At 39.6% G+C, this 72,089-nt stretch overlaps 1 protein-coding gene across 1 annotated transcript; it reads left to right on the top strand.

Moving 5' to 3' along the window:
- Positions 1-43,965: 43,965 nt before the first annotated feature.
- Positions 43,966-48,589, top strand: LOC104589473 (auxin efflux carrier component 2-like). The gene is made up of 6 exons (XM_010247820.2): positions 43,966-45,381; positions 45,497-45,773; positions 47,321-47,406; positions 47,505-47,662; positions 47,761-47,837; positions 48,226-48,589. Exons 1-6 carry the CDS (start codon positions 44,142-44,144, stop codon positions 48,290-48,292), a joined length of 1,905 nt encoding a protein of 634 aa, XP_010246122.1. The 5' UTR covers positions 43,966-44,141; the 3' UTR covers positions 48,293-48,589.
- The last annotated feature ends 23,500 nt before the right edge of the window (positions 48,590-72,089 follow it).

Raw genomic sequence — 72,089 nt, 5'->3', positions numbered from 1 at the left:
CCTCATCCTCTTGTGGCGATGATGGAAGAATGAGTGAGTAGAGTGAAATAACAGGTAATTGCACGACTCGAAAGGGCAGAGCGAAAACCCGAAAGGGCACTCTGAGTAAAGGTATCAAGTTGTGGCAAGATCTAATTTTGTTGGCCCGGATGAAAACCAGTAATGGCTCTGGTGCGCAACAATTAGGCAACACCCATGCTCGGTGAAAACCCAAATCAGAGCACTGAGGGCAAAACAGGGTAAAAAAAAGGAAAAGAAAAAAAGAAAAAAAAAGAGGAGTCTAGCTTATCAGTAGGCCAGGGAATCCTATCCTTAGTAGATTATCTCCTCTATTCATATGAATGCAAAGTCTTTTCCTTCCTTAGTTCTCTAAAAGACCTTACCTTAGTGTTTGATACACCTCCTAATTCTGTGAATTACAACAAGACTAAAGTAAGATCAAGGTTTTGTAAGATCTCATGACTAGACGGAGTTAACCTTGACCTTGCCATTCCTATAAGGTTATGCACCCACAACATTCTTAAAAAAAAAAAAAAAGAGTGACAATAATAATAAATAAATCCAAAAATAAGAAAAATAATCATCAAAAATCAAAAATATCAAAGTCATCAAATTCATCAAATATGAAATCAAAATTAAATCATCAAATATCAAATAACAAATATCAAAATCAAATCATCAAATAATCAAATATCAAATTCATCAAATATCAAAATCAATTCCTCAAATTCATCAAACATCAAATCAAAATCAAAATCAAATCATCAAATATCAAATATCAAATTCATCAAATATCAAATCAAAATCAAATCATCAAATATCAAAATATCAAAATCAAATTATCAAAATCATCAAATATCAAATTTATCAAGTCATCAAATATCAAATTTCCAATTCAAATAAAAATCAAATCATCAAATATCAAATATCAAAATATCAAAATCAAATTATCAAATTCATCAAATATCAAATTAAAATCAAATCATCATATCATCAAATATCAAAATATCAAAATCAAATCACCAAATATCAACTATCAAAATCCAGTTATCAAATTCATCAAATATCAAAATTATCAAATCATCAAATAATCAAATATCAAACTCATCAAATATGAAAATCAATTCATCAAATTCATCAAATATCAAATCAAAATCAAATCATCAAATATCAAATATCAAAATATTAAAATCAAATTAATCAGCAAATAGTCAAATATTAAAATCAAAATCAAATCATCAAATCATCAAATATCAAATATCAAATCATCAAATTCATCAAATGTTAAAGTCATCAAATTCAAAATTGTTAGACAGTTATGCCCTTAGCTCCAATCAAATTGATGTACTTATTAACATTTATTGTAAATGAATAAAGTGCATAATTCATTCATGTTACTTTGGTGTGTTTCTGTGTAATACCCTTAAACTAGTCACTTATGAAACTCGTGTTAGTTTAGAATCTTCATAGCCGTTGGATAGATCTGGGAGATTTATCCTACCAAGGCTGACACTAATGTCCCGCCAAGTGGGTTGGGGTGGCTTGTCTCAGCTGCTAGGGTTAGACCTAAGGTACATGCAATGTTGGTTTTCTTGAAACCCTGAACCAAACCAAATTCCAGTATTGTCCTGGACCATGGAGACAGATGGGCAAAACTGGAATGTTACACATGACCCCTAGACTCGATTATGGTACTGCACTAGGTGTCGGATTGGGCTGTCTTTGATATGCCAATTAGTGAGATCCTTGACCGGGTCAAAACCTGGGTATGTTGGGGTAGTCCGAGAATTCACATGAGTGGGTGATCATAGTGATAAGATAAGCCCCTTTGTCAGACAAAGTGAATGATCAGGGAATGCACTCTATCTGATGGAAACCTAAATTGTCGGTAGTTGATTTCAAAGTGTTGAGATTTGTTTTACAAAATGTTTACAAAAGATTTTAATTCCCGGGATCCATGTGAGTAGAGAGTGCAACACTATACTTTGCAGCCGAGGGAGAGGTCCTCTCTTGTTGGGCAGTGTTTGATCATTAAGGGTTGAGTGGTTATGTGTAAGACCATTGAGGGTTAAAGCTAATGGACAATCTTGCATCTACCCACAGTCCTTGGGCCTTCACAAGATGGCTGGACCCAATGACCATTTAGTATAAATGTTGGACCCATTGAGAGCCCACACTGATGGACTCAGGGGTTCACTGTGCTCTGCTGTGAATTCGGCCATGCCTTGTAACAAAGGCTGGGATGAATCCATGTGGCTGATGTGTAAATCAATGCTAGGGTCCCACGCCACACAAAGAGAGACAAACTAGGTAGCATTTAAAGGGTAAAGTGAGCAATGTGACTTAATGGGCCTAAGGCCCATTTCGAACTGGGCTTAAGTGATTTAATTAAATGGGCGAATTTGGGTTTATAATCTGATTAGGATTAGTAGTTGGATAAGATAAGTCTTATCCACTTGAGAGTCCAGGTCCAAATATCAGATTTGGATCAAGAAACTCATTCCTAATTGGATTAGGAAGTTGATCCAAGGAAGGTTATAAATAAGGGGGCAAATTCTACACAAAGATCACTTCTTTTCTGCAATCTTTTTCTCCCTTTGCTCTTGCTGCCCTACCTAGTTTGATCTCCACCTCTTGGATTGATCAAGAACAATTCTTGATATTGTTTCTTGATGAATAAACAATCTGAAGTCATGCTCACACAACCCTACACGATTCTTGTTGAAGAATCATAGGTTCTTGCTGAAAAACCCTTATTGTTGATCCTGCCTCAACATTCGCTATGTCATCTTCAGTGGACACGGATTTGGTAACCTCTTTAGGCGTGAAAACCTACATTGGGAGTTACTGCTATTCCATTTCAGGTACATCCCTACTTGATTTCTTTTGGTTTCGGATTTGGTCTGGTTTGTTTCAAGAATGAACCTTGAAAAATGCAATTTTTCTAAATAAAGGAATAGAATTCCCGGAAGGGAGAAAGAAATTTTCTAAAATTTTGCCCAGCCACCCTACATGGTTCGGCCATCCATATGATGGATTTCCCTTCCCTTCATTGGTATCAGAGCTAGGTTCATGTCTTGAACCAAATTTAGACCAGATTTGGATTTGTGCTAATGGAGTAGAAGGTGTTCTACCCGATTTGTGCAATTTGTATTTTTATTGGAAATTGGTTCCCAATATTGGGAATATGATCTAAAAGATAAATTCTTTTTATTTTGTTATATCTGTGGAATTGTTCTGTGGATGCTTCTTGAATTTTGGGCTACATGTGTGGTGGAGATTGAAATCTTTTTGGAGCCAAATGTTGCGCACCCTATTTATTTTATTCTATTCAATTTGGTTTATAAATATTTTTTTTTTATTGTAGAAAAATTGTATATGAATTTATATGATGTAATAATAGAAAACTTAGGGTTTTCTATTTGTTACATCCGAGGAATTGCTGAAGCGTGCGGAGGAGAAGAAGACTTTTCGCAGATACAAGATCTGCTATCTGCGATTTGTAGAAATCAATTATGCTTTCTGCAATTAATTTGTTTCTCGCAAGTTTATAGATTATCCAAGACTATCACACGACAACCCTCTGATTTTGTTTCTTGCTGATCTTCATTGTCTTGCTCAATTTCTTTATTTTTTAGATCATTATCTTGAATTGGATCTTGCAATAAACACCAAACCCTAGGCCGATTTGACCTAGATTGGACCAAATTGGTTGGACCAAATCTATGATTCAATAGGGACTGTTTGCAGCCCTAAATTTTGATTATGGGCCAAGGGTTTGATGGCCTATTGCAAGATGCAATTCGGCCCACCCTGTAAAAACCCTGTTTTATTAAGTTAAAACTGCACCAGTCCTAATTTAGCATAAATGCTATATGGGCCGAATAGATTTTTGCAGTTCAGCCCATATACCTACATAATGTTATAGGCTTTAATGGGCTAATACTGATTTAACCTAATTAATTTAGGGTTTTATAGATGATTTAATTGATTGGATCAATTATGTGATTATTTCATCAATGTGATGTATGATGTGTGATGTGCTCCATACATGGGCCATAAGCACTTAGCCCATGTTAAATCGATAGTCGCTCTTTGGCACACCATGGCTGAATCGATAGTCACTTTTTGCACTTAGCCCAAGAGGAACCGTGTGGAACCCTAACCTGTTTAGGGCCCATCTGAATCTGACTTTAAGAAAGTCAGTAGGAGCCACTTTGGTTTGACCCAAATAAGAATTAGGGTATAATTACTTGGACCCTCTAGCAAAATATAAGTGCATGTGATAGGGAGATTCATATGATGAACTCTCTAAAGGCCTTCCATCATTAGCATGAAGACGGGCTTATTAGTAACGTGGAGATGCACCGTAAAATTAGGCTATCCATTTGCTGGTGAATTTGTTGGATTGTTTCATAAGATGATAGGGGCGTCATAGACCGATGTGGGAGGGGCCTATCCTAAAATGGAAGACTCTCTCACGGTACCTTGGCATTCATGAATATGATGGGCAAGCACTTACTGGACAGAAAGGTTTAACTTAAAATGACAATGAACCTTGTCTGACTGAGGCCAAATGGAAAATTCATAAGATGAGTGGATATGATCCTTCACAGAAGGTGGTGGGGTTATGTAGCTGAAATATTGGCTCCATGCACTATATGTGATTTCCTACATTTCCAGAGACATACACCGCATTCTCCGTCACTGAGATGGAAGAAAAATCTCAAAGACGAATAAATGGAAATGGAATATAGATTAAAATCCATTTTTATGTAGTTAACATGAATCAATTTAGGTTGTGGACTAATAATTTGCTTTGCCATTATCAGAAATGGCAAACGGACAGTTCGTGGGATCCATGTGAGTAGAGACAACAACACTGTACCTTACAGCCGAGGGAGAGGTCCTCTCTTGTTGGGCAGTGTTTGATCATTAAGATCTGAGAGGTTAAGTGTAAGACCATTGAGGGTTATACTTGATGGACTAATATTGCATCTGCCCACAGTCCTTGGGCCTTCACAAGATGGCTGGACCCAATGACCATTTAGTGTAAATGTTGGGCTCATTGAGAGCCCATACTAATGGACTCAGGGGTTCACGGTGTTTTGCAGTCAATCTGGTCAAGCATTGTAACAAAGGTTGGGCTAAACCCATGTGGCTGATGTGTAGATCAATGCTAAGGTTTCATGCCATACAAATAGAGCTAAACTAGCCAGCATTTAAAGGGTAAAGTGAGTAGTGTGACTTAATGGGCCTAAGGCCCATTTCAAACTGGGCTTAAGTGATTTAATTAAATGAGCGAATTTGGGTTTATAATATGATTAGGATTAGCAGTTGGATAAGATAAGTCTTATCCACTTGAGAGTCCAGATCCAAATATTAGATTTGGATCAAGAAACTCATTCTTAATTGGATTAGGAAGCTGATCCGGGAAGGTTATAAATAAGGGGACGAATTCTAAAAATCACTTCTTTTCTGCAATCTTTTTCTCCCTCTGCTCTTGCTGTCTTGCCTATTTCGATCTCCACCTCTTTGAGTGATCAACCATCTTGGCGAGCCTCAGATTGCACCACATGGCATCGACCAAATCAAATCTTGGCCGCACATCACCAACTGCTTCCAACCACTCCAAGACAATGTTAGATATAAAAGGGGGTGCTCATCTCATGGTAAGAACACTTACTTTCTTGCATTCAGAATCCAAAGAGAATCATTCTTGGCTATTAAGGACTAAGCTCTTAGCCCTCATCTCTAGCCTGGTCTGACTCCTCTTAAGCACTTGGCTAACTTAACAATCAGAGTATCTTCCCCTCTAACAACACCCAAGGCCTCTGGTGTATACTCTTCTCCTGTTTACAGGTCAGACCTATCATCCTCGGACACCAGCAAAATCTCCTTATTGCCCTCAGCCTCATATTTGACAACAACATATCCAATTATGATTAGATTGAAAAGGATTAGTGAAGTGGCTAGACCCCAAAATAACCAATGAAGCTTTCTAGTTACAGCTACTATTTGTTTCATCACTTGGAAAATTTGGAAGGAGCAGAATCATCGAAAAACGGAGGACAAATATCTCAGCACCTCCATGGTAATTGGAAGAATTATAATTTGCAGGCTTTAAGAAATGAATACTCCCTCTCATTTCTCATTTCATGCAAAGAATCCTTGCTTCCTAACATAAGTTTCTAGAAATCTTGGGAGTAAAATAAATTAGTGTTAAACCTGAGATTGGTTTCTTTGGTGCCTCCTCGGCACTCGGGATTTTCTACTTACTTTTCCTACCCACTCTCTACCTGCCGTGAAGGCGGGGCCATCTTAAACTTCATACGGATGGTGCATCCAAAAGTAATGCCGAGAGAAGTGGAGACGGTTGTGTTATTAGAGATGGAAGAAATTTGATGATTGTAACCTCTTCCTCCTTTTATGGTACGTGTTGAGTCAAAGCTCTCCTTGATGGTATCTAGCTTGCTTTTTCTTTGGGTATCCGTAAGCTAGAAGTGGTGTTTTATTCTCCGAGTTTTTTTCTTTATTATGAATAAATAAATAGACCTTCCTTGGACTCTCAGGTACTGGTGGCAAAGGATTGATTATTTTTCTAACACTATCGATTTCACCTGCCCTTTGATCACTCACTAAGAGAAGGTAACAGAGTTGTAGATAATTTGAAGAATATGGCTCGTCTAACCTAGTTGGATCAGATTTTGAGTCAATCAATTACCTCTGGAAATTTAGGCTTCTCTCAACTTAGATGGTCTTGGCATTTTCTTTATAATTAGAGTTGGGCTTATTTTCTTTGTAAATGGATTTTTCAGGGGGTTAAGGTTTTTACGTCTCCCCTCATAGGTTTCTTTCTTTCCCCTCCACCGGGAGTAAACAAGTCTATTCAGAGAGAACTCTTTCCTTTACTTTTCTTTGAACAAATAAAACATTATTTGTCAATTAGCTTAATTAGTCTTGTTATTTAAGACTATTTATAGCGCATAATTCTTCTCAGTTCTTCCATTCTTTATCTCTAGTTCTTAGCTTCTTGCTCAGTGTGGTTCCTTCATTCTTTCCAGTAGCTTTTGTTTGCTTTCGCCAGCAAAGCTGAAGATCGATGGCTGACCGTGACACAATTCGAACTATCATTGGCATTATTGGTAACCATTTCTTACACACTCCCCCTCTTATTTTTTCTTATGGTTTTAATGTAAATGCAGTACTAAAAGTGTTTCGATTCATTTATCTTGTTGTTTAATTCTAGTCTTCTTTCTACTTATTTGCAGCAAATGTCATCGCCTTTGGTTTGTTTATCTCACCTACGTTTTACACAGGATATGGAAGAAAAAATCTGTGGAGGAATTCTCTCCGGTGCCATATTTAGTGATCACAATGAATTGTATGATGTGGATTTTCTATGGGATGCACAAGGAACAAAGTGAGAGATGATCTCAAAACAGAGGCCAACGGCGCTAATGGTGATGACCAGGGTGCTATGTGGATGTATAAAAGGCATTCCATAGAAAATCCACATCATACAATTCATTGTGGTCGCTAAATATGGCACCGGAGAGAATTCCTCCACAGGTCAGCCATCTATCTTCAGCTTCGTTGGCGAAAGCAAACAAAAAGCTAGGAGAAAGAATGAAGGAACCACACTGAGCAGAAGCTAAGAACTGGAGATAAAGAATGGAAGAAATAATGTTTTATTTGTTCAAAGAAAAGAAATTCATGAAGATTTGGCTTATCATCGTATGAGGTGGACCCAACAATGTTTTATTTGTTCAAAGAAAAGGAACCACACTATTGGTCTCAACGGTGGTGGACCCAACAATATAAAAAACTTGTAGAATTTTCACCATATTGACTAGTCCTTGCCTTGTTAGAACTTACTATACCCTATAACTAACAGTGACCATGAACAAATGTAGAACCAAAATTGATCATTGGGTCATAGTTTGAACCGTACTTCACCATCTGGTTCAACCATTTGGCCCATCATATAAAAATGAAAAAATAAAAAAATATAAAAGGTTTCATATTCGTTGTAAGCCATTGATTTTGTGTTGCCAATTCTGTGTTTTTTGCAGATTTCATAAGAATTCCATTGAGTCTTGAGACAATAATATTTCAAATAAACTGAATTGAAAATTAATTCCATTTCCACTTCGAGATTCAAATGCAGCAGCCTAATGTAATGTAATGACTGTGTATAACTATTGCTGCTCTGGTCTCTTCCTTGGCTCAGTCCTTAGTGGAGAAGTAATTGCAAGTTTGCAACTTGGGTCACGTTAGGTTTGGTTGGGAATTTGTTGAACTTTCGGTGGGCCCAAGTTGAGAGTAAACCCAATATAGTTGAAAATTTTCAAATCAGGAAACCCAATTTATAAATAAAAAAACCGAGGATTGTAAGGATAACTAATGTGTTTAATTACTAATACTTAGATTAGTAGGGTCTCTCTTAATCTTAATCTTAGTTTTTTACTTTGTTTATAACAAAATTATTCATAGTTAAACATCATAAGGGTGATGAAGCAAATGGCAGATGCCAAAAATAGTAGCACTTATTGTTTTATTTATTGAGGGTAAAATTATAAACAAAATATTTATGAGGACAATTAATTAATATACTAATAAATTAAATAATGTGACTTCTAATATACTAATTACTTCAATGTCAAAAATCATGATTTAGTAATTCTCCTCATTCTACTTTAATTTTTTTTGTTCAAATTAGAAAACTGTTCTTGGGAAGCGTAATCAGAAGTTTCATCAAACAAACCAGAAACTACTAGTCTCTAAATTTGTATATATATGCTTCCAATTTCCAATATAAGTTTATATTTGAGGAGCAATCACATGTGACCTATATCTCTTATGGAATTACTTGTATTTGACTATTTCTTCTGTTATTACACCTTTTCTTTTTCTTTTGAAGTTTCTATATTTTCTTCTTGCTTTGCACTTGAAATGGTACGTATATTTTGATAATGCTTCTTTGTTAGTATTTCGTCAGGTAAAAATTTAAAAGAATTGTTGGGTTAGTGGGTCACAGAGATTAATTAGTATAGGGATATCATGGTCAGATCGGGTTCGACCCCAAATATATTCTAACCCATACCCGATTAAAGAATGGGATACCAAACCCCGATCAGACCCACCCACAAATAGTGTATATTCAATCAAGTTACATGTCAATTGGTCGGGTTCAGAATGGGATTAATTGTAACTGAAAGCACAATTAACCCAAACCCAATAGGATTAGGTCAATGTTCATTCCACTGCATTCGAGATGTTGCAGTTGTTAGACAGTGTATGCCCTTAGCTCCAATCAGATTAATGTACTTGATGACATTTATTGTAAATGAATAAAAGTACATAATTGATTCATGTGTTTTTGTATGTTTCTGTGTAATACCCTTAAACTGGACACTTATAAGACTCGTGTTAGTTAAAATCTTCACAACCTTTGGATAGATCTGAGAGATTTATCCTGCCAAGGCTGACACTGGTGTGCCGCCAAGTTGGTTGGGGTGGCTTGTCTCAGTTGTCAGGTGAAACCTAAGGTGCATGTAGTGTGGGTTTTCTTGAAACCTTGAACCGGACCAAAATTCCAGTATTACCCTGTACCTTAGAGACAGATGGGCAAAATTGGAATGTTATACCTGACCCCTAGACTCGATTATGGTATTGCACTAGGTGTCGGATTGGGTTATTTTTGATATGCCAATCAGTGAGATCCTTAGAGGGGGTCAAAACTTAGGTATGTTGGGACAGTCCGAGAATTCATCTGAGTGAATGATCATAGTGATAGGATCAGCCCCTTTGTCAGACAAAGTGAATGATCGAGGATGCACTCTCTCTGATGGAAACCTAAACTGCCGACAGTTGATTTCAAACGTTGAAATTTGTTTTTTGTAAAATATATTTATATAGAGATATACATATATATATATATATATATATATATATATATATATATATATATATGTTAAGTGTAGAACCATTGAGGGTAATACTTGATGGGCTAATCTTTCATCTGCCCACAGTCCTTGGGTTTTCATAAAGTGACTGGACCCAAGGACCATTTAGTGTAAATGTTGGGCCCATTAAGAGCCCATGGTGATGGACTCAGGGGTTCACTGTCTCATTTAGTGAATTCGGCTAGGACTTGTAACAAAGGTTAGGTTGAACCCATGTGGCTGATGTGTAGATCGATGTATGAGTCCCATGCCATACAAAGAGAGCCAAGTGGGCAGCAGGTTAAAGGTGAAAGTGAGCACATAGGATTAATGGGCCTAAAGCCCAATTTGAACTGGGCTTAAGTCAGTAAATTAAAAGGGGCTAGATCTTATTTATAATCTGATTAGGATTAGCTGAAGGATGAGATAAGTTTTGTCCATTTAAGAGTCTATATCCAAATATCAGATTTGGATCAAGAAACTCTCTTCTAATTACATTAGGAGGCTGATCCAAAGAAGACTATAAATAGGGGGCAAATTCCTTAGTTTTACACATAGCAATCTGCAAAATTCTCCTATTGTTCTTGCTATCCCTACCTAGTTCGATCTCCACCTGTGGAACTGATCAAGAAGAGTTCTTGATATTGTTTCTTGGCTAAAGAAACAATCTGAAGTCATACTCACCAGCCCTTTACTCCATTCTTGCTGAAGAATTCGGTTCTTGGTGAAGAGTCATCCTGCTAATCCTGCTTCACTATGCACTGTGTCATTTCCAGTGGAAGCGGGTTTTGGTTTTCTCCTTGGGTGTGAACACCTTCATTGGGAGTTATTGCTACTTCGTATCAGGTATATCCCTCTCCTCCCTCTGGTTTCAGATCTAGTCCAATTTTGTTTCAAGAATGATCATTGAAAATGCAGTTTTCTAAAATAGGGAATGGGACTCCCAAACGGGAGAGAGATAAATTTTTGAAATTTTGCCCAACCTTCATGTAGGGTTTGGCCATCCATATGATGGATTTCTCATCCCTTCAGCAATTCGAATAAAATATAGGCATAGCATGGAATATGGAAAAGTAACTTTTTTCTAGGCTTGGCTTGGTGTCATTTGTTTTTGTTTAATCTGCCTTCCCTTGTAGGGTGATAGTCATATAAAGGTGCTATTACAATTAAGAGCCTTTTTCTCAATTAAAAAAATCTTCTAAGGAATTATTATTTCTTACGCCCTATTCTTTTTTGGGATTTTTGGACTGCACTCTACCTCAGAACTTTGATTTAAACTGGAAACCTACAACAATTCAAATTTATAAACAGCTCCACCTATAACACTTATACCTGCCTGTGAATTAGTATCAATTCCAAGCTGACACCTAACCTGACTTGTACGATGAAACTAGGATTTCTGGGGCGGACAAAATGGTAAAAACCCCTTCTTATTTTGGGAAGCTACTTACCCATTCGTAGGTGGTATTATAAGCCTATTTCCACTACAAGGGACATGTTCTGACGGTTTAAATCTGTTGGTAAAAGATAAAAAAATCCATTGGTATAGATCATATTGACCTATATATGGGCAGCCAATCCATCCATAGGTATGGGCGCCATAGCTATAAGTATATACTCACGGAGTTGGGATCCATTAGTATAAGTCAACACGCAATACCAACGGTTTCAAGTTTACTAGCGATGGCAATAACCTGTTGGTATATATGAAAAAAGAAAACACATTGTCAAGATCTTTAGTGATGCATTTATCCTTTAGCGACAGACAACCCGTCGGTATAAGTTTTACTAAAACACCTATCCGTGGATGAAGAATTTATAAATGTTTTTTTCTTAATGCATTTTAGGGATGGTTGTTTTGCAAAATTACCGACGATGTTCTGTCAGTATATATGTACTCGTTGGTAAAAGACTAAATATTTTTATTAAATAATGATAGAATGCCCGTACGTAAAAATATACCAATGGTTCATTAAAAACCTTTTTACTGTATATATTTTCAATTTTTTTAATGATTTTATCTTTATTAGCGACGAAAAAACCGTTGCTATAGCTTTTACCAACAGAGACAAGTGTGGTATATATTGCAATAGTAACGATTTTCATATATTTAGCAATAGATTCTTTCATCAATATAGCGACTCTTTTCATAAAATTAGTGACATGTACTTTAAGCAAAATATCATGTTGTTAATCATATATGCAAATAAATATACATGCAAAATTCATTTCATTAAAGCAAAATCACACATAATCCTTACTAAAAAAATGCATGTTTAATCATCTAGTTTAAATAGTTAAGTTGAATGTATTGTAAAAAGAGAGAAAGAAGTTCAAAAAGCAGGTTTTGCTCTTAGTTGTCCCAACTTCCAATACAGAAGAGGAAAAAACCAAACAAGTTCAAAAGATGGGTTTTCCTCTTAGTTGTCCAAACTTCCAACTTCCTAAATCATGCTTGCATGCAAATTAATAGATTTAAGTAATTAGTTTAAATTAAAATTAATTTTGTATATAGACACAAAGGTAAAGAGTAAAAAACTAAAGAAAACACATTAAACACTTACCATCTTTTCTATGGGGTGGCTTTAATATGAGGAGCGTGGGCACCCACGTGGAGCACTACTAGCATCAAGAGCCTATATCAAATCAGAAACAGTGCTTTCTTTGAATGCAAAAGCATCAGAATTCATTAAGAGGATTCAAAAACATCAGAATTTATTAAGAATACAAGAAAAAGGTTGGAATCTCTGTTTTAATTGATGTATACAGCTTTGAAGAGTGATTCTTTAACCATGTATGGAACTTTTTCTCAAAAATACACTACTAAAGAAAAGAAAAGGGGAACAAAATTCTTACATACAAGACTTGGCATATCCATGTTGAGTTGGATAAAATGATACATTACTTTTCACTACCACCACCACCACTAGATCAAGAGCCGGCATATCAATGAGATATTCACAAGATATTCCATTTCACTAAGAAAATTATATTGACAAGTTTTAAGATAACCATCTAATGTCATAAATTAAATTGAAGGTAAAAAGTTTTAGGTTTAGTTAAGAAAATAAAATAACAACAAAAACATTGTGCAGTAGTTAGAGCTAAACATTTATTATGAGAATGAGAAAATAACAAGGGCCAGAGGTATGAAGGTACAAATCAAGAAGATTTCAAACCTATTTAATCATTTTCGGGAAAATGAAAGCTTGTTTTGATAAATTTCCCAAACAAATACCAAAGAAGATATCAAACCCAAGAAGTGAATAAGGAAATCACCAAAAAATTTCTGAAAAACATAAGTATGAAATCTTTATTTCTTTCGTTCTCATTCAGGTGGTTGCAGGGACGAACAAAATGGATAACTATTTGTTTTTTTTTTTGGGGGGTTTCAATTACCTATAGGATGAAGCTAGTGGAGCCAAGGGCTAGTGACTAGTTTGTAAGGTTTATCATTACCCTCATCAACTTGGTAGGAGACCTCTAAAACATTTCTGATAATCTGAATGGGATTCACAACATCTACAACTAGGGGTGTCAATTTGGTCCAATCCGATCCAATCCAATGTGAGTCCATTATAAATGGACCAGGTCCAATCCAATCCAATGAATATTTTGGACCATTTTGGACTGGTCCAATTTAATGTCTATGAAGGGGATGGGAGATCAATCATATGGATGGCCGAACCCTGTAAGAAGGTTGAGCAAAATTTCAAAAAATTTCTTTACTCCCATCCGGGAATTGTATTTCCAATTTAGAAAACTACATTTTCAAGGTTTGTTCTTGTAACCAAACTAGACCAAATCTAAAACCAAAATTAGGGAGAGGTATACCTAATACAAAATCCATGCAAAAATGCTCCTCCCAACACAGGTGTTTACATCCAAATAGTGTACCAAATCCTCCCGACACTGAAGATGACACAACTTAGGATAAGGTAGGATCAGCAGGTGATTCTTCACCAAGAACCTTTGATTCTTCACCAAGAATCAAATGGGTAGTGAGCACAGCTTCAGAGTTTTTTTCTTCTAGCAAGAAACAATATCAAGATTAAATCTTGATCCGTTCCAAATAATGGAGATCGAACAGGGTAGGGCGGCAAGAGCAGAGAGAGAAAACTCGAGGCAGAAACAGTCAAACTGTGTTCTTTTATTTTCAGGTCTGCACTGCTCTTTATATAGCCTTAAAGAAATGATCTCCTAATTTGATTAGGAGTTTCTTGAACTAAATCTTTATTGGGATCTGAACTCTTTAAGTGATAAGGATAATCCCTTATCTCATCTACAGATCAAGATCAGCTATTCTTAATCAAATTAGGAGTTCCTTGATCCAAATCTCTATTTGGATCTAGACTCTTTAAGTGGATAATAATTATCCTCTTATCCTCATCTACTGATCCATACCCAGATTTAGCCCTATTTAATTAATCCAATTAACCCGGTTCGAAAAGGGCTTTAGGCCCATTAAGCCTTCAGGCTCACTTCCTTTTAATGTTGGCTAGCTTGGTTCTCTTTGTATAGTGTGGGACCCTATCATTGATATACACATCAGCCACATGGGTTCAACCTAACCTCTATTACAAGGTCTGGCAGAATTCACTACTAAATATAGTGAACCCCTGAGTTCATCACCATGGGCACTTAACAGGCCCAACATTTACACTAAATGGTCCTTAGGTCCAGCCATCTTATGAAGGCCCAAGGATTGTGGGAAGATGCAAGATTAGCTTATCAGGTATAACCCTCAATGGCCTTACACTCAAGGGAGGACCTCTCCCTCGACAGCAAGGTACGGTATTGTGCTCTCTACTCACATGGATCTTGGGAATTAAAACCTTTTGCAAACAATTTGAAAACATTATATATATGAATATATTTTGCAAAACCAAATTTCAAACACATTTGAAATCCACTATTGGAAGTTTAAGTTTCCATCAAAGAGAGTGCATTTTCCCGATCATTCACTTAGAACGGCAAAGGGGCTAATTCTATTACTATGATCACCCATTCAGGTCAATTCTTGGACTGACCCAACATACCTAGGTTTTGACCCCTAGTAAGGATCTTCCTGATTGGCATATCAAAGACATCCCAATCCAGTGAAGGGGATGAGAGATCCATCCCATGGACGCCCAAGGGTTGCGGAATAAGGGGCGAATTTCAAAAAATTTTTCTCTCCCTTCAACTGGGAATCGCATTCCCTATTTAGAAAATCATATTTTCAAGGATCATTCTTGAGCCATGAATCAAACCAGATTTGAACCAAAAGGAGTAGGAGGGAGGATGTACCTGATACGGAGAAACAGTATCTCCCAATGGAGGTGTTCACACCCAAGGAAGGATCCAAAATCTGCTCCCACTGAAAATGGCGCAGTGCAGGATAGAGCAGAATCAGCAATGTTCTTACAAAAGACTTGACCCTTCGTAAGAATCAACTGGATGGGTTGTGAGTACAACTTCAATCAATCTTTTCCCAAAAGATTTGAATCAATATCAGATCTTGATTTCTCCCAAGAACTGGAGATCAAACTAAAGGCAATGGCGGCGACAGTGAGGAGGCGGCAAGAGAGAATTTGCAGGGTGCAGAAATCTCTCTTCTTGGGATTTCAGCACTTTAGAGGATCTGAATCTATGTGTTTTTTCATGAGGCTTCCGCCCCCTTCTTTTGTTAATCCTAAAGGATCAGCTCCTAATCCCATTAGGAGCTTCTTATCCAAATCATATTTGGATCAGCCTTCTCTTCAGGTGATAAGGATAAACCCTTATCTTATCTGCAGATTAGATTAGCTCTCTCCTAATCTCATTAGGAGGTTTCTAGATCTGAATCACATTCAGATCTAGACTCTCTGAGTGGATAGGATCAAGACCCTATCCTATCTGCTAATCTATCTCAGAATTTGCCCCATAAAGAACTAATTAAACAGCCTAGTTCGAAATGTGCTTTAGGCACATTAAGCTTATGTACTCATTTAACCTTCCTAACTGCTGCCCAGTTGGGCTTCCTTGTATGGCGTGGGACCCAAGCGTCGATCTATACATCAGCCACATGGGTTCGGCCCAGCCTTTGTTACAAGGCCTGGCCGAATACACTGTTATCGACAATGCACCCCCTGAAACCCATCTTATGGGCTCTATATGCCCAACACTTACACTAAGTGGTTCCTGGGCCAAGGCACCTTGTAACACCCAGGGACTGTGGGCAGATGCAAGATTAGCCCATCAGGTATTATCCTCAATGGTCTTACACTTAACCTCTCAGCCCATAATGATCATACACTACCCGACAAGAGAGGACCTCTCCCTCGGCTGCAAGGAATAGTGTTGCACTCTCTACTTATATGAATCCCAGGAATTAAAACCTTCTTGCAAACATTTTAGAAACCATAATATATACTTTGCAAAACAAATCTCAATGGTTGAAATCGGTTGTCGGCAGTCTTGGTTTCCATCAGTGAGAGTGCATCCCCGATCATTACCTTTGTCCGACAAAGGGGCTGATCCTATCACTATGATCACCCACTCAGATGAATTCTCGGACTGTCCCAACATACCCAGGTTTTTGACCCCCGCTAAGGATCTCACTGAATGGTACATCAAAGACAGCCCAATCTGACACCTAGTGCAGTATCATAATCGAGTCTAGGGGTCGGGTGTAACTTTTAAGTTTTGCCCATCAATCTCCAAGGTCCAGGCAATACTGGAAATCTTGTCCAGTTCATGGATTCAATTAATCCTACACTGTATGTTCCTAGGGTCTCACCCTGGCAGCTGAGACAGGCCACCCCAACTGACTTGGTGGCACTACAGTGTCAGCCTTGTCAGGATAGGTCTCCCTAGACCGATCCACTGGCTGTGAACATTCTAAACTAACACGAGTCTCATTAAGTTTCCAGTTTAAGGGTATTACACAGAAACATACCAAGGGAACATGAATCAAATATGCACTTTTATTCATTTACAATAAACTCATAAAGTACATCATTCTGATTGAAGCTAAGGGCATACAAAACTGTCTAACAGCTCCCACTTGCAGTTAGGTCCAATCAGGTACTACCAATAAATTAGTTTCTATAACACATGTTTCAAAATTACCTTTCTTGGATTCTAGGTAGACAGGACAATTCATTTTCTAGTGGCCGGTCTTCTTGCAAAAATAGCAGGCATCTGATGCCTTGTCCTTCCTCTGTTTCTTGGGTTTGGCAGCCTTCTTCTAGGGCTTTCTCTTTGCCTTCCTTTTCTTGCCCGATTTGCCAGTTTCAACAAGCATGGCAATGGGCACATCCTTTTTAATCAATTCTTCGGCCCTCTGCAACATATTGCTGAGTTCCTACAAGCCGACGTTTAGCTTGTTCATGTTGTAGTTCATGATGGAGGCAGAGAGTTGAGAATAGCATCGATCTGTGTTACCAGATCCAGCCTGGATCCAAGAGCCTCCAATTCATTGATATAGCCCAACATCCGAAGACAAAGGTCGTGAACCTGTTGGCCCTTGGACATCTGTGTGATCATGAACTGTTTCAAGACCTTCTGCCGAGTAGAACGATTCTGCTCTTCGTACATTGTCTTCAGACTGTCCAGTATGTCCTTCGCTAGTTCGATCTAATTGAACTGCCTCTGAATAGGATTGTCTAAAGAGGCAGCAGCGGGCAAGGGAGTTGTTCTCCTCCCATTCTTGGTATTCTCTTCTCCGGGCCTCGGAAGCCCTATCTCCCAGATGATCCAGGGCAGAATTCTTGGCTACCTTATCCAACTTTTCAGAGGTTAAGACCAACATAAGGTTCCTGTACCTGTCGACATAGTTTAGGCCCTTCAACATGTTGTCATCAAGCAATTTCGCAAATGATCCGTTTGCCATTTCCTGATAAAAGAGCAAACATCAGTCCACAACCTAATTTGATTCATGTTCATTTCATAGATATGTATTTTAATCTACGTTCCATTTCCATTTATTCATCTCTGAGATTTCCCTTCTTTCTCAGTGACGGAAACTACGGGTTGTTTCTGGAAATGTGGGAAATCACATAGGGTGCATGGAGCCAACGGTTTCAGCTGCATAACCCCACCATGTTTCTGTGAAGGATCATATCCACTCATCATATGAGTTTTCCCTTTGGCCTCTGTTAGACAAGGCTCAGAGCCGTTTTTAGGTAAACCTTTCTGTCTGGTGAGCTTACCCATCATATTCGTGAACGCCAAGGTACCATGAGAGAGTTCCATTTTCTAGTGAAGCCCCTCCCACATCGGTCTATGACGCCCCTATCATCTTATGAAACACTTAGACAAGCCCAACAACAAATAGATAACCCGTTTTCTGGTGCGTTTCCTCATTACTGAAGGATCCATCCTCATGCTAATGATGGAAGGCCTTTAGAGAGTCCATCATATGAATCTCCCTATCATATGCACTCATATTAGCTGGAGGGATCAGTTAATTACGCCCTAGTTCTAATTTTAGGTCAAACCAAAGTGGCTCCCACTGACTTTCATAAAGCCAAATTTCGGTGGGCCTAAATCAGCTAGGGTTCCGCACGTAATCTCTTGATGAGGTGTGGAGCCCACCACTGAGGGAGGTCATCCAATGACCAAAAGGGACACCATGGCAATGATGTGCATTCAGCCATGGTGTGCGAAGAGCCACTGTCGATTGATCATGGGCCAAGCACTTATGGCCCATTTACGTAGCACATCACACATCCATACATCACATGTAGGGATAAATTGATCCAATCAATTAATCATCTGTAAGGCCCATTTGAAGCCCATTTTAAATCCATAATATTAACCATTAATATTATCTTGGTATATGGGCCGAATGGTTCAACCCATAAAGCTTTAAATGTTAAGTGGGCTTTTAGCAGTTTTAACCTTTTAAAACTGGGCCTTTATAGGTTGGGCCGAATTAACCATTTAATTAAAGATCAATCCTCAGGTCCATTAGTGGGAAAATTAGGGCTGACTTTCAGCCTTGATTAAACCCTAGATTCGGTCCAAACAGTTTGAACCAATCTTGGTTCGAATGGGTCTAGGGTTTAATCTTTAATTAAATCTTTAATTCAAGAAAATAATATGAAATTAAATACTGATAAAAGAAAATCAAGAATCAGTCAATCATGGTTGTTCGCACAATCCATCTAGCAAAATAGAGATTAGATCACACTTTGCAGTTTCATAAACTACAAATCGCAGATTGCAGTTCTCCCATCTGCGAAATCTTCTTTTCTGAGCCGCCATCTTTGATCCAAAATAAAATAAATAGAAATCCTATTTCTATTAATAATTACATCAGATCAAATACCTATACATTGAGTCTAGAAAATAAAAAAAAATTATTTACAGTCCAAATGTAACAACATAATTCAAGAACTGCAAAATCGTAGGTTCCCTGCGCAAATCAAGATTTCGATCTCCTCTTGTACGAACATCCCATAAATCAAGAAAATCATAAAGAACAGTTCTAAATAATAATCAGATTTATTTAAAAATAATTTCAGATTATTCGCCCATTAATTTTGGGAACAAATTTCCCAAAACCCATATCTGCGCAAATCGGGTAGAACACCTTCTGCCCATTTGCGTAGGTTAAGATCTGAAACAAATTGGTTCAAGATTTGAACCATGGCTCTGATACCACTGAAGGGGATGAGAGATCCATCCCATGGACGCCCAAGGATTGTGGAATAAGGGGCGAATTTCAAAAAATTTTTCTCTCCCTTCAACTAGGAATCGCATTCCCTATTAAAAAAATCATATTTTCAAGGATCATTCTTGAACCATGAACCAAACCAGATCTAAACCAAAAGGAGTAGGAGGGAGGATGTACCTGATATGGAGAAACAGTATCTCCCAGTGGAGGTGTTCACGCCTAAGGAAGGATCCAAAATCTGCTCCCACTGAAAATGGCACAGTGCAGGATGGAGCAGAATCAGCAATGTTCTTCCAAAAGAACTTGACCCTTCGCAAGAATCAACTGGCTGGGTTGTCAGTACAACTCCCTTCAATCTTTTATCAAAAGATTTCAATCAAGATCAGATCTTGATTTCTCCCAAGAATTGGAGGTCAAACTAAAGGCAGTGGCGGCGACAGTGAGGAGGCGGCAAGAGATTATTTGCAGGGTGCAGAAATCTCTCTTCTTGTGATTTCAACACTTTAGAGGATCTGAATCTATGTGTTTTTTCTTGAGGCTTCTGCCCCCTTCTTTTGTTAATCCTAAAGGATCAGCTCCTAATCCCATTAGGAGCTGCTTATCCAAATCATATTTGGATCAGCCTTCTCTTCAGGTGATAAGGATAAACCCTTATCTTATCTACAGATTAGATTAGCTCTCTCCTAATCTCATTAGGAGGTTTCTAGATCTGAATCACATTCAGATCTAGACTCTCTGAGTGGATAGGATCAAGACCCTATCCTATCTGCTAATCTATCTCAGAATTTGCCCCATAAAGAACTAATTAAACAGCCCAGTTCGAAATGTGCTTTAGGCCCATTAAGCTTATGTACTCATTTAACCTTCATAACTTCTGCCCAGTTGGGCTTCCTTGTATGGCGTGGGACCCAAGCATTGATCTATACATCAGCCACATGGGTTCGGCCCAGCCACACTACATGTACATTAGGGCTCACCTTGGCAGCTGAGACAAGCTACCCCAACCAACTTGGCGGTACATCAGTGTCAACCGTGGCAAGATAAATCTCCCTAGATCTATCCAATGGTTATGAAAATTCTAAACTAACACGAGTCTCATTTGTGTCCAGTTTAAGGGTATTACCCAGAAACACTGAAGGGATGAGAGATCCATCGTATGGATGGCCGAACCTCGCAGGAAGGTTGGGTGAAATTTCATAATTTTTCTCTCTCCCATCTGGGAATTGCATTCCCTATTTAACGATCAATCTTGAACCAAACCGAACAAGATCTGAAACCAAAAGGGAGAGGGATATGCCTGATACGAAGTAACAGTAACTCCCAATGAAGGTGTTCATGCCCAAGGAGAAAACCAAAAACTACTTCCACTAAAGATGACATAGTGAGAGGTGAAGCAGAATGAGCATGATGACTCTTTAGCAAGAATGGGGTAGAGGGCTGGTGAGTACGACTTCAAATTGCTTCTTCTACCAAGAAGCAATATCAAGAACAATTATTGATCACTCCCACAAGTAGAGATCGAACTGGGCAGGGGCTGCAAGAACAAGGAAGAACTCTGTAGATTGTTGTGTCTTGTCTGGTGTGTTTTGCATGTCCGCCCTGCTCTATTATTTATAGCCTTAAAGAGACAATCTCCTAATCTGATTAGGAGTTTCCTGATCCAAATCATTATTTGGATCTGGACTCTTTAAGTGATTAGGATATTCCCTTATCTTATCTACAGTTTAAGATTAGCTTAATCCTAATTAAATTAGTAGTTTCTTGATCCAAATCTTTGTTTGGATCTAGACTCTTTAAGTGGATAAGACTTATCCTCTTATCCTTATCTACTGATCCAAACCCAGATTTGCCCCTATTTAATTAATCTAATTAACCTAGTTCGAAATTGGGCTTTAGGCCCATTAAGTTTATATGCTCACTTAACCTCTTAACTTGCTACCCTAGCTCTCCTTGTATGGCGTGGGACCCAAACAGTGATCTACACATCAGCCACATGGGTTCAGCCCAGCTTTTGTTACAAGGCCTAGCCGAATTCACTGTAGGAGACAGTGAACCCATGCGTCCATCACCATGAGCTCTTATTGGGCCCAACATTTACACTAAATGGTCTTTGTGTCCAGCCACCTTATGAAAACACAAGGACTATGGGCAGATGCAAGATTAACCCATCAGGTATTACCCTCAATGGTCTTACAATTAACCAGTTAGCCCATAATGATCAACCACTGCCAGACAAGAGAGGACCTCCCCCTCGGCTGCAAGGAATAGTGCTGCACTCTACTCACATGGATCTCGGGAATTAAAACCTTTTGCAAACATTTTAAAACCATAATATATATATATGTATATCTTTATATAAATATATTTTGTAAAACAAATTTCAACGGTTGAAATCAATTGCCGACAGTTTTAGGTTTCCATCAGAGAGAGTGCATCCTTGATCATTCACTTTGTCTGACAAAGGGGCTGATCCTATCACTATGATCACCCACTCAGATGATTTCTCGGACTGTCCCAACACACCCAGGTTTTGACCCCCTCTAAGGATCTCACTGATTGGCATATCAAAGACAGCCCAATCTGACACCTAGTGCAATACCATAATCGAGTCACAGTTTTAGGTTTCCATCAGAGAGAGTGCATCCTCGATCATTCACTTTGTCCGACAAAGTTTTGAGACAGAATAACCATCAACACAGTTTTGAGACAGAAATTAAATTTCTTCTAAAATTCTGTACAAAAAGACAATCTTTGAGTACAATTTTTCCTTCTCTAAAAATCAACTCTACGGTTCCTATAGCCGCAGTCGCAACACTTGCAGAAGTCCCCAAGTAAAGCGTTACTTCTCCTTCAGTCAGTCTTCTGCTGACCTTGAACCCCTGCAATGAGTTACACGCATGAGTTGAAGCCCCAGAGTCAATACACCAGGATGCTAAAGCAACCAACAACTTGGTTTCTATGACAGAAGATTCAAAACTACCTTTCTTGGATTCCAGGTATTGAGGAAAAATCCTCTTCCAATGGTCGGTTTGCTTGCAATAGTGATAGGCATCTGATGCCTTGTCCTTCCTCTGCTTCTTGGGTTTGGTGGCCTTCTTCTGGGCATTTCTCTTTGCCTTCCTTTTCTTGCCCGATTTGCCTGCTTCAACAAGCATGGCAATGGGATCATCATTCTTAATCAATTCTTTGGCCCTCTACAACATATTGCTGAGTTATTGCAAGTTGACATTCAGCTTGTTCATGTTGTAGTTCATCATGAATGGATTGAAGGACGGAGGCAAAGAGTTGAGAATAGCAAATATCTGGGTTACTAGATCCAGCCCGGATCCAAGAGCCTCCAGTTCATTGATATAACCCATCATCCAAAGACAATGGTCGTGAACTTGTTGGCCCTTTGACATCTGTGCGGTCATGAACTGTTTCAAGACCTTCTATCTAGTAGAACGATTCTGCTCTTCGTACATTGTCTTGAGATTGTCCAATATGTCCTTGGCAAGTTCGATCTGATCGAACTGCCTCTGTATTAGATTATCCAATGAGGCAATGAAATAGCAGCAGGCAAGGGAGTTTTTCTCCTCCCATTCTTGGTATTCTCTCCTTCGGGCCTCAGAAGCCTTATCTCCTGGACGATCCGGGGCAGGATTCTTGGCCACCTTATCCAGTTTCCCAGAGGTTAAGACCAGCATAAGATTTCGGTACCAGTCGGCATAGTTTGGGCCCTTAAGCTTGTTGTCATCAAGAAGCTTTGCAAATTGTCCGTTTGCCATTTTCTGATAAAAGAGCAAACATCAGTCCACAACCTAATTTGATTCATGTTCATTATATAGATATGGCTTTACATAGATATGGCTTTTAATCTATGTTCCATTCCCATTTGTTCATCTCTGAGATTTCCCTCCTATCACAATGACGGAGACAACGACTTGTCTCTGGAAATGTGGGAAATCACATAGGGTGCATGGAACCAATTGTTTCAGCTGCAAAACCCCACCACCTTTCTGTGAAGGATCATATCCACTCATCATATGAGCTTTCCCTTTGGCCTCTGTCAGACAAGGTTCATAGCCATTTTAGGTTAAACCTTTCTGTCTAGTAAGTGCTCACCCATCAAATTCGTGTACGCCAAGGTACCGTGAGAGAGTTCCCATTTTCTGGTGAAGCCCCTCCCACATCGGTCTATGATGCCCCTATCATCTTATGAAACACTCAGACAAATCCAGCAGCAAATGGATAGCCCATTTTCTGGTGCGTTTCCTCATTACTGAATGACCCATCTTCATGCTAATGATGGAAGGCCTTTAGAGAGTTCATCATATGAATCTCCCTATCACATGCACTCATATTGCTGGAGGGAACAATAATTACAGCCTAGCTTAATTTAGGTCAAACTAGAGTGGCTCCCATTGATTTTCACAAAGCCAGGTTTCGGTGGGCCCTAATCGGCTAGGATTCCACACATATCCCTTCAGGAGGTGTGGGGCCCACCACAGAGGGAGATCATCCAATGATCTTTAGGGACACCATGGCAATAATGTGCATTCAGCCATGGTGTGCGCAAGAGCCACTGTCAAATCTGCATGGGCCAAGTACTTATGGCCCATGAACGTTGCACATCACAAATCCATACATCACATGCAGGGATAAATTGATCCAATCAATTAAATATTTGTATATGGGCCGAATTAGGGTTAAGTAGTTCGGCCCATATAGCTTCTCTTGCAAAAGTGGGCTTTTAGTAGTTTTAACAATTTAAAACTGGGCCATACAGGTTGGGCCGAATTAAACTCTTAATTAATTATCAATCCTTAGGCCCATCAGTGGGAAATTAGGGCTGACAATTAGCCTCCATCGAACCCTAGATTCGGTCCAACTAATTTGGACCAATCTGGTTCGAATGGGTCTAGGGTTTGATCTTTAATTAAAGATTTAATTCAAGAAAATGATCTGAAATTAAATACTGATCAAAGAAAAGCAAGAATCAGCCAAGAAGGGCTGTTCACACATCACATCCTGCAAAACAGAGGTTAGATCACAGAATGCAGTTTCATAAACTACAAATCGTAGATTGCGATATCCCCATCAAGGAAATCTCCTTCCTGCGTCGCCATCTTCGATCTAAAAATAATTAAAACAAAAACCCTAAAATTTCTATTAATATTACATCAGATCGAATCCTATACATTCAGTCTAAAAATAAAAAAAATATTTTACAGACCAAATGTAATAAATCAAGAAACTGTAAATCGTAGTTTTCTGAGCCAATCAAGATTTCGATCTCCAGTTGTATGAACAACCCATAAATTAAGAAAATTATAAAGAACAATTCTAAATAAAATTCAGATTTATAAAATTTAATTTCAGATCAATCGCCCTCCATCTGGGAAACTATTTTCTAGATAAAACCCTAATCTGCGCAAATCGGGTAGAACGCCTTCTGCCCATTTGCATAGGTTCAGATCTACATCAATTCGGTTCAAGATTTGAACCTTGCTCTGATACCACTGAAGGGATTAGAGATCCATCATATGGATGGCCGAACCCTGCAGGTAGGTTGGGCGAAATTTCAAAAATCTCCTCTCCCCTCATCTGGGAATCACATTCCCTGTTTTAGAAAATCTACATTTTCAAGGATCAATCTTGAACCATAAACCAAACCAGATCTGAAACCAGAATCAGGAGAGGGATATACTTGATACAGAGAAGCAGTATCTCCCAATGGAGGTGTTCACACCCAAGGTAGGATCCAAAGACTACTCCCACTGAAAATGGTAAAGTGTAGGATGGAGCAGAATCAGCAATGTTCTTCCAAAAGAACTGAACCCTTCACAAGAATTCGCTGGAGGCAGTGAGTACACCTTCAGATCAGCCTTTCTCCAAAGATTGATATCAAGATCCAATCTTGATCACCCCTGCAAGAAACAAGAAATCGAATTGGCAGTAATGGCGGCGGCAGGAAGGAGGTGGCAAGGAGAAAACAACTCAGTCTCACTAGGTGTTGTGTTGTCTCTCTGAATTTCGAATGTGATTGATCTTCTATAGCTGCCGCCCCCTTCTCCTTTTATAACCTTAAAGGGATCAGATCATAATCCCATTAGTAGTTGCTGATCCAAATCATATTTGGATCTGAATTCCTCTTAAGAGATAAGGATAAATCCTTATCTTATCTGTAGATTAGATCAGCCCTCTCCTAATCTGATTAGGAGGTTTCTAGATCTGATTCTATATTCAGATTTGGACTCTCTGAGTGATTGGGTAAGACCCTATCCTATCTACTAATCTAATCACAGATTTTCCCCTTCTTTAACTGATCAAATCAACCCAGTTTGAAATGGTTTTTAGGCCCATTAATAGTATTTGCTCACTTAGCCTTCCAAATTGCTGCCCAGTTGGGCTTCCTTGTATGGCGTGGGACCCAATCATTGATCTACACAACCACCACAAGAGTTTGGCCCAGCCTTTGATACATGGCCTAGCCAAATTCACTGGAAAGCCCAGTGAACCCCCTGAGCCCATCCCATGAACTCTATGGGCCGAACACTTACACTAAGTGGTCCCTGGGCCAAGCCACCTTGTAACTCCCAGGGACTGTGGGAAGATGCAAGATTAGCCCATCAGGTATTATCCTCAATGGTCTTACACTTAACCTCTCAGCCCATAATGATCATACACTGCCTGACAAGAGAGGACCTCTCCCTCGGCTGCAAGGAACAGTGTTGCACTCTCTACTTATATGGATCCCGGGAATTAAAACCTTCTTGCAAACATTTTAGAAACCATAATATATATACTTTTATATCTCATATAAAATATACTTTGCTAAACAAATCTCAATGGTTGAAATCGGCTGCCGGCAGTCTTGGTTTCCATCAGTGAGAGTGCATCCCCGATCATTACCTTTGTCCGACAAAGGGGATGATCCTGTCACTATGATCACCCACTCAGATGAATTCTCGGACTGTCCCAACATACCCAGGTTTTTGACCCCCACTAAGGATCTCACTGAATGGTACATCAAAGACAGCCCAATCCGACACTTAGTGCAGTATCATAATCGAGTCTAGGGGACGGGTGCTCAGATGAATTCTCGGACTGTCCCAACATACCCAGGTTTTGACCCCCTCTAAGGATCTCACAGATTAGCATATCAAAGACAACCCAATCCGACACCTAGTGCATTATAATAATCGAGTCTATGGGTCAGGTGTAACTTTTCAGTTTATTCCACTAATCTCCAAGGTCCAGGGCAATACTGGAAATCTGGTCCGGTTCAAGGTTTCAAGTAATCCTACACTGTATGTGCTTTGGGTCTCACCCTGGCAGCTGAGACAGGCCACCCCCACACTTGGCAGTACACCAATGTCAGTATTAGCAGGATAAATCTCCCCAGACTTGTCCAACGGCTTTGAACATTCTAAACTAACACGAGTCTCATCAAGTTTCCAGTTTAAGGGTATTACACAAAAACACACCACAAGAACATGAATCAAATATGCACTTTATTCATTTACAATAAATATCATAAGTACATCAAACTGATTGGAGCTTAGGGCATACAACTGTCTAAGACCAGGTAGTGAGGACAATTCCTCTTCCAATGGCCAGTCTGCTTACCAAAGTGACAAGCATTTGATGCCTTGTCCTTCTTCTACCTTTTAAGTTTGCTAACCTTCTTCTGATGTTTCTTCTTTGCCTTCCTCTTTTTCTTACTCGATTTGCCACCTTCAATAAGCATGGGCATGGGCTCATCCTTCTTTATCAATTCTTCGGCCCTCTACACTATATTGCTAAGTTCCTGAAGGCCAACATTTAGCTTGTTTATATTATAGTTCATGATGAACTGATTGAACGAAGGAGGCAAAGAGTTCAGATGGCATTAACTTTGGTGACATGATATAGCCCAGATCTAAGAGCCACTAGTTCATTAATGTATCCCATCATCTAAAGACAATGGTCATGAACTAGCTGGTTCTTGGACATTTGAGTGGTCATAAACTGCTTTAAGACCTTTTGATGAGTAGAATGATTCTGCTCTTCGTATGTGATCCTTAGACGACCCAAGATATCCTTCGACACTTCGATCTGATCGAACTGTCGATGTATCTGGTTATCTAAGGAGGCTATGATGTACCACCGGGCAAGAGAGTTTTTCTCTTCCCTTTCTTGATATTTCCTCCTGCAGGCCTCGGAAGCCCTATAACACGGATGATCCAGAGTAGGGTTCTTAGCAACCTTGTCCAATTTCTCGGACGTCAGAACCAACATAAGGTTACGGAACCTGTCAATGTAATTTGGGCCCTTAAGCATATTATCATCCAACAGTTTGAAAAATTATCCATTTGCCATTTCTGATAAAAGGCAAAGCAAATATTAGTCAACAACCTGATTTGATTCATGTTATCTACATAGAAATGGCTTTTAATCTATGTTCCATTTCCATTTGTTCATCTCTGAGATTTCCCTCCTATCTCAGTGACGGAGACTGCGAAATATGTCTCTAGAAATATGGGAAACCACATACAATGCATGGAGTCAACTGTTTTAGCTGCATAACCCCACCACCTTCTATGAAGGATCATATCCACTCATCTTATGAGCTTTCCCTTTGGCCTTAGTTAGACAAGGTTCATTGCCATTTTAGGTTAAACCTTTCTATCCAGTAAGTGCTTACCCATCATATTCGTGAACACCAAGGTACCGTGAGAGAGTTTTCCTTTTTAGGATAGGCCCCTCCCACATCGGTCTATGACACCCCTATCATCTTATGAAACAATCCAACAGATCCAACAGCAAATGCGTAGCCCAAGTTTATGGTGCATCCCTCATTACTGAATGACCCATTTTCATGCTAATGATGGAAGGCCTTTATAAAGTTTATCATATGAATTTCCCTATCACATGCACTTATATTTCTCAGGAGCGAGTGAATAATTATGCCCTAGTTTTATTTAGGTCAAACCAAAGTGGCTCCCACTGACTTTCTCAAAGTCATATTTAAATGGGCCCTAAACGGCTAGGGTTCCACACGGTTCCTCTTGGGGAGGAAGCTGATGTGGGGCCCATCAAGTAGGGAAATCATCCAATGATCTTATGGACACCATGGCAATGATGTGCATTCAGCCATGGTGTGCGGAAGAGCCACTATCGAATTAACATGGGCCAAGTGCTTATGGCCCATGTGCGTAGCACATTACACATCCATACATCACATGCATGAAACAAACACATAATTGATCCAGTCAATTAAAATATCTGTAATACCTTAAATTAATTAGGTTAAAAGGTATCAGCCCATTAGAGCCCATAACATAATCATATAACATTATCTAGGTACATGGGTTGTACTGCAAAAAGCAGTTTGGCCCATATAGCTGAATCAGGGTTGATGTAGTTTTAACATATTAAAACTGGGTTTTACAAAGGTGGGCCAAATTAAACTTGAAGTGGGCCATCAACCCTCTAGCCAAAATCGAATTTGGGTCAGAAAAACCAACCCCATCGAACCAAGAATTTGGTCCAACCAGTTTGGACCATTCTGGAACAAATCGGTCCAAGTTTTGGTGTCAAGTTCAAGATTTAATTCAAGAATAATGATCTGAAAAATAAATTAAATCTAGAGAATCAAAATTATCAAGAAAATGAAATCAGAGGGATGCACTGTGATAATCTTGGACATCTTACAAACCTACAAAGAAAAATTAATCGCAGATTGCAGAATCAAAATCTGCAAAATCTCAAATCGCAGAACTTCTTTCTGTGAAATCTTCTTCTCTTCTGTCGTGCACTCCAACAATCTCTAGATGAAAATAAGATAGAACGACCTAATTTTTATATTACTACATCACATTGAATTCCTATACAATTTGCATAAAAATAAATAAATAAAATATTTACAAACCAAATCAAATAGAAAAGAAATAGCAGGGTGCGCTAATCTTGGCACCAAAAAGATTCGATCTCCATCACACGTGCAACCTAAGAATTCAAAAAACATTCACAGAACAATTCCATAAATATAACAGAATAATAAAGATTTATTTTCAAGATCATTCACCCATAATCTGGGAACCAATTCCCAGAAAAAACGCTAACTGCGCAAATCGGGTAGAACGCCTTCTGCCCATTTGCATAGATCCAAATCTGATCTAATCCGGTTCAAGACTTGAACCTAGCTCTGATACCACTGAAGGGGATGGGAGATCCATCATATGGATGGCCGAACCCTGCAGGAAGGTTGGGCAAAATTTCAAAAAATTTCTTTACTCCCATCCGAGAATCATATTCCCAATTTAGAAAACTGCATTTTCAAGCTTCGTTCTTGTAACCAAACCAGACCAAATCTGAAACCAATATTAGGAAGAGGTATACATGTTACGGAATCCTCGCAAAAATGCTCCTCCTAGTGCAGGTGTTTATGCCCAAAGAGTGTACCAAATCCTTCATCCACTAAAGATGGCACAGCTTAGGATGACACAGGATCAACAGGTGATTCTTCACCAAGAACCTTTGATTCTTCAGCAATAATAGAATGGGGTAGTGAGCACGGCTTCAGAATTGTTTTTTCTAGCAAGAAATAATATCAAGATCAAATCTTGATCAGTTCCAAGAAATGGAGGTCGAACAGGGTAGTGCGGCAAGAGCAAAGGGAGAAAGCTCAAGGCAGAAATAGTCAAACTATGTTCTTTTATTTTCAAGTCCGACCTGCTCTTTATATAGCCTTAAAGAGATGATATCCTAATCTGATTAGGAGTTTCTTGATCCAAATCTTTATTTGGATCTGAACTCTTTAAGTGATAAGGATAATCCCTTATCTTATCTACAGATCAAGATAAGCTATTCCTAATCAAATTAGGAGTTTCCTAATCCAAATCTCTATTTGGATCTGGACTCTTTAAGTGGATAAGAATTATCCTGTTATCCTCATCTGCTGATCAATACCCAAATTCACCCCTATTTAATTAATCCAATTAACCTAGTTCGAAATGGTCTTTAGGTCCATTAAGCTTTCAGTCTCACTTCCCTTTAATGTTGGCTAGCTTGGTGGTTCTCTTTGTATGGCATGGGACCCTATCATTAATCTACACATCAGCCACATGGGTTCAGCCTAGCCTCTGTTACAAGGCTTGGTCAAATTCACTGTTGAACACAGTAAATCCCCGAGTTTATCACCATGGGCTCTTAACAAGCCCAACATTTACACTAAATGGTCCTTGGGTCCAGCCATCTTATGAAGGCCCAAGGACTGTGGGCAGATGCAAGATTAGCCCATCAGGTATGACTCTCAATGGTCTTACACTTTACCTCTCAGCCTATAATGATCCAACACTACCTGACAAGAGAGGACCTCTCCCTTGGCTGCAAGGTACAGTGTTGCATTCTCTACTCACATGGATCATGGGAATTAAAACCTTTTGAAAACATAATAAATAAGTATATCTTTATATGAATATATTTTGCAAAACCAAATTTCAAACACATTTGAAATCCATTACCAGCAGTTTAGGTTTCCATCAGAGAGAGTGCATTTCCCCGATCATTCACTTTGTCCGACAAAGGGGCTGATCCTGTCACTATGATCACCAACTTAGGTGAATTCTTGGACTGCCCCAACATACCCAGGTTTTGACCTCCGCTAAGGATCTCATAGATTGGCATATCAAAGACAACCCAATCCAACACCTAGTGCAGTACCATAATCAAGTCTAGGGGTCATGTGTAACATTCCAGTTTTGCCTATCTGTCTCCATGGTCCAAGGCAATACTTGAATTTGGTCCGATTCAAGGTTTCAAGAAACCCCACATTGCATGTACCTCAGGTCTCACCTTGGTAGTTGAGACAAGCTACCCCAACCAACTTGGTGGCACATCAGTGTCAACCTTGGCAAGATAAATCTCCCGAGATCTATTCAATGGCTGTGAAGATTCTAAACTAACACGATTCTCATTAGTGTCCAGTTTAAGGGTATTACACTGAAATACACCATAATAACATGAATCAAATATGTACTTTATTCATTTACAGTAAATGTCCTAATGTACATCATGATGATTGGAGCTAAGGGCATACATTGTCAAATAGTCTAGAGCATCCAATCTATTCAAATTCGTTTTGATTTAGATTAGTTTCTGATGAGGAGTGATTTGGCCCGACTTAGTTAGTAAAGGTCACGTGGCTACTAGCAAGATGACAAATCAGTAAGGGGAGCCTAGTCAGCAGTTTGGCACCTCGACACCAAAGTCAGTTTGACACCCAAGTATTGAAATGACACGTAATCAACTACAGAAGCTTCTTAACAAAAGAAATAAAAGAAATAAACAAAGTTGATCCAGAATTCGGATCCAGTAGTGGCTACAAATCGGCTAGACAGCTTGTAGAAACCCCTCCTGACAAGAACTGGGCATCCATCCTTTCTACAACCCTCGAACCCCTCAAGACACCTTAACCTTGAACTGAACGAATTCAGATCTGCAAAACAGAAAAATGAACAAGAATTAAGTCTAAAAGATGGCAGAAATAAAAATAACAGAAAAGAAAATAAAGAAAAGAAAAGAATGGTTGATCAAATCCAATGGCAGTAGTTGTAGAATGATTGAACAGCTTGCAGGAACCCCTCCTAACAAGAACTGGGCGTCCTCCCCTTCTACAACCCTTGAACTCCTCAAGAAACCTTAGCCTTTTTAATTGGGTGAATTGATCAACCCCTTCTCCAGGGCCCCTGGGGTCCTTTTTATAGAGAATGGTGGATATAACTGGAATTAGAGAGAAAGAGGGGGCGGCAACTGGGTTCTAGCAAAAATAAGGGTGCCTTAGGGTTTAGAATGAAGGGTTAGGATAGTTCTAGGGTGATCCTAAGGCTGAGAAGAAAAGGAGAAGGCACCCAATATTATGTAAGGCTGAGATTTAATGGCTAAAGGCTGAATGATGAAGATAGAAGTTAAGTGGCTCCTAGGGTTAGAATGCTAAAAAGAGAGTGCCCTAGAATGGATGGTGGAGATTAGAAGGGATGGAAGGTGAGGATTTAGCAGCTAGGGGTGACTAGGGTTTGTTAAGAGTGAGAAGAATGGGTTAAAAGGCACCCTAGCGTTTACTAAGGCGTGGGGAGCATGCTAATACAGTAGGATGGGCGCCAAACTGGGTTTAACAGCTAGGAGGTGCCCTCCTGCTTTCAGTTCTTTACAAAAACACTCTCTCTCTCAGCTGGTCTTCACACCAGCTTCCCAAAAACTGCACTTCAGCCTAGAAAACTTCCCAATTTTCTACATAATTTGCCCAGAGACCCTCAGAGGTCACATAATTGATTTTAACTGGGAAAAGGGTACACTTTCACTATTCTAAGGCCAAAATTACCCCTGAATTGATGCCCTTAAGGCATCAAAATGCAAGATTATTAAATCTGCCTCCACTGAAAAGGAAGCAAGTCGGTGTTCAAAAGGAATAACAGTAACTCCCAATATAGGTGTTCATGCCCAAAGAGGTTACCAAATCCGTCTCCATTGAAATTAACACAGCGAATGTTGAGGTAGGATCAACATGAAGGGTTCTTCAGCAAGAACCTATGATTCTTCAGCAGGAATCGTGTAGGGTTGTGTGAGCACGACTTTAGATTGTTTCTTCACCAAGAAACAATATGAAGAACAATTCTTGATCACTCCAAGAGGTGGAGAATGATTATAGAAAAAGTGATCTTTCTGTAGAATTTGCCCCCTTATTTCTACTAAGGGTCTCTCAATGGGTCCAACATTTACACTAAATGGTCCTTGGGTCCATCCATCTTGTGAAGGCCCAAGGACTATGGGCAGATGCAAGATTAGCCCACTAGGTATAACCCTCAATGGTCTTACACTTAACCTTTCAGCCCTTAATAATCAAACACTGCCCGACAAGAGAGGACCTCTCCCTTGGCTACAAGGTACAGCGTTGCACTCTCTTCTCACATGGATCCCAGGAAATAAAACCTTTTGCAAACATTTTATAAAACCATAATATATATGCATATCTCTATATAAATATATTTTGCAAAACAAATCTTAACAATTTGAAATCAATTGCCAGCAGTTTAGGTTTCCATCAGAGAGAGTCCATTCCCCGATTATTCACTTTGTCCGAAAAAGGGGCTGATCCTATCACTATGATCACCTACTCAGGTGAATTCTCAGACTGCCCCAACATATCCAGGTTTGACCCGTTTAAGGATCTCACTGATTGTTATATCAAAGACAAACTCAATCCAACACCTAGTGCAATACCATAATCGAGTCTAGGGATCAGGTGTAACAATTTAGTTTTGCCCATCTGTCTCCCAAGGTCCAGGGCAATACTAGAATTTAGTCCGGTTCAGGGTTTCAAGAAAATCCACACTACATGTACCTCAGGTCTCACCCTAGCAGCTGAGACAAGTCACCCCAACCCACTTGGTGGCACATCAGTGTCAACCTTGGTAAGATAAATCTCCCTAGATCTATCCAATAGCTGTGAAGATTCTTAACTAACACGAGTCTCATTAGTGTCCAGTTTAAGGGTATTACATAGAAAAACACCAAAATAACATGAATCAATTATGCACTTTATTCATTTATAATAAATGTCAATAAGTACATCAATCCTATTATCCTCTTTGATCTGTCTCTATAGAGTCGAAGATCCAAGATGTAGGAGGCTTCTCTAAGATATTTCATGGAGAATTGTTGTGAAAGCCACACTTTCACCATAGTTAACATCCATACATCATTCCCAATGAGTAGGATTTCATCTACTTGCAGAACCAGGAACGTAACCTTATCTCCCACTACCTTCCTAGAAACACAGGGCTCATTCGGATTCTGCTCAAAGTCAAACTATTAGACAGTAGAGTCAAACTGGATGTTCTAGCTCCTAGAATCTTGCTTAAGTCCATATATGGATCGATTTAGTTTAGACACCATTTGTTCCTGACCTACAGCTATGAAACCTTGCAGTTGCTGCATATAGATATATTCAGTAAGATGTTCATTCAGGAATGTGGTTTTGGCATCCATTTGTCAAATCTCGTAATCATGGTATGTTGCTACAGGTAGTAGGATCCTAATAGACTTAAGCATGGCCATTGGCGAAAAGATTTCCTCATAGTTGATTCCCTCTTTCTGAGTGTACCCTTTTCGCCATAAGATGAGCTTTATAGGTCTCAACGTTACCATCTAGGCCCTTCTTCCTCTTGTAAATCCACTTGCAACCAATTGCTTTCACTCCAGGGGGCGGGTCTACAAGAGTCTAGACCTTGTTGGTTGGTGCGTTCGGGATGCGTCGTCAAACACCTAGGGCACTAGTTTAATAATTTATATTTTTCCAATCCCCAAAACTAAATAAAGAATGTAATTTAGTGGTGAGGAAGGGGTCGAATCCTCAGGGAAGCAAGGTTAAAAATTACTATTTTGTTCTAGACAAATAAGAAAAAGAAAACAGATTTGGGATTTGGAGAAAATAAGAACATAAAATTTATTAATCCTAAAATTAAATATTCGGACTTGAAAATAGACAAGAAATAAAATTCAAATATTAAATAAAACTGAAACTAACAAGAAAATAAATAAAAATATGCTGAAATTCGGATCCAGTGGTGGTAGCTTGCCGGGAAGACAAACTACAAGTCGTTCCTCCTCCATTTAGCCCTCGAACCTTAGCTTTGAACTAGGCGAATTCAGATCTGCAAAAGACAAAGAAAAAGAAAAATTAAATCAAACCAAAATAAAAAATAGCATAAATTAAATTACTAAAAAAATTGAAGAAAGAAACTAAAACAAAATAAAAATGGTGGATCAGCTCTAGTGGCGGTAGTTGCAGGTTGGACGAACTGCTTGCAGGAACCCCTCCTAACAAGAACTGCACATCCTCCTTCCTGTGACCCTTGAACCCCTCAAGAAGCCTTGGCCTTGTGAACTGGGCTAACCAACCCCTTCTCAAGGGCCCTTGGTGTCTTTTTCATACAGAGGAGAGGGCGCCTATAAGTATAGAGGGCTGGGATTTAAGCTCCTAGGATTGAATGGTGGAGATTTGGGTGCCTAGGGCTGAAAGGTGGAGATTAAAAGCAGTGGTTGGTGCCCTAGGGTGAGTGGCTAAGATAGAAAGTGAAATAGAGGTTTGAGATCTAGTGGCTAAAGGTTGAATGGTGGGGATTAGGAGTTAGGTGGCGCCCTAAGGTTAGATGGTTGTGAAGGGATGAGAGATCCATCATGTGGATGGCCGAACCCTACAGGAAAGTTGGGCAAAATTTTAAAAATTACTCTCTCTCTCCCATGTGTGAATCGCATTCCCTATTTTATAAAACTGCATTTTCAATGATCAATCTTGAACCTAAACCAGATCCGATCTGAAACCAAAAGGGAGTGGAGGGATATACCTGATACAAAGTAGTAATAAACTCCAATGAAGGTGTTCACACCCAAGGATAGATCCAAAGACTGCTTCCACCAAAGATGACACGGTGCAGGATGAAGCAGAATCAGTAGGGTGGTTCTTCAGCAAGAATCTGATGGAGGGCTAGTGAGCACGACTTCAGATTACCATTTCTTTCAAAAGGTAATATCAAGAACTCTTCTTAATCGCTCCCACAGGTGGAGATCGAATTGATATTGCAGCAAGAGCAGGAGAGAAAGAGACAGTGTAGTCAGACTATGTTGTCTCTCTCTAGAAATCAGCAGTTACTCAGATGATTTCTGTTGTGTGTTCTGAGGGTTCGCCCTGCTCTCCTATTTATAACCTTAAAGAGAGGTTCTCCTAATCCCATTAGGAGTTTCCTAATCCAAATCTTGTATTTGGATCTGCACTCTCTTTAACAGATAAGGATAATCCCTTATCTTATCTGTAGATAAAGATCAGCCCTCCTAATCTATTTAGGAGTTTCCTGATCCAAATCTTTATTTGGATCTGGACTCTCTGAGTGGATAGCGATAATCCCTTATCCTATCTCCTTATCTAAATCACAGAACTGCCCCCCTTTAATTAATCACATCAAGCCAGTTTGAATTGGACTTTTAGGCCCATTAAGTGTATCTGCTCACTTACCCTCCAAACTGCTGCATAGTTGGATATCATTGTATGGCATGGGACCCAAACATTGATCTACACATCAGCCACAAGGGTTCAACTCAACCTCTGTTACAAGGCCTGGCTGAATTCACTGTAGGAGACAGTGAACCCCTGAGTCCATCACCATGGGCTATTAATGGGCCCAACATTTACACTAAATGGTCCTTGGGTCAAGCCACCATATAAAAACCCAAGGACTGTGGGAAGATGGAAGATTAGCCCATCAGTTATTACCCTCAATGGTCTTACACTTAACCTCTCAGCCCATAATGATCAAACACTGCCCGACTAGAGAGGACCTCTCCCTTGGCTGCAAGGTACAGTGTTGCATTCTCTACATACATGCATCCCGGGAATTAAAACCTTTTGCAAACATTTTGAAACCATAATATATATATGTACATCTCTATATAAATATATTTTGCAAAACAAATTTCAATGGTTGAAATCAACTGTCGGCAGTTTTGGTTTCCATCAGAGAGAGTGCATCCCTGATCATTCACTTTGTTCGACAAAGGGGCTGATCCGATCTCTATGATCACCCACTCAGATGAATTCTCGGATTGTCCCAACATACCCAGTTTTTGACCCCCTCTAAGGATCTCACTGATTGGCATATCAAAGACAGCCCAATCCGACACCTAGTGTTGTATCATAATCAAGTCTAGGGGTCAGGTGTAACATTCCAGTTTTGCCCATCTATCTACAAGGTCCAGGGCAATACTGGAATTCTGGTTTGGTTCAGGGTTTCAAGAAAACCAACACTGCAAATACCACAGGTCTCACCTTGGCAGTTGAGACAAGCCACCCAACCAATTTGGTGGCACATCAGTGTCAGCCTTGGCAGGATAAATCTCCCTAGATCTATCCAACGGCTATGAAGATTCTAAGCTAACACTAGTCTCATATGTGTTCAGTTTAAGGGTATTACACAGAAACACACCATAATAACATGAATCAAATATGTACTTTATTCATTTAGATTAAATGTCATAATGTACATCATTCTGATTGGAGTTAAGGGCTAACACTGTCTAACAGCTCCCCCTTGCACTTAGGTCCAATCTGGTATAAGCCGGCTGATAGCTATAAATATATAACTTAGCAAGTGTACTAGTTATCAAGTAGTATAAAAATATCGTTCCCACGGGGATTTAACAAAATAAGTATTAGAACCACAGACTTCCCTAATTATTTGGACAATCAAAATTCAGACTTGAGCAAGAACTACTGGAAATAAAAACTAGAAAAAGAAAATAAAAGCAAGGGTGATCACTAACCGAATATGCAATGGATGAAATTGCTAGGGCTTTTGGTCCACCTAACCAATGTAATGAATATTAATGGATTTGATTTACCAAGATTATTTGTCATTCCCATAAGCTGAGGTATTTCCTATTTTATTTAATATTCTCTCTCGAGATATACTAAAACTATGTCCATCAGGTAACCCTTCGATCTCTCAAGTAGAGCTCTCAAGATGGAAATGCATTAAGTCCAAGAAAAACCATTAAATTCAGATGAATCATGTATATATATCTCTATATACTATTCAATTCACACCATGAATTATTCAGTCAATTATGTGAATTCCTCTCTTGATTCATTCACATAATACAAATCAATTAAGAGGTGGTCAAGCTCTTAATTGCATTAAGCACAATAATTCATAGACTATATAGAAATCACAATCTTGGATAAATCATAAAGATAAAAATATATTCATTAACATGGTTAGGCTTTCTACAGTCCTAACAAGAAACAAATCAGTTCATGATAAAAGAATTAAAGCAAACAAAGGGAAAGAAAGAACTCATGAATTCGCCCAAGGTGTTGAGATCTCCTCTTCTTGCCGCCACTTTCTTCTTGAAGTTTCTTGAATTCTCGATCTCCTTCCCCAAGTTCTTGATTCGTTTTCTCCTTTCTTGATAGATAGCTCAGTTCAGTTCGTGATCCCCCAGAGATTGAGTGATTCCAAAGCTGGTCCACCCCCTCATTTATATAGCTTAAAGGGGAGGGGGTGGTCTCCAACTTCCTCTTGAAGTTTATCTTACAAGAATAGAAAGTCCTATTCTAATCCTACTCTTATCTCTTTATCTAATGAACTCAATCCCTTTATCTTTCTAAGATTACATCAAGAATTCAGTTCTGGAAGGACTCTTCTCAGTTTCTTGTTCTTGGATTCGTATTAGACCTCCTCTGCGAATTGGGCTTCAGCTAGGCTTTTCTGCAAGTTGGGCTTCAGCTGCGGATTGGGCCTTCCTATGAATTTTCCCCGACTTCGGGCCCGGATTTGACCTCAATATAGGCCGACTCTGCGAAATCCCAAGACATGAAAGTTGTGGCTTTTTCTCTTATCCTTCTAGTGAGTCTTGAATCAGCCCAATCGGAGTTCGGATACATGAGTTAGGCCCAGATTACTGAACAATGTCGAAACTGTGAAAAATCATCCGATTTGTCTTTCTTTGCTCCTGATGCCTTCTTTCATGCCCTGAACCGAAATACAAGAAATATGAGTCTAATTAAGTATTAATTCAGTATAAAAGACAGAATATTAGGTGATAAAATATAATAGATTTTATTCTCATCACCGGCGTCCCAGACTTTCCACGTGTTTATAAAACACTTTTTGTATCAGTGGTTTAGTCAATGGGTCTACCACCTTCTCCACTGATGCTACCTTTTAATATCAATCTCCCATAGATCTAGTGTTGTCATACAATAGTGGAATGGGTGATGTACTGAATTCCAAATTCCAGAATGAACACCTTCATTCATTAGGCAGCCTCACTTACGGCAATGTGTTCAGCTTGGGTTATGGACCGTTATTCTTACTACTTAGGACCCCTGTTTGCTGTTCTTTCAGCTAATAGCACACGATCCTATCATGAAAATGTAACCAGATGTAGACTTTCTATCATCTGGATCTGATTGGAAGTTGGCATCAATATACCCCTGAATCTGTAGTGAACTACCATCGAATACTAGACAAAACTCTTTTGTCCTTCGAAGGTATTTTAGTATGTTGTTCACAACGGTCCAATGCTCCTGCCCTAGGTTTGACTGGAATCTGCTTACCACACTCACTACCTGAGAAATGTCAGGACGAGTGCACAGCATGGCATACATGATGCTCCCTGCGACTGAGGCATAGGGAACGCCCTTCATGCCCTCAATCTCTTCGGGAGTCTTGAGAGACATACCCTTGGAGAGAGTGACTCCATGCCTGAAAGGAACATTTCCTTTCTTGGAGTTCTCCATGCTGTATCTTTTGACTATTTTGTCAATGTAAGCAGATTGAGATAATCCTATTATCCTCTTCGATCTATCTCTATAGAGTCGAAGACCCAATATGTAGGAGGCTTCTCCAAGATCTTTCACGGAGATTGGTGTGAAAGCCATACTTTCACTGTAGTCAACATTCCTACATCATTCCCAATGAGTAGAATGTCATCTACATACAGAACTAGGAACGTAACCTTATCCCCACTGGATTTTCTGTAAACACAGGGCTCATCCGGATTTTGCTCAGAGTCAAACTGTTTGACGGTAGAGTCAAACCTGATGTTCCAACTCCTAGACGCTTGCTTAAGTCCATAAATGGATCGGTTTAGTTTACATACCATGTGTTCCTGACCCGCATCTATGAAACCTTGTGGTTTCTGCATATAGATATCTTCATTCAGGAATACTATTTTGACATCCATTTGCCAAATCTCGTAATCATGGTACGTTGGTACATCTAGCTGGATCCTAATGGACTTAAGCATGGCCATTGACGAAAAAGTTTCCTCATAATCGATTCCTTATTTTTGAGTGTACCCTTTCGCCCCAAGACAAGCCTTGTAGGTCTCAACCTTACCATCGGGGCCCTTCTTTCTCTTATAGATCCATTTGCAACCAATTGCTTTTACCCCAAGGGGCGGATCTACCAGAGTCCAGACTTCATTGGTCTCCATTGAGTCCATCTCAGCTCTCCTAACATCTACCCACTTCAAGGAATCTATGTCTAACATAGCTTCCGTTTCGACTATGACCAAGAAAGTTACTTGGTGGAAGCCACGACCAGTGAGGAGGATCCCGTAACTTGGAGCCCTTCTTTCTCTTATAGATCCATTTGCAACCAATTGCTTTTACCCCAAGGGGCGGATCTACCAGAGTCCAGACTCCATTGGTCTCCATTGAGTCCATCTCAGCTCTCCTAACATCTACCCACTTCAAGGAATCTATGTCTAACATAGCTTCCGTATAAGTTACGGGATCCTCCTCACTGGTCGTGGCTTCCACCAAGTAACTTTCTTGGTCATAGTCGAAACGGACTGGAGACCTGGAAACCCGGGTAGATCTCCTAGGTTGGTCATTAACTGGAGCTTGTGGGACATCTCCCATTACCCCTAAGTTCTCCTCATCAAGAACAACTTCTTGACGATGATTGTTCAGGATGTAATCATCTTCCAAGAAATGGGCATTTCGACTACAGAACACCTTCGGTTCTCTTGGGTCATAGAATAAGTAACCCACAGATCCTTTGGAGTAGCCTATGAATAGGCAACGGCTGGTCTTGGATTCCAATTTGTCAACACCTGTTCTTTTAACATGTGTTGGACAACCCGAAATCTTCAAGTGTCTTATACTTGGTTTCTTACCGATCCAAAGCTCATATATTGCAGTCTCTAATGCGTATATCGCACGTATATCGCAGTCTCTTATGCATAAACCCAAAAGGATATGGGTAATTTTGTGTGTACGAGAAGTGATCAAACCATATCTAATAAAGTCTGGTTCCTCCTCTCTGACACACCATTTAGCTATGGTGTAGCAGGAGGAGCTAGTTGTGATACTATCCCATTGCCGTTTAAGTAGTCCTTGAATTCATTAGAGAGATACTCGCCACCTCGATCTGATCGAAGGGTCTTAATTTCTCTCCCTAACTGTTTCTCGACCTTTTGTCTGAATTCTTTGAACTTTTCAAAAGATTCAGACTTATGTCTTATTAGGTACACGTAACGATACCGTGAATAATCATCGGTGAATGTTATGAAGTAAACGTGTTGGTTACGTGCCCTAACATTCACGGGACCACATACATCAGTATGTATAAGGTCAAGTGTGCCTATCAATCTTTCAGGCTTTCCATTAATTGGTCATTTCGTCATCTTACCCAGAAGGCAAGGTTCACAAGTTGGAAGATCTTCTATATTTAGAAAATCTAGAGGACCATCCTTTATCAATCTTGTGATACGATCTATGTTAATGTGGCCAAGTCGGTAATGCCACAAGCACGTGGGATTAACTGTATCCGGGGCAAGGTTTTTAACCAAAATTTTCACAAGGACCCTTAGAGGTCACAACATTGAATTTAACCACAAAAGGGTACAGATTAGTTAGTCTAAGGTCTAAAAATACCCCTAAAATGATGCCCTTAAGGCATCAAAATATAGAGTTATTATTAGTTTCCTTCGAGTCCTTCTTGGCTTTCATGGCATCTACCCACTTCGAGGAATCTATATCCAACATAGCTTCTGTATAAGTCACGAGATCTTCCTCACTAGTCGTGGATTCCACCAAGTAACTTTCTTGGTCATAGCCGTAACGAAATGGTGGCTTGGATACCCGAGTAGACCTTCTAGGTTGGTTATTATCTAGAGCTTGTGGGACATCTCCCACTACCCCTGAGCTCTCCTTGTCAAGAACAACTTCCTGATGATGATTGTTCAGGATGTAATCTTCTTCCAAAAAATGGCATTTCGACTACAAAACACGTTTTGCTCTTTTGGGTCACTAAATAGATATCCTACAGAACCTTTGGGGTAGCCTACAAATAGGCAACGACTAGTCTTGAATTCCAATTTGTCAGCACTTGTTCTTTTAACATGTGTTGGACAACCCCAAATCTATAGGTGCCTTACACTTGGTTTCTTATCGGTCCATAGTTCATATGGAGTCTTAGGAATGGATTTGGTTGGAACCCGGTTCAGCACGTATACCACAATCTCTAATGCATACCACCAAAAAGATGTAGGTAGTTCTGAGTGTAAGAGAAGTGATTAGACCATATCTAATAAAGTTTGGGTCCACCTCTCTGACACACCATTTAATTGCGGTGTAGTGGGAGGAGCTAACTATGAAACAATCCCATTGTCCCTTAAGTAATCCCTGAATTCATCAAAGAGATATTCACCTCATCGATCTGATCGAAGGGTTTTGATCTGTCTCCTCAACTGTTTCTCGACCTCTTGCCTTAACTCTTTGAACATTTCAAAGGATTCAGAATTATGTCTCATTAGGTACATGTAACCATACCATGAATGATCATTAGTAAATGTTATAAAATAAACCTGTTGGTTATGTGTCATAACATTCAGGAGACCACATACATCAGTATGTATTAGGTCAAGCATGCCTGTAGATCTTTTAGGCTTACCTATAAATGGTTGTTTCATCATCTTACCCTGAAGGCAAGGTTCACAGGTTGGAAGATCTTCTACAATTAGAAAATCCAAAGGACCATCATTTACCAACCTTGTGATACGATCTATGTTAATGTGGCCAAGTCGGTAATGCCACAGTCACATGGGATTAACTATTTCACATGTTCTCTTCTTGGGAATTATTTCTGACATAGTTTCAGCTAAATTTGTTTTTAGAGAATGATGGACAACATAGAGACCAGTCTGAAGTTCTCCATATGTGAGGAATTTGTTACTCTGTTTAATAGTAATCACATTACTGAACAAAATAGAATAACCATCCATGCACAATTTTGAAACCGAAATCAATGAATTTATATATAATAAATTCAGTATGTTATACATACATTAATTTATTATATATAAAATTTGAAAAGTAATTAATTTTTTTTATATTTTAAACAATTAAAATGGAGACTGATTAAATCTAAATCCAATCCTAATCCATTAGGGTTTGATTCTAATTCAAATACAAAGGTCTTTATTCTTTAAATCCGATTGAATTTCGGATTGGATTCGGATGCAAATTTTCAATAATCAGATTCGATTCAGATTTTGCTCAATCCGATCGGATTACAGCCGTAGTTGGGAGACAACATGTGAACAGTACAGGCTGTCGAAGCTAGACAGCCAAAAGTATTATGGGATAGGCTTTATTCACAGGAATTGTTACAGCATATCTGGACTTCGTTAACCGGGGTTTCGGCATTTTATTTTAGTGCTACGAAGTTAGTTTAGTTCATTGTATTTGTTACAGCTGATACCAGCTCAACAAAGTATCGATTTATAAGCTCTCTTCTTCGGTTCCTCTCTATTTATTCTATTGCTTCCTCTCTCTCTCTCTACTCTAGGTTCCTTTCAAGTTTCAAGGGACGCTCTACCCTCTCCCTGGTTGTTTTCTATTTACACTTCCTTCTTTCATTGATATTGGAACAGTTCATCCCGTACTGGACTGCTCTGTGTTCCGATATTATAAGCTGTAAGACCCTACATACATCTCCGTCCTCGTCTCTCCAGCAACCATGATCACCGGCAAGGACATCTACGATGTGTTGGCAGCAATTGTACCACTCTATGTTGCCATGATCCTTGCCTACGGTTCAGTTCGGTGGTGGAAGATCTTCACCCCCGATCAATGCTCCGGCATCAACCGCTTTGTGGCAGTATTCGCCGTCCCCCTCCTTTCCTTTCACTTCATCTCCAACAACGACCCTTACGCCATGAACTACCGCTTCATTGCAGCAGACTCTCTGCAAAAGATTGTGATCCTCTTTGCTCTATTCCTCTGGCAGGCCTTCAGCAAGAATGGTAGCCTTGAATGGATGATCACCCTCTTCTCCCTTTCCACTCTCCCCAACACTCTTGTCATGGGCATTCCCCTCCTTAAGGCCATGTATGGAGAGTTCTCTGGGACTCTCATGGTGCAAATTGTGGTGTTGCAGAGTGTGATCTGGTATACTCTTATGCTCTTCATGTTTGAATACAGAGGTGCAAAGCTCCTCATCGGAGAACAGTTCCCAGAAACTGCTGGCTCCATCACTTCCTTCAAGGTTGACTCCGACGTTGTTTCACTTAATGGTCGAGAGCCATTGCAGGCCGATGCTGAGATCGGAGATGACGGGAAGCTCCATGTGGTCGTAAGGAGATCGACAACAACGTCGGTGATATCTTCTTACAACAAATCCCATGGACTAAATTCAATCTCAATGACCCCAAGAGCGTCCAACCTCACTGGCGTCGAGATCTACTCGGTCCAGTCGTCCCGAGAGCCAACGCCAAGGGCTTCGAGCTTCAACCAGACCGACTTCTATGCCATGTTTGCGAGTAAGATGCCGAGTCCAAAGCACGGTCACAGTCACACAAACAGTTTTCAAGGTGGCGCTGGGGAAGTTTATTCCGTGCAGTCCTCGAGAGGGGCAACGCCGAGGGCCTCGAATTTTGAGGAGGAGATGAGGTTCGGGAAGAGGAAAGGAGGGAGGAGTATGAGTGGCGAGCTCTTCAATGGATTGCCTTCTTCTTACCCACCTCCGAACCCAATGTTTTCAGGGTCAACCAGTGGCGCCAAGAAGAAGGAAGCTACTGGTGGTGGTGGTGGTGGTGCGCCTAATAATAAGGAACTCCACATGTTTGTTTGGAGCTCAAGTGCATCACCAGTTTCAGAAGGAAATCTCAAACATGTCGTTAATAAAGCTACTTCTACTGATTTTGGGGTGGTTGATTCTTCCAAAGCCGTTCTTCAACAAGAAATAGCTGCTTCAAGAGGTACAAATCTCTCTCTCTCTCTCTCTCTCTCAAAAGTATAATCTGTTTATTGTTTTCTTTCTTGGGTTTTCTTTCTTTCATTTCCTGATGAAAATTTTCATGTTCTATGATACAGGTATGCATGATTTCAATGAAAATGCTAGCCCACTTACAAAAATGGGGAGAGATAGAGAGTTTGACATAGAAGATGTTCCCAAGAATCCGGCAGCTGGATCTCCCCATTTGAGCCAGAAGAAGGTTGAATTAGGAGGAGAGGGTGAAAAGAAACACCAGATGCCCCCTGCAAGTGTCATGACCAGACTCATTCTTATCATGGTTTGGAGGAAGCTTATAAGGAATCCAAACACTTACTCAAGTCTCTTTGGGCTGGTGTGGTCCCTAATATCTTTCAGGTATTCCTATAAAATCTCAGACAAGGTCTACTAAGGGGAAAATTACCTATGTTGAAATTATTTAATTTTGAATAAAGTTCTTACCAATTTTTTTTCTCCAATCCACTAGGGAATAGGGATCCTCTTTGCATTCCACCTCTAACCAACTACTACAGGAATAATGGTTAATTAGGCATTCCATACACTTTCTATTGACTGTTATAACTTTTTGGGAGAGCTACACCAAAGCTGAAATAGTTTTTTCTCTCTACTTTTCCTTTCTTTTTGTACGTACTCTATTACAAAGTCAAAACATACTATATATCTTGTTTTCTTTCATTTACATCTTTGTTTTATTTAATCAATCATTTATCTAATTGGATTTTGGATAGCATGATAATGATAGGCTAAAACTTTGTCATAATAGGGAGAAAAAGATTAGGGTTTATACTAGCTGGATTTAGGACTTGCTGGGCATAACAACAGAAATAAGAAAAAAAAAAAAAGATTTCCTACACCATACATAGTTGGCATAGGGAATTAAAATAATATCCTCTTGTTAATTTTCCCCTTACTAAAATGAATGATGACTCAACCAGGAATCTCCCTTGTCTTTATTATATACTCCCAACGCTTGTCTTGTTTCATGTCCAGAAAACCATGCAGGAATTTTAGTACATTCATCTCTCTCACCATAATCATCTCTCCTCTTTCTCTGCCTCCTCTGCACATGCAAATGCACATGCCACTCAACTAATTCTATATGATAAATGCACGACTGACTGTAGGGTTTCTTAATAAGTAATTTGATATAAAAATCAATATGTTACCATCATTTTAATAATTTTCTTATTTGATAACAGCTGAAATGGCTGAACTGAATCAGTTATGGATTTGAGTGATGAATATTTAAGGCACCGAGAAAAATATAATTGGCCAAAAAAGTAATTATCAGTTTTCTGTTTTTCCACCTTTGTTTATAGGCAAGGGGCCTCCTGCCAACAAAACAGGTTCCAACAACCTACCAACATGATCTGAGACCGTATATTTCACCATAAAAGTAGGACCCGCCATGTATGATAGTGTCAGATTGTATTGGTAGGTGGTTGGAATGTGTTTTGTTTTATTGGCTTTCCAGGTAAGCCCTGACTCAAAAAGCTAAAACCAGCGATGTGGAAAGCCCTTCCATAAGCTCCTTAATGACTGAGGTGAAGTTGGGTTGGTTATTATACCCTGGAATACTTTATTTTTTATTATTTTATACACCAAAGTAAGCAATATGTCATCCTACAGTTCAGCCAAATTATTTTATACACTAATAAATCTTGTAAATCCTTATTAGCAATTTCAATATTTTTTTAATTAATTGTTAGAATTTATATATTCTCATCACTTTTCCTTTCTTTTCTTAATTCTTTTTTATACAAGCAAATACATACATACATACATACATACATGTGGGGTGGGTTGATTTAGATCTCAACCCACCCCACATGATGTATATACATATATATCTTGTGAACCATGAAAATATTTCTTAAACGATTTGAATAATTTTTGTTTGACAGATGGAACATTCAAATGCCTTCAATTGTGAGAGGGTCGATAACCATATTATCTAATGCTGGCCTGGGGATGGCTATGTTTAGTCTAGGTATTTTTCTATAGCCAAATTAACTTTTTGGTTACAACAACCATGTACTTTATTTATTAGATATTAAAACTGCTTAATCCCGTTTGCTTCTTGGACAGGCTTGTTCATGGCTCTGCAACCAAAAATCATAGCTTGTGGCAAAACCATAGCCACATTTTCCATGGCAGTTAGGTTTTTGACAGGGCCAGCAGTAATGGCAGCGACTGCAATCACTATTGGTATTAGGGGAGTTCTATTGCATGTTGCAATTGTTCAGGTACAGAATTAAATCTTAAGGAAACCCTAAACCCTAATTCCTAAAAGAATTTATACATAAATCTTTTAAACTTATTAGTCTTTCTTTCTTGTTTACAGGCCGCTCTTCCGCAAGGGATTGTCCCCTTCGTGTTTGCAAAAGAATATAATGTTCATCCTGACATACTTAGCACCGCGTAAGTTAAAACATCACAAATACAACAGCTCAAGATATTGAAATTTAAGGTGGTGTTTGGCAGTCTTTTCGGTGCATCTTTTGGTCTGCTAAAAATTAAAAACATAAAAAAAATGATCTTTTTCTGTTTGGCATCGTGTAGACCAAAAGATATAAAGGCTGCATGGAAAGACCGAAAAGACGAAAATCAGGAAACTTCTATCTTTAACAGCCCAATAGACTATGATGCAAATCAAACGGTATTGATCTTTAAAGACAAGACTCTAAAAAATCAACCCGTCTTTTTATATACTAGACGATCATTTACCTAACAAGACTTGCCAAACAACCCATTAAGTAAAACAAATCTTTGAACTGAAGTATATTCCCTAATTAATTTGTTGGTGCAGGGTCATTTTTGGAATGCTGGTTGCACTACCCATAACAATACTCTACTACGTTCTTCTCGGTTTCTAAAGGAAGTTTTGGGAAGAGAAGACAGATCAGCAGAGGAGAAGACACACGTTGAAACAGATACCATTTCATCACTAAGACAGGCTGAGGTAATTAGATGACAAATTGGTCTAAAATAGACCATGGGTTTCAGTGTACAACTTGGTCTTATGTGCTTCAGTGCATGTGACCGTTGGGTTTTGAAAATACCAACAGCTTCTAATTTTTTAAATACTTGTCGCCAATTTTTTACTTTTGAGTATCTTTCTCGGTCAGTCATGTAGAGAGTGATTAAAAAAAAAAAAACTATGGAAAATTAAGGAAGAGAAAGCTTATCTTTGACTTTGGTAACTCATTAACTTTGCTTGAAGATTAAAAAGAAACCATGTAATAAAAAAGTGAACCCGATCAGAATTATTTAACTCCCAATACATGTGTTCGATTTAAATAAAGAAAAACCATGGCGTCAAAAGAGAAGGGTAGCTTCAATGTATTGTTCAAACCTCTATTATTTTATAAATAAATTTAGCTCCTAAGTAAACATTAACTGTACGTGTCTTGACCTTCTCATTAGCATGTGCTCCCTTGAGTAAAGATAAAATAAATAAATAAATAAAACTAGAAAGAGAAAAGGTTTGTCACGGCTGTATGCTCTAACTTTCTAACTTACTGATTGGATTATACGATTTTCTAAAAATTGAAAATGGGGTGTTTAGAAAATACAAGTTTTGTCACTTATTTTCTCTGTTTTGTTTCTGTTCAATACATCTACCTTAAGATTTGTGTTTCAATCAATAAGACAATGACAAAGTTACATTGCTAAGGCTGCATTTGGAAATTAACCATGCAAATAAGTGTGAATGCAAATATGTAGAGTGTAAAACGGTGCATATAAATTGTAAAGTTGGGTTAGTTTTGCGCTGGCAAATTTATCTTCTTACATTACTGACTTTTAACTTTAATGGATGCAAACACAAATTCCAATAAAGCATATGTCGTTTTTTATCAAAAGCCCACTTGAATGTAAATTTACTTCTTTTTTATTGATGTACTTTACATCTTATTATCAATGTAAATATATATTGGAAAAATGTGTTTTCTGTCATTTGTCAATGCATAAATGTAATGTTGCCAAATACAAGCAAAAGTGAACCAGAGTGCAAATTTACCTTGAACTGGGATTTACACTCCATTTGCATTGTTTCCCAACGCAGCCTAATGTTTTGTTGTGAGAAATATAATTATGCCTAGTGTATATATATAGATAGATAGATAGAAAATGTAACTGTATTCAATCATAACATATGCTTATGAGTCTAAATGTTTGTACTAGTAACAGAAAAACTATGATCAAATGGTCATTAGACTCACTACTACTGCCCCATGTGGCTTTTGAGCTAAGATCATACAAAGACAGGAGCACTTTGGCCATTTAGATTGGCCGATGATGATTATCAATACATATTATCATTTTGATGTCCTGAACCTTGGGCTCAATTTGGAAACAGTAAAAGTACAAATATGTACAGTATAAATACATAGGAAATAATACAAAATATAAGATTTTGCTTTCTATATATTTGTACTTGTACTGCTTCCAAACTGAGAATTAGGCTGTGTTTGGTTGCAAAGCAAATAAATTTGCACTGATGCAAAACCATGACAGTGTAAATGATTTGAGTGTAAATTCTGACCTATTTTTATTTTAAAATTTATTTTATTTTGTTTTATTACAGTATAAATGAAGTAAATTAAGGCATGAAAAAGAATAAAGTAAAATCCAAAACAAAATTAAACAAAAATTTTCATGTTTTATATTTGCACTCCCATGCATTTGTATTAATGAAAATAAAATTATACTGCAATCAAACACAACCTTAAGGACAATGAAAACTGACGAAATTAGTAAAGGATTCGCAGAATCAAAAGTGAAATTTGTCTTAAATGGTGAGTCATGCAAATAGTTGAGTTTTGGTTATCTACATTGAATTAATGATAGTAATGATCTAGATTTATTTTTGTTAACAAAGTGTAGAGGAGATCAGTAATCTTCTTCGCAGCAAAATTAGAGCCTATGTTATATATAGTAGAATTAACTATGGAAATATGTGACCAATGAAGAAGATGATATCATAGATATACAATGTCAGTCCACGGCCCACTACATAATGAGATTTACAAAGCATCAATTTCGCATTGGTCAATGAAGCCATTGGGTTTATAATTGAAAATGTCGATTTACACCCAATGAAATTCATACTGATTTGTATAGGAAACACTATTCTAGATTTAGGCCCCTATCGGCACATTTTTTCACACGGTCTGTCGGCTATTTACAAGTCCGACAGATCGTGATTCAGTTTTTTCCCGTTTGGTTTAAGGTAAATTTAGTTGTCAAAAGTCGATGCACTAAAAAGACGTGAAAAGTCTAAAATGGGCGATTTTTGGGAATAATAAGGAAAATGGGAACCAAACGGGCCCGAACGGGCCTAGGCCGTGGGTCGTGTCGGGCCGACCCCCAAAGTTTTCACCAGGGAGGCTGTAACGACCCACGAGCCAGCACGACATGACCCACACTTTGCGTGGGCCGCCCGCGAGCCAGCCTGACATGGCCCACTTTGAAGGGAAGGGAGATCCATTATATGGATGGCTGAACCATGCAAGGTGCCTAGGCAAAATTTCAAAAAATTTCTTTCTCCCTTCCGGGAATCATATTCTCAGTTTTAGAAAAGCTGCATTTTTCAAGGGTCGTTCTTGAAACAAATCGGACCAGATTCGAAACCAAAATAAGAGAGAGCTATACCTGATACGGAATCCACAAACGTAGCTCCCAAAGTAGGTGTTCACACCCAGAGAGGTGACCAAATCCTAACTCCACTGTAGATGGCGTAGCATGAAAGGAAGTAGAATCAGCAAGAACTACAATCCTTCAGCAAGGATCACGCAAGGGAGGTGAGCACAAATTCAGATATGATTTTTTAACAAAAATCAGAATCAAGATATAATCTTGATCACTCCAAGAACTGGAGATCGAACAGGGTAGGGCGGCAAGAATAGAGGGAGAACTAATTGCAGAAAAAAAGTGTTCAACTGAAGTTGTTCGCCCTCTATTTATAACCTTTCAAGATCAGCTTTCCTAATCCTATTAGGAAAGAGTTCTTTGATCCAAATCTTTATTTGGATCTGAACTCTTAAGTGGATAAAACTTATCTTATCCTCCTTCTGATCCAAATCCAAATCTAAACCCAGATTCGCCCATATTAATTAATCACATTAACCTAGCTCGATATGGGCTTCGGGCCCATTAAGTTATTAGGCTCACTTCTCTTTTAATTGTTGGCCAACTTGGCTCTTTTTGTATGGTGTGGGACCCTAACATTGATCTCCACAAAAGCCATATGGGTTCAGCCTAGCCTCTGCTATAAGGCCTGGTCGAATTCACTGTTGAATACAGTGAACCCTTGAGCCCATTAGTATGGGCTCTTAGCAGGCCCAACATTTACACTAAATGGTCCTTGGGTCTAGCCACCTTAGGAAGGCCCAAAGAATTTGGTCTTAAGTGAGATTAGCCCATCATGTATATTAGCCCTAAATGGTCTTACACTTAACCACTTAACCCATAATGATCAAACACTACCCGACAAGAGAGGACCTCTCCCTCGGCTGCAAGGTATAGTGTTGCACTCTCTGCTCAAGATGGATCTTGGGAATTAAAACCTTTGCAAACCTTTTTCATAAAAACATACTATATATATATATATATATTGCAAAACAAATCTCAAACAAGTTTGAAATACACTGCCCGCAGTTTAGGTTTCCATTAGAGAGTGTTGTCCCTAATCATTCACTTTGTCCGACAAAGGGGCTGATTCTATCACTATGATCACCCATTCAAGTGAATTCTCAGACTACCCCAACATACCTAGGTTTTGACCCCCGCTAAGGATGTCACTGATTGGCATATCAAAGACAACCCAATCCAACACCTAGTGCAGGACCATAATCGAGTTTAGGGGTTAGGTGTAACTTTCCAGTTTTTCCATCTGTCTCTAAGGTTCAGGGCATAACTGGAAAATGGTATGGTCTAGAGTTTCAAGCAAACCCACACTACATGTGCATCGGGTCTCACCCTAGTATCTGAGACAAGCCACCCCAACCGACTTGGTAGCACATTAGTGTCAGCCTTGGCAAGATAAACCTCCCCAGGTCTATCCAACAGTTGTGAACATTCTAAACTAACACAAGTCTCATAACTGTCCAGTTTAAGGGTTATTACACAGAAACACACCAGATATAACATGAATCAATTATGTACTTTTATTCATTTACAATAAATGTCAAATGTACATCAATCTGATTGGGGCTAAGAGCATACACTATCTAATAGCTCCCACTTAAACTTAGGTCCAATCGCATACAAGCTAGAGTCTCATACTGTCCATGTGTTTCTCAAACACTTTCTGTGTTAGTGGCTTAGTCAATGGGTCTACCACATTCTCCACTAATGCTACATTCTGAATCTAGACGTCCCCTCTACCAACAATCTCCCGCAATACATGGTACTTCCTCTCGATGTGCTTTGACTTCAAATGGGCTTAGGGCTCCTTAGCCTGAACAATGGCTCCATTGTTGTCACACAATAGTGGAACAGGTGATGTGCTAGATGGAACTACTCCTAATTCTTGAATGAATTTCTTCATCTAAACGACTTCCTTGGCAGCTTCACCTGTGGCAATATACTCGACCTCGGTCATGGAAGTCCTTCAAAAGTATTTAAATATGTTTTTCACAGTTGTCTAGTGCTCCTATCCTTGGTTTGACTGGTATCTACTTACCACACTCACTTCCTGAGCAATGTCTGGCCGAGTGTACAACATGATATACATGATGTTCCCTACGGATGAGGCATAGGGAACCTCTCTCATGCCCTCCATCTCCTCGAGAGTCTTGGGAGACATACCCTTGGAGAAAGTGACTCCATGTCTGAAAGGGATAAATCCCTTCTCGGAGTTCTCCATGCTGTATCTTTTGACAATCTTGTCAATGTAAGTAGACTATGATAATCCTATTATCCTCTTCGATCTATTTTTATAGAGTCAAAGTCCCAAGATGTAGGAGGCTTCTCCGAGATATTTCATGGAGAATTGTTGCGAAAGCCATGCCTTCACTGTAATTAACATTCCGACATCATTCCCAATGAGTAGAATGTCATCTACATACAGAACCAAGAACGTAATATTATCTCCCACTGTCTTCCTATAAACATAGGGCTCATTTGGATTTTCCTCAATGTCAAATTGTTTTATGGTAGAGTCAAACTAGATGTTCCAACTTCTAGAATCTTGCTTAAGTCCATAGATGGATCGTTTGAGTTTACACAACATGTGTTCCTAACCTACAGCAATGAACCCTTGCAGTTGCTGCATGTAGATATATTCAGTAAGATCTTCATTTAGAAATACGGTTTTGACATTCATTTGCCAAATCTCATAGTCGTAGTGTGCTGCTACAGCTAGTAGGATCCTTATGGATTTCAGCATGGCCACTGGCGAAAAGGTTTCCTCATAATCGATTCTCTCTTTCTGAGTGTACCTCTACACTACAAGACAAGCTTTATAGGTCTAAATATTACCATCGGGGCCCTTCTTCCTCTTGTAGGTCCATTTGCAACCAATTGCTTTCACCCAAGGGGGGTCTATGAGAGTTCAGACCTTGTTGGTTTCCACCGAATCCATCTTGGCTTTCATGGCATCTACCCACTTCAAGGAATCTATGTCCAATATAAATTTCGTATAAGTCATGGGATCTTCCTCATTGATCGTGGCTTCCACCAAGTAACTTTTTTTACCATAGTCGTAACGAACTGGAGGCCTATAAACCCGGGTAGATCTTCTAGGTTGGGTATTATCTGGAGCCTGTGGGACATTTCAATCTACTCCTAAGCTCTCCTCATCAAGAACAATTTCTTGACGATGATTGTTCAAGATGTAATTTTCTTCCAAGAAGTAGACATTTCGACTACAAAACACCTTTTGCTTTTTTGGGTCATAGAATAAGTAACCTACAGAGCTTTTGGGGTAACCTACAAATAGGCAACAACTGGTCTTGGATTCCAATTTGTCACCACTTGTTCTTTAAGCATGTGCCAGACAACCCCAAATATTCAAGTGTCTTACACTTGGTTTCTTACTGGTCCAAAGCTCATACAGAGTCTAAGGAATGGTTTTGGTTGGAACCCAGTTCAGCATGTATATCATAGTCTCTGATGCATAACTCTAAAAGAATATAGGGAGTTCTGAGTGGATGAGAAGTGAACGGACCATATCCAATAGAGTTTGCTTTCTCCTTTCCGATACACCATTTAATTGTGGTGTAGCAGGTAGAGCTAACTGTGATACAATCCCATTATCCTTTAAGTAGTCCTTGAATTCGTTGGAGTGATATTCGCCTCCTCGATCTGATCGAAGGGCCTTTATCTATCTTCTCAACTGTTTCTTGATCTCTTGTCTAAATTCCTTGAACTTTTCAAAGGATTCAGACTTGTGTCTCATTAGGTACACGTAACCATACTGAGAGAAATCATCGGTAAATGTTATAAAATAAACATGTTAGTTACTTGTTCTAACATTCATGGGACCGCATACATCAATATGTATCAGGTCAAGTATGTTCGTAGATCTTTCGGGCTTTCTCGTAAATGGCCGTTTCATCATCTTACCCTGAAGGTAAGGTTCACAGGTTGGAAGATCTTCTACAGTTATAAAATCCAAAGGACCATCATTTACCAACCTTGTGATACGATCTATATTAATGTTGCCAAGTCGGTAATGCCACAGGCACGTGGGATTAACCATATTACATGATCTTCTAGGGGATATTTTCCAACATAGTTCTGGTTATGTTTGTTTCCAGAGAAATATGGAGAACATAGAGACCATTCTAAAGTTCTCCATAAGCGAGGAATTTGTTATTCAGCTTAATAGTAATCGTATTACTAAACAAAATAGAATAACTATACTTGCACAATTTTGAAATAGAAATTAATTTTCTTCTCAATGTTGGTACAAATAGGCAATCTTTAAGTGTAATAATTCCTTTTCTAAAATACAAATCTAAAGTTCTTGTAGTTATAACTGCAACTATTGCAGAAATCCCCAAGTAAAGCATCACTTCTCCGTCACTCAGCCTTCTGCTTGTCTTGAACCCCTACAATGTGTTACATGCATGAGTAGAAGCCCCGAAGTCAATACACCAAGATGCAAAAGTGACCAACAAATTGGTCTCTATGACAAAAGATTCAAAATTACCTTGCTTATTGGTCTCTAGATACTAAGGACAGTTCCTCTTCCAGTGACCGGTCTGCTTGCAGAAATGATGCGCATCCGATGCCTTGTTCTTTTTCTGCTTTTTAGGTTTACCAGCTTTCTTCTGAGGCTTCTTCTTAGCCTTCCTCCTTTTCTTTCCCGACTTGCCACCTTCAACAAGCATGACTATCAATCCATCCTTTATCAGTTCTTCAGCCCTCTGCAACATATTGTTAAGTTCCTAAAGGCTAACATTTAGCTTATTCATGTTATAGTTCATGATGAACTGATTGAAGGAGGAAGGCGGAGAGTTTAAGACGGCATCAATCTTGGTGTCATCATCTAGCCCAGAGCTGAGAGCCTCCAGTTCGTTAATATAGCCCATCATCTTAAGACAATGGTCATGAACATGTTGGTTCTCAAACATCTATGTGGTCATAAACTACTTTAGGATCTTCTATCGAGTAGAACGATTCTGCTCTTCATACATCGTCCTTAGACTATCCATGATATCCTTGGACACTTCGATCTTATCAAACAGTCTCTGTATTATATTGTCTAAGGAGGCTATGATATAACACCGGGCAAGAAAGTTCTTCTCCTCCCATTCTTGATATTCCTTCTTACGAGCCTCGGAAGCCCTATCACTTGGACATTCCAGTGCAGGTTTTTGGCTACCTTGTCCAATTTTTCGGACGTCAGAACTAGCATAAGGTTACGGAACCAATCAGTGTAATTGGGTCCCTTAAGCTTGTTATCATCTAATAGTTTGGTGAATTATCCGTTTGCCATTTCTGATAAAAGGCAAAATATTAGTCCATGATCTAGAAATTGATTCATGTTATTTACATAGAAAATGGCTTTTATCTATGTTCCATTTTCATTTCTTCATCTCTAAGATTTCCCTCCTATCTTAGTGACGGAGATGCGGTTATGTCTCTAAAAATGTAGGAAATCACAGAGGTGCATGAAGCCAATTGTTTCAGCTGCAAAGCCCTTCCACTTTCTGTAAAAGATCATATCCACTCATCTTATGAGCTTTCCCTTTCGCCTCTGTCAGACAAAGTTCATTGTCATCTTAAGTTAAACCTTTCTATCCAGTGAGTGCTGACCTATCATATTGTGGACCCCAAGGTACTATGAGAGAGTCTTCCATTTTAGAATAGGCCCCTACCACATTGGTCTATGACGCCCCTATCATCTTATGAAGCAATCCAACAAACTGGACTAGCAAATGGATAACCCAATTTTATGGTGCATCTCCTCATTGCCAATACAACCCATCCTCATGCCAATATTGAAAGGCCTTTAGAGAATTCATCATATGAATTTCCCTATCACATGCACTTATATATCTAGAGAAAACAAGTTGAAACATCCTTAGATCTGATTTAGGTCAAACCACAGTGACTCCCACTGACTTTCTTAAAGTCAGATTCAAATGGGCCCAAAACAGGCTAGGGTTCTGCACAGTTCCTCTTGGGGAGGAAGCTAATCTGGGGTCCATTGAGAAGGGAGATCATCCAATGATCTTTAGGGCACCTGGCAACAGAGTGCATTCAGCCATGATGTATGTAGAGAGCCACTAATGATTAAACATGGGCCAAGTACTTATGGCCCATGTACAAATCACATTCAGCACATCACATACATCCACATGCACATAATTGATCCAATCAATTAAATAAACTATAAAACCCTAATTAATTAAAGTTAACACATTATCAACCGATTAAGGTCCATGTATTATCAAATAATACCATCTAGATATATGGGTTAAACTGCAAAAACCAGTTCGGCCCATATAGTGTTATGTTGTAAATGGGCTAATTCTGCTTTAACTTAGCAAAATAGGGTTTTACAAGGGTGGGCCAAACCGAATTTGGGTCACCTAAAACGTGACCCATGGGGTTGAGAACAGACCCCATCGAACCATGGGTCCAATCCAACCAATTTGGACCAAACTAGGTCAAATCGGCCTAGGGTTTGGTGTTCAATACATGATGCAATTATAAACAATATGATCTAAAATTAATTACAGCTGAATTGACAATCAAGATTAGCAAGAAAACATAAACATGGGGCTGTAAGTGTGAGGATCTTGGACAATCTACAAACTTGCAAGAAAAAGATTAATCGCAAATAGCAAAATTATTTTCTGCAAATCGCAGATTGCAGATCACGTATCTACAAAATTTCTTCTTCTCCTCCGTGCATTCCAGAAACTCTTCCAATGTAAAAAAAATAGAAAAACCCTAATTTTTTATTAATTTACATTAGATCGAATCCTAATACATTTTTTCTAAAAGTAAAAAAAAATTATTTACAATCCAAAATAATAGAATAAAGAATGCAGGGTGCGTAGATCTTGGCGCCATAAAAGATTTCAATCTCAATCACACAAACAACCCAAATATTCAAGAAACAATCACAGAACCATTCCATAATTACAAGAGAATAATAAACAACTAATTTTCAGATCATATGCCCAAACTGAGAACCGAAGTCTCAGAAAAATTGTCAGTTTACGCAAATTGGGTAGAATAGTTTCTGCCCATTTGTGCAGGTTTAGATCTGGTCTAAATTTGGTTCAAGACCTGAACCTGACTCTGATATCACTAAAGGGAAGTGAGATCCATCATATGGATGGCTGAACCAAGCAGGGTGCCTGGGCGAAATTTCAAAAAATTTCTTTCTCCCTTCTGGGAATCATATTCCTAGTTTTAGAAAAACTGCATTTTTCAATGGTCATTTTTGAAACAAACCGGACCAGATTTGAAACCAAAATAAGAGAGAGATATACCTTATACGGAATCGATAAACATATTTCCCAAAGTAGGTGTTCACTCCCAAAGATGTTACCAAATCCTACCTCCATTGAAGATGACGCAACTTGAGTTGAAGCAGGATCAACAAAGCAGTCTTTCAGCAAGAATTGCAATCCTTCAGCAAGGATCACGTAAGGGAGGTGAGCACAAATTAAGATCTGATTTTTCTAGAAAAAATCATAATCAAGGTCTAATCTTGATTAGTCCAAGAACTGGAGATCGAACAAGATAGGGCGGCAAGAATAGAGGGAGAGAACTGATTATAGAAAAAAGTGATCAACTGAACCTGTTCGCCCTCTATTTATAACCTTTCAAGATCAACTTTCCTAATCCTATTAGGAAAGAGTTTTTGATCCAAATCTTTATTTGGATCTAAACTCTTAAGTGGATAAGACTTATCTTATCCTCTTGTTGATCCAAATCCAAATCTAAATCTAGATTCGCCCATATTAATTAATCACATTAACCCAGTTCGATATGGGCTTCGGGCCCATTAAGTTATCAGGCTCCACTACCGGCAGCTTAGGTTTCCATAAGAGAGAGTGTTGTCCCCCATCATTCACTTTGTCTGACAAAGGGGTTGATTCTGTCACTATGATCACCCACTGAGGTGAATTCTCAGACTGTCCCAACATACCCAAGTTTTGACCCCCGCTAAGGATCTCACTGATTGGCATATCAAAGACAGTCCAATCCAACACGTAGTGCAGTACCATAATCGAGTCTAGGGGTTAGGTGTAACTTTCTAGTTTTGTCCTTCTGTCTTCAAAGTCTAGGGCATAAGTAGAAAATGGTCTGGTTCAAAGTTTCAAGCAAACCCACACTACATGTGCTTCGGGCCTCACTCTAGCAGCTGAGACAAGCCACACCAACTGACTTGGCAACACATTAGTGTCAGCCTTGGCAGTATAAACCTCCCTAAGTCTATCCAACGACTATGAGCATTCTAAACTAACACGAGTCTCATAAGTGTTCAGTTTAAGGGTTTTACACAGAAACACACCAGATATAACATGAATCAATTATATACTTTTATTCATTTACAATAAATGTCAAATGTACATAAATCTGATTAGAGCTAAGGGTATACACTGTCTAACACACTTTACACCCCTAACAATACCTAGGGATGGCAATTTTCCCCATCCCTGACAAGGACCCGACTTCCCCGACCCGATGGGGTCAAGGATGGGGATGGGGATGGGGATTAATAGGAATCCCCAATCGGGGTTGGGGTCGAGGATTTAAAATTTTTATTTATTTTAAGTAAACATTATTTTGAGAATTTGGATCCCCATGGGGAACCCATCCCCGTCAGGGATCGAGGATCGGGGATGGAGGACAAATTTTATCCCCAGCGGAGATTAGGGACGGGGATGAGAGTTAATTTTAGAATAGGGGTTAGGAACGGGGAATATGATCCCTATCCGAAACCCGCTCCATTGCCATTCCTAACAATACCTGTTTGTTCTAATTCCAATTTGAATTGAAATGCTATATATCTGATTAATGTTATGCAAATTTGATTAGTTTACAATATATAATTGGATTGAATATATGGGTCAACTTAATCCAATCGAATATGATTAAATTTGATAATATTCGAATAAATAAAATCATATTTACATAAAATTATTGTCTCTATTAACGAATTTGTATGGTTTGAATGTTGTTTGTTTACTAAAGTCATTGGTAGAAGTCCAATAAAAGTTATTTAAGACATTTTACAGGATAATTGGGGAAAAGTTAAATGCTTTAAAAGATAAACAAAGAAGTCCATGATTTTATTACGATTTTACTTATGGATTTGACTAATTTATGGACACTCATGCATTGCCCAATTTTAGGCTTCGTGCTTTGGAGAATGAAAGTTTTTTTTATTTTTGTAGCAATAATTTATTGTTTTTTTAAATATTAATATAATCAATTCAAATTATTAAATTATTTTTGTAATAAATTATTAAAATAAAGATTAATTATTTTACATAATATTGCATTTCATATAATAGTTATAAGCTTCTATTGTTTTACTTTCTCTTAACAAATCCATGCATTGCACAGGTCATATATATAAAGAATATGTACAAATTTGCATCAGTTTTTAAGACAAAATTTGCAATCAATATATGTAAATAAGATAAAAAGTATGAATTAATTCTGCAAACAAAAAAAAGGAGAGTTGTAGGAGATAAGTATGATAATGATAGTTCCTTTTTCACTTTAAACTGACTTTGCATTTGTACTCCTTCCAAACTGAGCCTTATGTTTTAGGGTGTTGATAATCCCATGTCATCGTTCATATATATCCATCTACTATCCATTTCAAATTTCAAGAACCCTTGACAGAACTTTGCTTTTTTGTTTTTTCTTTTTCTTGTTAATAACCCTTGCCACATTCCAGCATTTGGGACCATTTGGGGCCTTGAAGCAACAAATTCCAAAAACCACTTGGGCTAAACAGCACCCACCCGTTTAGAAGTCCAGCCCATGAAAGAAAGAAACCAAAAAACGACCAAAGGAATCCCTCTTAAAAGTGCCCATTAAACTTTTTGTCTGGGACACGATTCATGAATCACGTTTCATCCATAAACCTTTTCATTGGGTTTTGAAAGAAAAAAAAAAAAAAAGAAAGAAAGAAAAAAACTTTTTCATTATTCTATGTTTAATTAGCATCCGAATCACTACTTTTGGCACACAATGATATACATATATCGCTTTTTGGCATCTTGGAAGTCCATAACTTGATTTACATGGAAACTGGACAGGTTTCATCCAAATCTCACTTATTTTAGAACCATTCTTTTCATTTGTGTGGAGGAATAAAAGAAAAATACTTCAAACACAAACAAACTCCCACATGGAGAAGATTCTAACATTATTATTTGAAAAGCAGCTTTATGAAAAGATTTTAAGATTGCATTTGGCATTCCTTATTTTAAGGATTTATCTGTTTTCTGCTGTTAAAATGCTCTTATGAACACTGAATTTTTCGTTGCAAAAAAGGAAACAAGTCATTAAAATAAGGAATGCCAAATGCAGCCTAAGTCTATATACACAACCAATTAAAAGAGGCTAAGAGGCAAAAGTTTCTCATTGGGTACACGTGCATGGATAACAAGGAATAAATATACATACATACATACATACATACATACATACATACATACATACACATATATAAATATATATATATATATATATAGTACAAACAGATAGATATCTTAGCATTCCGGCTCAATAATGCATTATTATCGAGGAAAGACTAAGTTGGCATTTGATAAATCTGAAATCTAAAATCTAAAAAGTTAAAAAGATATCAATGGTGTCTGAAAATCTGAAAAGAGGCAGAGATGCTTTTCGACTTTTTAGAGGCTTTGAACCAAGGATTTTAAAATCGAACCAGACAATGAAGCGGTCATGGGTCCTGTTCCTGGGTCAAACGGCCCGACTATTCGAATCGAACGGACGACCCATTCTGACAAAAAAATAAAAAATTTAAAAATAAAAAACAACCAAAACCATTGAATAGTTCGAATGGTCTAACTGCCTGGATCAATGATTTTCTGAACAAATCAACATTTGTTTGGCAAAATAACAGTTTTGGGGTAAAAACGGACCAGTTCCCAGTTTTCCAGTCCGACCATCCGGTCTGGTCCGGTTCTGAAAACCATGCTCTGAACAAAGAAGGTTGTTTGCGTTGGATCAAACCTTCAACATCTGAAATTCCTTAATATTATTATTTACCCCTATAATATACTATTTGGTAATTTTGAGTGCAATTTGTACTATTTCATAAAATATAATTTATTAAATTTAAAATAATATTGAAAAATATGAACAAATTCTGAAAAATTATAAAAAAACTAACAAACTATTAAAATAAGAATAAAATTGAAAATATATATAAATTTATAAATTAAAAATAAATTAATAAAGTTAAAATAATAACAAAAATAGTAATAAAGTCCACGAAGCAATGAAAAAAATATTTAATAATTATCAAATTATTAAATTAAACCTATTAAACTATTTAAGAATTAAAAATTTTAAATAATTAATAATTAATATAAATAAAAATTATAAAAATTGATTTGTTAAAATAAGAATACGATTGGAAATAGGTTTGAATTTATAAATTAAAAATAAATTATTAAGAATTAAAATAATAATAAATTATTCAGAATAAAATTCGAACAACGCTGCTGAGAGGGCACGAAGCAACAAAGGCTCCGTGCACCTTCAAGAAAAACACCAATTTAATTAGCTAAGTAGCTACCTTCTGTGTAGTTGTGTTAGAATGGCACCCCAAGTTGATCTTGTGAAAGAATTTGATATCCTGGAAAAAATTCTTGCCGGGAAAAGAAAGACGAATCGCCCGGCTGCCGGTGCTGCTCCTACTTATGGTGTTTCCTCTGCTCCGCCGGTCCAACCACGAAAAGAGGTCATGGATTGCAGGCCGCTAGCAAAAGAGCTCGGAGGAGTTCTAATTCTAGATTTCGGTCGGAGAAACGGAGCTCGCAAGGGTTTCTGATATCTCCTTGCTAATCTTGCCACTTCAATTATGGAAGGTTATAAAATGATGTTTTTAAACTTTTTATTAGAATGCATGTAATCATAATAATCTTTTTGGAATTATTGATCATTCATTGGATCCACAGCGTTAATCAGAGCAATTACCATAGTCAAAGGTAGAGGAACCATACTCGATGAACTAATGAATGCAAATCAAATGAAGGAGAGCACTATCCTCTCTTGAGCTTTGTGTTGAGATTAATTTTAATAATTTTCAATAAAATTAAACCACAAAATAGTTCTCTTTTTAATTTACGAAATCATATAAAAAGGAAAAAACATATCGGATCCGCTGCAAGTAGCAGTGATCATGTTGAATCCATAGGACTACTTTGCAAACTTCCTCTTTTTTTTTTTTCCCTAATACTATCAATACAAATATTAATAGTGTAAAAAACATACAAAATAATGCAAAGGAGGAGGTTTTACACTCAAGAAGGCTCAGTTTGGGATGAGACAAATACAAATATTTACAAAGGAAAAATCTATGATATGGAAAAAGTATCTTTTCTATATCATATCGGATGACATCGACCAATTACATTCCACTTCTCTGTTTCAGTGAATACCGGTTATTCCAGATAACCGGTTTCAAAACAACCATTTGAATCGTTAATTGAAAAAAGAAATTCATTTCAAGATAACAGAGACATTAACGTCTTCACCATGAAAGGTTACTCAGAAGCCGCTCAGGCGGATGGGGGTGCACGGTGGCTGGGAAAGCTCACTTCCGACGGTGAAGAACGGCTACTTTGTACGGCTAGTACAGGGGGCCTCTGACAATCAAAGACGGTCGGGAGCAAGAGATAAGCAGCCGTATGTGATCGAGAAACAGTGATAAGATTTCTGGTACGATCTCTCTCTTCAATGCTTGTTCGAGTTTTCAGGAGTTTTTGTTTTCACGTCTAATGGTAACTAAACAGAGAATAGAAGAACGATGCCTGGCACCAAGCAGGAAGTGCACATTAACGGCCACTCTTCCCCTTCTTCTGTTGCTTTTTGATGGTGCGCGATCTGGATGCTCCTAGCTGTAGGGCAACTCGGAAGCCTGTCATCAAGTAGGTCGCTCGAATTGCAGGGAAAGGGAGGTATTAGAGAACCCGGGGTGGCTAACCCGGCAAGGTCGCTCCGATGCTTAAGTTAGTAATAGTATATGCGAGCTGAGAGTTTGAGAATAAGGAGAGCTAGAATGCACTAAATCGCACGTACCTGGGCCCTGGGGGGTTAATGCCCTTATATAGTTGAGCTGCCGTGGGTCTCACGAAATGACTCCGGAATCCTCGGCCTGCGTAGATGAGATCCTTTTCCACTTTAGAAGGAGAGTAATGTACCAGTCAAAGAAGTTTATCGTTACCGTCTGATCCAAGCGGGGAGAGGATAAGGCCTGCCGTTACACGGCGTGATCCCAAGAGATTCGAAGTCCGTTGAGAAGCTTCTGGATTTGATTATGTGTCACTTCGGTACTTGGGTGTCGAACTGGATTTGGTGCCAAGGTGGCTCTGTGCTAAGGTGCCCGAGCACCCTGGCTCCCAAACTGCTGGCTAGGCTCCCCTTGCCGAGTTGTCATCCTAGTGGCAGGTCGTGTCCACGTGACCTTTACTTACTAGGTCGGGCCAAATCACCCCTCATTAATTGCCCCCCACTCCTCGTGCCAGGGGTCCTAACTTGGCGCGGGGAGTTCATGACGAGCCCAAGTGGATTTGATACGATGTCTAAGTGGTACAGAGGGCAGACCTTTAGTTGGACCTGTACGACCGTTTGGCTCGACCAGGAAATGACCTAGATCGCGTATCAGGTACGCGCGGATGTCATGCCGATTATAAACTCCGCGGACGTCAAAATGCGTGCTCAACTGATTTCAACCTTGGGTAGTGTGCAACTAGTTTTCCTAGGAGCCATTGGATCATGTAGATCTCGATCGTTGATCCTCGGATATGACGACTATAAATAGGGGCCGAAGGGCCCATTTTCTTCGCCACAAACCACGTGTCTGAACTCTTTGAGGTTACGTTCAAGTCTCCCAACTCGGTGTCAGCTATCCCCGTGTATAAGGTCATCTTGTTCTCTTCGGTTTTCTTTGGTGAGTTTGTCATTACTTGTTTTTGATTCTGTTGTCCATTCCTTTAGTATGTCTAGTCTTATTTTAGATAGTTTCTTAGATGGGAGAGGTGAGTCCGCTAGGGCCGAGGTGGTCACCTCGGCACAGACCGTGGAGCCCCATCCTGCCGAGGTGGGCACTTCGGCACAGGATGTGGACTCCAGCCCATCCAAGGCAGACTCACATCAGCAAGAGCATGAGGCTTTTGGCAGGTCGGCCTCAACTTCGCATCGGGGTCATTTGCCAGACAGCTTTGGCTCGTCTTCAATGACAGCAGACAAGCTCTTGTCCTTAGTAGCTCGGTATAGGCTCCCAAATAACTTAGTGTACAACATTCCCTTAGGCAACTTTCCTTGGAATCACAATCATGACGAGATCATGGTCTTTGAGGAGCAGCTCGTAGCCGGGCTGTGTTTCCCACTCCATCCCTTCATAGTTGAGATCGTCAAGTTTTTTGATATCGCCATAGACTAGCTCCATCCGAACTCTATTCACAACATCGCAGGTACCATCTCCCTTTTCCATGTTTATAACCGACCTCTAGACCTCGACACTTTTTCTTCGATCCTTTCTATCAAGAAAAATTCAGCCTATGTTCTACCCGAGCATAAGTGAAGATATTACATGTCTCCTCACCCTGGGTACAAGTTGTTGCACGAGTTCCCAAACAAAGTACCGGCCTGGAAGAGGCATTATTTCCTAGTTTGTAACACCGAGGGGTGGCCATTCCCAACTCATTGAAGGGCTGGCATCCAGGACACCGGTGTCAGATTGGACCAAAAGACACAGGATGAGGTCCAATCTTGGGCGAAGTTCGGGCTGAAGTTCAAGAACTTCGTGACCGAGGAGAAGCTCGTACAAACCGGTCTAGTAGGTCGTCATCACGATTGTTGTACTTGTTTTCTTCATCTTGTTTTACTATCATGTTGTATCTAACTCTGTTTGTCATCTTTTGCAGCTGCCATGGCTGACATCCCTACCGACGAGATCTTTGGGAGCATACATAAGGAGAAGAAGAAGAAGAGGGCCTCCAAGAAGGCTCGCCTCCACGCAGAGACCACCACCTCCGACATTGGCACCACCATCCCCGAGCACTCACCAGTTACCGAGCAGCCACCCGTGATCGACTTGGTCGAGGAGGACCAAGGCAAAGCTACCCCGCCCCATGTGCCTGAGGAGACCACACCTTCCGAGTCCCAACACGATCAGGCGACCACTCCATTGTGTAGCGACACCTTTGCTCGGAGCATCTTGACTCCAAAGTTCGGTCTCCTCAAGAGCAAGAACACAGTCTTCGCCGAGAAGTTTGCTCGTTGGGCTGACTTACCAGTCGCTCAGCTCGGGGCTAGAGCAGAAAATCACTACATGGTGGTATGTACTCAACCGTTGGGCCATATTACACTTAGACTTTTCTCCATACTTAGATTTTGTTTATTCTCTTGGCAGGTGAATTCTTCGATCCATGCCTTGGCCTACCTATCCGAGGTGAACCTAAAATGAGATCTCAAGACCGAGGAGTCCTCCCGAAGTGCCTACTCTGAGCTGAACCTAGCTCGTAATGAGATCAACTAGCTGAAAAACGATGCATGAGCTAAGAAGGAATTGTTGGCTCTGCTGATGGCGGAGAAGGAGCTGGAGGAGCATGAGGCGACTCTTAAGAGAGAGAATGGGAACCTCGAGGTGCTGGTGAAGGAGTGAACTGATATTCTACTCCAGGCAATGGAGGAGGCCAAGGTCAAGGATGTTGAGGAGTACAAGTCTTCGATGGAACAATGTGAGCTGCTGGTCGAGGCTGGGACAGTGGGCTACCACAAGGGTTTTAAGTTTAGAAGATGGTTGACCCGGCGTGAATTCCCCCACCTCGACCTTAGTGCAATCACAACGTTGAAGATCACCAAGGAGATGACCGTTAGAGTTGTTAAGGACCCGGACTCCGAGGAAGAGAGCCACGACAATCTCCTCGGCGATGAGATAGCAAAAGAGGGAAAGGGAGGTGGTGCCGCCGAGGACCATATGGAGACCGATCTGCCTACTGATGCCTCTGTTGAGGATGAGGAACCCCGTGTTGATTGATGCCTCTTTTCTTGGACCCCCTATAAATACTCGATGTCCCAAGCCTCCGAGCTCAGTTATATAGTTGCAATCTTCTTGTTCTTGTTCCCCACTTTTTTCTTCACTATGTACCCAAAATGCTTCATTAATGAAATACAACATTTGCAAAATTTCTTGTGTGCAAAAAATTTCTCTATGTATAGATTACTCATGATCTAGCGAGCTAGAATCAAATAGGAGCAAAAATTTTTCTAAAAGTATAGATTACTCCCGAGCTGGTGAGCTAGACTCGAATAGGAATAATCCAACGTCATTGTACGTCGACGTGAACAGACACTATAGGGTACATGCCCGACCTGTCTATTCTCGGGCTACTTTGCCTTACCCATGCCAAAGCGACTGGGGTTTTCGGTTGCCCATGCCGAAGCAACTAGGTCTTAGCGAGCCCATGCCGAAGAGAAGACTGGGTCTTAGGCTACCTATGCCGAAGAGGCAACTAGGACTTCTCTGCCCTTGCCGAAGAGGCGATTGGGTATTATATCGTGTCGAGGTCTTCTTGTCAGCTCAGCACCATAGTCCTTAGGCTTCTGGGAGTGACTTAGGATCCTCTCTCCAGTTCATTGTCCTTAGGGTCAGTTCGATGATCCCGTGGACTTATTCATTTTTTCAGTTGTGTTGAGGTTTCATAGATAGTATCTCCTTAGGTTGTCAACGTTCCAAGCTCGAGGTACCTGTTTTCCTTTCATGGTTTCGAGCTCAAAGGTTCCTTCTCCGAACACCCGTCTCACCCAATATGGACCTTGCCAATTCGGACCGAGCTTACCCACGCCGGGCTTAGGTACCATTACATTACAGAGGTTCAGATCGCCGACTCGGAACAGTCGCTTCCTAACCCAGGCATTATAATACTGAGCTACTCGCTGTTGGTAAGTCGTAATTCAAATATGGGCCAGGTCGCATACCTCTTTAACCAGGTCTAAGTTAGTTCGGAGCTCGTCGTTGTTTACCTCTTCGTTGTATGCTTCGAACCGCAAGTGAGGTTGAAGGGTGTTTCACCGGTCGCGGTCTTGATGGTAGTTCAATAGGCCCAAAGGACGCTGGGTAGGTCGTCCACCCACAACCCTTTAGCTCACGCAAGGCAATCTTTCAATTCGTGGAGGATAGCCCTGTTCGTCACTTCGGCCTATCCGTTTGCTTGGGGGTGTGCTATCGAAGTGAAATTTTGCTGAATTCTCATCTCGGTGCACCAGTTTTAGAATTTAATGTCCTCAATTTGCTTTCCGTTATCCGAGATCAAAACTTTGGGCAGTTTGAAACGGCACACTATGTTTTTTCAAAAGAAATTTTGTACGTTCCAGGTTGTGATGCTTACCAACAGATCGGCTTCCACCCACTTCGTGAAATAGTCCACTGCCACAACCAAGAACATCCTCTGCCCGGTTGCCAAAGGAAATGGACCGAGGATGTCGATTCCCCATTGGGCGAAGGGCCACAGGCTAGTCAGGTACTTTAGATCGACGGCAGGCTGATGAAGGATGTTGGCATGCCTCTGACATCTGTCGCATTTCTTGATGTGCTCGAGTGCGTCTACCTTCATAGTGGGCCAATAGTAGCCCTACCTTAATGCCTTTTGGGTGAGCGCTCTATCCCCCAAGTGTCCTCCACATAACCCTCCATGGATATCGCGAAGTATGAACTCAGCTTCTGATGGTCGCAGGCAACGTAGGTAAGGGAGCATAAAGGACCTCCTGTACAACCACCCATCTATAAGGATGTACCGAGCTGATTGACGCTCTACCCTCTGAGCTACCTTGTGTTCTGCATGTAGGGTTCCATGGAGCAGATAATCAACGAGTGGGTCAATCCAGATCGATTCTGCTTGCAACACGGGAGTGACCTCTTCTGCCCCCCCAAGAATGTTGGGCCGAGGCAGGTCCTCTATGTACACAGTCTACATGGTGTTGCCGCTGGTACTTACTAGTCATGACAAGGTGTCGGCCTTAGCGTTCTTGGACCTCGATATTTGCCTAATGAAACAAGAGCTGAAACTCGGTAGGATTTCCTTGACTTTTGTTAAGTAGGCCGCCATAGTTGAGTCGTGTGCTTCATAGTCATCATTGACTTGGTTAACTACTAGCTGTGAGTCGCTACAAATGATGAGATGTTTTGTACCCATTTTTTTCGCTAAGTTTAGCCCGACAATTAGTGCTTCATACTCTGCCTCGTTGTTCGACACCTCAAATCCGAACCGGAGAGCATACTCCAGCTTCACCTCACTTGGGTCGTACAGTATCAGTCCAGCACCGCTTCCTCGCTGGTTGGACGAGCCATCTACATGGAAGATCTAGGGCTCCTCGTCCCAGTTTGGTACTGCTCTGACCAGGACCGGCGCCGTGCTAGTTGACGCCTCCGACACATTAGTGAGCTCAATCAATTTAGGGGCCGGTGTACTGAATGTACATTCTGCTACGAAGTCTGCCAAGACTTGGGCTTTGATCGCTGGTCGTGGCTCGAACCGGATGTCGTACTTGCTCAACTCGATGGACCACTTTGTCAACCTCCCTAACACCTTGGGCTTAAGTAAGATGTGCCTCAGAGGTCTATTAGTAAGGACGACGATGGTATGGCCTTGGAAGTATGGGCGCAATTTTTGAGCTGCTACTACTAACGCGTAAGCCAGCTTCTCGATGTGAGGATATCTGGTTTCCGCATCCTGCAAGACTTTACTTACGTAGTAGACTAGTCGTTGGACCCGATCTACTTCTCTGATCAATACCGAGCTGACCACCTCATCACTCGCAGAGAGGTATAGCTTCAACTCATCTTCTTCCTCAAGTCGGGGTAAAACCGACGCAGAACTTAGGTACCTTTTCAGCTCATCAAACGCAAGCTGGCACTCTTCGGTCCATTCAAAAATTTCATTCTTTTTAATTGCCTTAAAATAGGGTAGGCACCGACCTGCCAATTTATACATAAACCGGTTTAGGGCAGCTACCCGACCAATTAGCCGTTGGACTTCCTTGATTTTCTAGGGTGGTCGCAAATCTAAAATAACCTTGATTTTATCCGGATTAGCTTCAATGACACGTCGATTCACTATGTAACCGAGGAACTTGCCCGACGTGACCCGAAGACACACTTGTTTGGGTTTAACTTCATATTGTACTTCCTCAAATTTTGAAAAACAGTATCAAAATCATCGATTAAAGATTTAAAGAATTGGGTCTTCATGTCCATGTCATCATCATAACATTCCACTTTATTGCCAATCAAAGGCACAAAAATTTTGTTTCCAAATGACTGGAAAGTTGCTCAAGCGTTTTTCAAAACAAAGGGCATGACTTTACAACAGTACAACTCGAGTTCGGTTACAAAAGCAGTTTTATCCTGGTTGGTTGTGTCCATCCTAATCTGGTTGTAGCTGGAGTAGGCATCCATGAAACTCAACAACTTATGCCTTGAGGTCGCATCTACCAGGCGGTCTATTCTGGGTAGGGGAAGCAATCATTTGGGCAGGCTCTGTTCAGGTCAGTGTAGTCGACACACATGCGTCACTTGCCATTGGCTTTCTTCACCAGCATGGGGTTGGTGACCCAGCTTGGGTAATGGACCTCCTTGATGAAGTCTGCAGCGAGGAGCTTCCCGACCTCCTCATTGATTACCCTCCACCACTCCGAGGCGATGTTGCATTTTCTTTGTCTAACTGGCTTGACTAAAGGTCCACATTAAGTTTATGAGTTATCACACTAGGCTTGACTAAAGGGTCCTCATTGATTACCCTCCTCAATATAGTCCGCTAGTTGCTCCAGTTTGATGTCTTCCGCCAACTTTACCTTCCCCTTGATGGAAGCCACATAACACTTACGGGATTCGAGCTGATCGCTTTGTATGACCCCTACCTTGTAATCTATCGAAAACTTCATCGTGAGATAGTAAGTCAATACTATTGAAAGAATGGTAGGATCCATCTAATGGACGCCATAAAGGTTGCGGAATGGGTGGGCGAATTTCAAAAATTTCCTACCTTCTCCCAACTGGGAATCATATTCCCTAAATTTAGAATACAACATTCAAGGATCCTACTTGAACCATAATCAAACCAAATCTGTACCAAAAGGTAAATGGGAGGAATATACCTGATCTGGAGAAGCAATATCTCCCAAAGTTGGTGTTCACGCCCAAAGAATGCTCCAAGATCTGTTCCTGCTAAAGATGACACAGCTGTGGATGGAACAGAACCAGCAGGGTGCGTCCTACACACTGGATCCTTCACAAGAATCCTCTGGAAGAACTAAACACTATAACCTTTTCAGTCTTTCTTGCAAGACTGATGTAAAGAACAGATTTCTTGACTTTCTTTTCTGCAAAGATCCAATCTTGCAATGGCAGATGGCGGCGGCAGGAGGAGAGAACCAAAACCGAAAAAGCTGAACTGCTTTTTCTCCTTTTCTGGAGAGTATGAAATCTGATCTCTATTCGCAGGAACCTTTCTTGCGATTTTCCTTGGTTCGAATTCTCTTGTTTTTTTTTTTTTTTTCTTTCTTCTTGATTAAGAAACCTCCTAATCAGGAGTTATCCCAATCCTGATCAGTATCTGGATAGAGGATCATCTCAATCCTATCTGCAGATAAAGTTAGTTTACTCCTGATCTTATCAGGAGGTTACCATATTCAAATCTGATTTGAATTTGGTCTCCCAGAGTGGATAAGGTTAAAAGCCTCATCCTTTTCACTAACATTAATCTCAGATTCGCCCCATCTTTGGGTGATCATATCAGCCCAGTTCGAAATGGGCTTTTGGCCCATTAAGTATTCAGTGTTTAATTAGTTTCCAATCTGCTGCCCAGTTGGGCTTCTTTGTATGGCGTGGGACCCAAGCATTGATCTACACACCAGCCACATGGGTTTGGCCCAGCCTTTAATACAAGGCCCAGCCGAATTCACTGAAAAGCTCAATGAACCCCTTGA

Source organism: Nelumbo nucifera, chromosome 8, assembly GCF_055504915.1.
Source record: "Nelumbo nucifera cultivar China Antique chromosome 8, China Antique-T2T, whole genome shotgun sequence".
In the NCBI taxonomy this organism is placed as follows: domain Eukaryota; kingdom Viridiplantae; phylum Streptophyta; class Magnoliopsida; order Proteales; family Nelumbonaceae; genus Nelumbo; species Nelumbo nucifera.
This window is presented reverse-complemented; position numbering and strand designations above follow the sequence as displayed.

What these genes read in the sequence shown, in the direction of transcription:
- LOC104589473 (XM_010247820.2), top strand. Translation starts at nt 44,142, where the DNA reads ATGATCACCGGCAAGGACATCTACGATGTGTTGGCAGCAATTGTACCA. An exon ending in AGAAATAGCTGCTTCAAGAG is followed by an intron (nt 45,382 to 45,496) that starts GTACAAATCTCT and finishes TCTATGATACAG; the next exon opens with GTATGCATGATTTCAATGAA. An exon ending in TGCATGTTGCAATTGTTCAG is followed by an intron (nt 47,663 to 47,760) that starts GTACAGAATTAA and finishes TCTTGTTTACAG; the next exon opens with GCCGCTCTTCCGCAAGGGAT.